Source organism: Triturus cristatus, chromosome 3_2 (assembly GCF_964204655.1).
Source record: "Triturus cristatus chromosome 3_2, aTriCri1.1, whole genome shotgun sequence".
Taxonomy (NCBI): domain Eukaryota; kingdom Metazoa; phylum Chordata; class Amphibia; order Caudata; family Salamandridae; genus Triturus; species Triturus cristatus.
Genome location: NC_140584.1, coordinates 251,590,588 through 251,662,676, shown reverse-complemented (window position 1 = coordinate 251,662,676; position 72,089 = coordinate 251,590,588).

The following is a 72,089-nucleotide window of genomic DNA, read 5'->3' as shown; positions in this document are numbered from 1 at the left end:
GGCCATCTTGTTTTCAGTTGTCTCGCGGTGCATGATCGCGAGAAGAAAGACGTGATCGTGCGACGCATGACGTCACTGCGTGCGCGAACTGTCACGAGACAGCGCAAATGGCTAAAAACAATACAACATCTCATGGAAAACGGGACCGGATCAAGAAAACTTGTCGGCGAACGCAGGGATTCAGGTAAGGCGATCGCGCGCGCGCGAGAATGTATTATTTTACAGCGCGAGCAAGAAACAAATTATCGCCAAGCTGCGGAATGCGGAAATTTTGACATTTTCGCGCTTTCCGCGGAACGCGAAAATGTCAAATTATCGCAAAATCCGCGAACGGAACGAAATTTTATCCCAGGCCTACCTAAAAGAGGTTTCGATTAAACCATGCCTGTTGGAGAATGCAACATTTGGAAATGTCCATTATTTACTTTCACTCACCTAAAATACACAACTAGTTTTTCCGGTAGATATACGTTTTGAAATCAGACACCTAGATTCAATGCCTTTTTAGGGGAAACACTGCTAAATTAGCAGCATGACCAAGCATATATATTCCAGAGTGGGAGTTTCCAAGAACTACACCTGGACCCCTGGGGAATTCAGTGTACAGGGCAGCATTTCTGTGGATATGGAGGTAGCTGACCTTTCCCGCTGCTGTCACTTGGCCTTCAATAATATGGCACTGTAACTGAATAACCATGTTAGTGCTGTTGTGCATTTGACTCTACTAGGATAGTGAATTCAGGCTCAATCCTTGAGGCAGCAGAGGGGATCTGAACCCCTCTACTGTATCATTGAAGAGAGTGCACCAAATGCACTCAACGACCAATCGCAGCACAAAATAAGACCATTAAAATTAGGAAGCGCACAGAAATGTAGAATCCTGTCATCTTCTGCAGCTGAGATGGGATCCTATGCACAATAATAGGGCTTCTGTTTTAAGGTGCTACAAAAATAACATGTTGTACTATAAAGATGTTGTTTGTTGTCTGTTATATAGATTTTAAACACTATAGTTTGTTGTGAACTCTGCTATTTATATCTAGTCAATGGGAATAGAGGAGCCAGACATAAGAATACAATGTATCATGTTTACTTTAAATCATCTAATCTCTATCACAGCATTTCAATGGATTTAGGTATAAGGCTGGACTACTTCATGGATTTGAGATCAAGTGGGCCAGAATCCTTAAAAATAGTACACATAAAAAAAGAATAAACTAGTTCTCGCAAACCAGCTAGCTAAAATGAAGAGGCATTCCATCTGAAATTCACGGTCAAAAGGTAGCTTGGCAATAGTTCAGAAGTCATTGTTCATTTAAGTTGCCTGTCAGGTATATGATAAATAATATGCCTAAAGGGGACCAAAATTCAGTGGAGGTCACGAGTAAGATGAGGAGAAGGCCATACTGTTGTCATGGTTGCAATTCACCCCAGTAGGACTACTCTTGATAGAAGTATTCTTGCACCTCGAGATATTGCTGTACCATAAATGCATTTCCCAGAGTTACCACAACTTAAAAGAACCATATATTTAAACTGGCCAGTCACTATTAGTATATTCTATTGGCAGAAATATCCAAGCGCTAGGATGCACTCATTATATCCAGAGAAATACCGGTTGGGACTTGGATATAGGGCAATGGTCAAACTGTGATTTCAAACAATGATATTTCTGGGAAACTAAAGGATAGAATTGTAAAATAAGCAGCTCCAGAATCCAGAGGGTGAAGTGAAGAGGTTCAAAACAAATTAGTGTCTGATTCAATCACTGTAAATGAACTGAAAATGTGAATTCTGGCTCAAACACAGCAAGGGATATTATCGGGCAAGTCAGGAATAATCCATTCTGGCCACATTCACCTGCCTGAAAAATAGGCCATAAACTTTGATCACAGTTGCTTCTTGAATAGGATACTATCACCTGGGCTAGAAGGTCCTTGAAGCTTCCATTTGCTTTGCTCCCCAGGATAACCTCCACAGTGGCATCAATTAACTAGGCCTTCCTTTTTGTCCTTCTGGTCAGGCCATTTTTCTCTTCTTCCAATGGACAATGTAGCCTCCTCTTCTTCCACAGGTTGCAGTAGCAGAGATTCATCTCTGTCATTCCCTAGTATTGAGGAAGACAACACCATCATGACCTTTGTCTGCAAAGATATTTCCACAATGATAAACAGCCTCCTTTAGATTTCCAGACAAAGTATAAGTGGTGTCTTGGGGTCCACTATTTTACTATTTTGGTGTGGGGAGTCTCTGGAAAAGCTTGAGCCACCTAAATTGTAAAGGCCTGAGGTATTAATATTCTATGCAATGTAGCGCAGCAACCAAAATTGATTCACTGCATTGTGTGAGACGGAGAGAGCAGAACAGCACCACATCTACTAGGATACAGCACTGCTGCTCTTTTCTTAACTGATGGCTCACAATTAGACTGCCTAGTGCCACACATACAGACACACACAAACACACACACACCCCAACCGCGGCTCCTGCATGAGGGCGTAGGGGGCGGAGCCCCATCAGTCTCCAGAGGAGGGAGAAGGAGATTGACAGGTTTGAGGCTGCGGCACTCACACTGTCCATTCAGGTGGCAGTGCAGCACAGCCCAGTACATACTACACACCCTGCGCATGCGAGGTGGACGACTTCAATACCGCCCAAATCCCGCATGTGCAGTGTGTGTCTGTGAGGCAGTGGTGAGGGCAAGCAGGCGCTACTTAGTGCAGCAGTTTTGCCAGTACTTTGGTCGAAAACGCGGCTCGACCGGATCTATGACGTTACGACGTAACTCATAACATCCTTCGACTCGGGATCCCGCCTCCTCCTGTGACTGGCTGACCCTTGTTGCTGTCAGCCTATGAGAATAGGAGGCGGGATTTCCAACACTGCTTCCTTCGGTCTGTGCTGGGTTCCTATTACCCTCCTTCCTTCAACGAGCTGCATCTGGGCCCCTGAGACACCTCTGGGAGAAACACCGTGTCCCTGACCAAGTTGAAACCGGTGAGTACAAGTGCGCCTTGCCTTGTTTTTCAAGGGCCGCCACTGGGGAATGTGCGTTTTCTCCAAACGCAGAACTTTCCACCATGGTTTATCAGCCGGCATTCCTTCCCACCTTTTATGGGCTCCGCTCAGATAATGTTAACAATATGTCATCTTTAGAACGCTCTCCCGTCCATATGTTTATTTTACTGTGTTTATTCGAAGCAGCAGCAGCGCTTCCAACTCAAATGTGTGCACGAGAACAGCTTTTATACATCAGCAGCTCGTGCTCCTCGTCATGACGTCACCCCAAGGTGTGACGGATGTCGGTGGCTCCTTGGAGCCCTTGGGAGTCACAACAACACACTGGCAAACACGTGCCAAATACACTTACTTTCTCCAAATCTACCCCCGATTGAGCCGATTCCACAGATGCACTTCTCTTTGTTCCGAGTGAAAGGTCTGTTGGCCTCGGGCTCAGTCCCACCTCGCCACGGGCATCCGCAGAGGGCTAATGTCCCCCCGGCTCTCGTGGCCCCCCTCCACCACGGACCACTGTACCAGTGAAGGGCGCTGTGACACGTATTTACACAGACAGATCGGTGCAAACCCTTTTGCTCTGCCGGCCTCCAGTGCACTGCAGCTTTGGCCTGTAAGTAGAAATGTATTTTCGGAACCAGTTGAAAGGTGCAAATGTCTTAGAAAGTGGCACATCACAAGCTCCGAGGGTCTGTACTCTGGTGCTTACCGCATAACTGACCCTGGCATGATGTGCACCATTCTGGGCCTTGCCCCAGAGGCGTCCACGGGAGCACCCCTCGTCCAGAGGCTCCTGCTGAGGGGAAGCAACCTGACGGAGTGGGGGTGCTGCCCCGGTGACCCCAGGATCACACCCTGGCAGCACGCGCACCTTCCCATCAATCTTATCCTGGTGCGTGGCACGGAAATCCGCCGAAAATGGGCCCTTCCTCGCAACGGTGCAGTATGCCGATCATTTTACGCCGCACCTCTTTCAAATGTCACCAGCCGCCCCTGACACACACCACACCCACACACACCACACACACCCACATTTCTACAAATTGCAAATCTGTGTGTGATGTCTTTCACAGGATTTTTACTGGAAGGACACCATTAGAGAAAAAAAACAAAATATTTTACTTTGCACTTTCCTCATTGAGGTGCATTTTTTGTTTAAAAACTTTATCTATTAATTTTATTATAGAGAGCTTTACATAAACAAAACATGGGTGTTAGCATGGGAACGCTTATGTATCACCCAAGGGAGTCCCCCTTGATGCACAGTAACATAAAGCAGGGCATATTGCTTCTTTGCATTAATTTAAGCAACTTTCATTGACATATAACATTTTGTGCTCATAAGTAAATAACAAATCAATACTGTGTGCCAGCATGTGCCTCATCTGATGACTTTCAATTAGCACAAAGCATTGCAGAATGTATTGCTGGAACTATATGTATTTAAAATGTGTATACTTTGCTACTCATAAATGCTGCTAATGTAAACTGGTCAATCTCTTTGCATAATCTTCATCCAATAATGAATACTCTTTCAAATTCCAGGGTTACTAGGTGAAGCCTACCCCACACAGAAAGATAGGGATGGAACACACATGCATTGTTAGACAGCTACTGCTTGTCAAAAGAAGATTTAGCCTGTAGAGGAGCCACCAGGTTGTTGGAGCAATCAGTGTTTTCCTTATGCCACTATTTACCCTGCACAGGGTACTCAGGCACACAAAATAAGAAAGTGCACCAGTAGAATGCAACACATTTCATAGCTGTCCCTGCCAGTTGCCTCATAACTAACTTAGTAGGATGGGGTAGCATTCCCCCACTAACATTTGGGCTTACACTAAAGATAGATACCCTGTTGAGCAGAAACCTGTATTTTTATGTTGAATGACTCAAAATCTTAGCACAAATCTAGTGAACTCATCAATTGTTGAATCCAATTGGAGAAAACAGGAGGCAGGCAAGAAATGAATAGTGGGGCTCATGTACAAAGAATTCCATTAGATAAAAGGGATTGCAATTTGCTCATCGACTTTAACTAAATGCATTCTTCTTTTGGGAACCAAGCTATGTATGAATAGGCTGGTTCACAAAATAGAGAAATGTAGTGAGTCACAATTCGACCTACCTCATATATGTGATTGAGGTAGGTCGTAAATTGCATTTGGCCAGATTTACAGGTTGGGCTTAGCAGACCATCATTTTTTGTGATTGCTTTTAAATAAAGCATTTTCTTTTTGAAATGCAGTCCATTTTCTTAAAAGGAAAACAGGATGCATAAAAAAAATGAAAATGTTTACAAACTATTTTTAAGATTATGCTTTGGTCTATGGAATCATTGTCTAGACTTAAAAATATTACTTCACCATTCGCAAAAGGGAAGGAGTCTCAGGGTGACCGCTTTCTGTTTGCAAATAGGTTACCACCTCCTTTGAGTTGGTGATAAAATATTAATGTTTTGCAATGGCTTTCAGCTGCAAAACTTTACTACATACCTTAAGGAGTCGGCATTTGGAAGGAACCCCCATAAAACGCCGCTTTCAAATAGTTATTCCTACGAGTTTCCTATGGAATACCTTTTAAAAATGTGTCAGTAGGATTAGTAGATTTTAAAAAATGATTTAGTGGTGACAAAGCCTCAGATTTACCTAATTTGAGGGTTTCCAACTGGTAAAACACTGTATACATGAGGCCCATTGACTTAAAGTAATTCCTTTTTTTTGTGTCTGTTGCCTCAATGCTGGCAATAGCACTGTAACTCAAATGGCTAAAGTTGCCAAAAAGGGACACCTTAGGGTTTGCCTTAAGCTACCACTACCTGCCTTAATAACAATTTTGACCATGAGTTGTGAACAGTTTTCTACCATACAAGTGATTGCTTTACATCCTAACCATGATGTCAAATGTTCTACAACAAGATCCTAAAATTATGTTTGCCAGGATTGATACTATTATATTTTGAATAAGTCCAATTCTCGTTAATCCTATTAAATATTTTAAAATAACTCCTTCCAAACTCGCTACATCACTTGTTTAGCTGTTCTCTGTACCTAAGCTGCAATGTGGTTGCATGTATGCTTCTGTCATCCAATGGCAGCACATTGTTTTCTCTGCATGTTTAGCATTTTGCCTTCTGCTGAATCATTGGCTTTAATGAGGGATGCACAGGGGTTTTAAAATAGTATGGAAGTGGACGCTTGATTGTTGTGAGTCTTCATGCCTATTTACTTGTGGCTATCTATACTGTATTGGATATTCTCCGTTGTGAATTAATTATGGTCATATAATGTCTGCATTTTGAGACAATATATGTATTTTTCTCTATTGTAGACTGTTCGAATGATGAAATTCTCCTGGTTATTTAAGAGTCAGATCATGATGTTGTACTGAGGAAGGTCGTGGCGAAGTGTAATTACCACTGAAACGTGTATCAGATTAGCTAACTACAGGCCCATTGGTTGCGGCCACTAGTTGCTATGACTTATGCTAAAAGTTACCGGGGTACTGGTCTTGGATTTTGGTGTAACAAAGACCTATTTTTAAAAATGTGAAGGGGAATATGTATGCATAGGGAGAATGACTTTAGGGGTCTTATAGCATTCAGAAAATGTCCTGGTTAATGTGGATATCACATGTGATCTATTCAATGTAAATGCTTAAAACAACCAATGTGTTTAAAATAAATGGGTTATGTTTGTTTCTATATGAAAAAATATATGTAACGTGTAGTCAAATTACCTAAACAACTTGAAAAAATTATTTAAAATATTCTTTTATTACGCATGAATATGTTACACACCACAAATTGCCATCAAAATTGTTGGAAATTAGGTTTCTGGTTGGCAAGGGTTTGCACCTAAGCCAGGCAGAACTCACCACACTAGTCAGGGCAAGTCAGTCACACACCAAAGAAAACCTGTGCTCACCCCCTGGTAGCTTGGCACAGACCAGTCAGGCTTATCTCTAGAGGCAATGCATGAAGCATTTGTGCAACACACACACACAGTAACACAATGAATGCACCATAAAAAATTCCACACCATATGTATAAAAAAAGCTTTTGTATTATAAACACATTGGAGCCGAAACAACATAAATATCATCTATACTTTGCCATGTATCACAGTTAGCAAAAATACCGTTAAAAGCAGAGCAAAAACTCCATAACATGAGATTTATACTTTGCAAAAACATGCAATGGTCAAGTTACCCCAGTCTCAAGAATCCATTTGTGATTCTGAGTGTAAACAAGGTAACAATGGAGTTAAATGTCATCTACTTATAAAGTTATGTAGATCTAAGGATAGTGCCCGCTATCCTGAGCACAATGAGACCCAAACAACATAAATCACCTGTGTAATTCCCAAGTTATGGATGTTTTGCACATGGGAGCAGTTACACGGTCCTTTACATTAATTTGGGGAACACGGTATCTCAAGATAAAGTAATGTGTCCTAATTATCACAGTCTTTCAAAAAGCAACCATGCACCCACTCCCTTCATGGGAGTTACAGTAATGTACAGAAGTGCCCCAAGCGGTGAGGCTTCCTAATGCGGTGAGCCCTTCTTGACGGACTCAGAAATGAGATACACACGGGCACAAGAAAGAGCACTGTGAGCAACAGCTGCGAGGAGTGCAGCGATGCAACTCGGGCCATGACAGAAAGCCAAATACATGAAGCAGGTAAACAGCTGAGAAGAGCACCGCACTCTCTCTCTCATCTCACTTGTAGGTGGCAAGTACCTTCTTTTTATGAGCAGGAGGTGGCTTGGGGGACTTGTGCACCGTTTATGCGGTAAGAGTCCTTCAAGAGACGGGCTGGTCCCTGGAAAACCCTCTGTATTGTGTGGATTCCAAACCATGAAGGAGCACTGAAGTGGATGCCTGCTTGTGCCCCAGGGGGGCCACTCAGTGCACGCTTGATCAGAGCGCCAATTATGAATAAAGGCACGCCTGATCAGATGTCTCCACAGTGTGCCAAATTCCACGATAATCTACCAGCGCTGAAGGTGGAAGCAACAATTCGAAAGTTGCTTAAAAGCAAAACTGTAGATATTGGTTGGAAGGGAGGTCTTTTTTATCCCCGAGACCTCGGGGGATAGGAGGTAATCCAGCCTGCCCTTGGAATCATTCTGGGTGCAATCTGTAGCCCTTCTTGGCAAAGCAAAGGTCAGCAGACCTCAGGGCGGTGCAGCAAAGCAGACCAGCGGTTTCTGGGAACAGTCAGTTGTAGCAATAGGGCTTGTGTTGTGGCTGTTTGGAAAGAATGCACATAGTGTAGCTGTCACTCTGCCCTAAACGTGGATTGGAGTCAGGCTGCAAAACACCAGAGTTATAACAACAGAGAAATACACACTTTCTAAAAGTGGCTTTTTAAAAATAGTATTAGAAAATCCACCTGCACCAGTAAGCATGATTTTTCCCTACCATTCTAAACATACTAAACATGGCAATGCTACTCCTCTCAGATCAGGATTTACCACTTACACGTATATAAAGGGCATTCCCAATTCTAACCTATAAGAGGAGTACGCCTCACAGTAATGAGAAACAAAATGAGGTGTATGTCACTACCAGCACATGCCACACAATAAAGGCACATGCCCTATCTTTTACCTACAGACCACCATGTCCCTAGGGCTACCAAGCACCTATCTTTAGAGCGACCTATATGTAGTAAAAGAGGGAATGTAAAGCTTGGCAAGTAGTTGTAAATGCCAAGTCAAATACAGCAGTAAACTGTGCATGCAGGCACATCAGTCCCAGGCGTGAGACAGGTTTGAAAGGCTACTTCTATGGGTGGCACAATCTGCGCTGCAGGCCTACTAGTAACATTTAACTTAGAGGCCCTGGATATATGGGATACCACTTTACAAGAGACTTACAAGTAAATTAAATATGCCAAACAGGTGTAAGCCAATCATACCATGTTTAAAGGAAAGAGCTCATGCACTTTAGCACGCACTAATTAGCAGTGGTAAATTGCCCAGAGTCCTAAAGCAACCAAAAGACAATCAGAAAAATAGGAGGAGAAAGGCAAAAGGTTTGGGGATAACCGTGCCAAAAAGGGCCAGGTCCATCAAGTATGAAATAATGTGTTCCAACTTTTGGAGTGTCTTGTTGCCTCTGGTTCAAAGGATATGAAACAGGAGTCTGATGGACGCTTTGAGGATGGGTTGAAGATGAGCAAAAGATGGTAGCAAATAAAAGAATGAAGAGCAATCTAAGCAAGAAAGGGTCATGGTAGAGATTAGGCTCATAGAAAGAGAGGAGAGGCTGGGTTTTATAAAGATTGTAGAGATGGATGCTAGAGAAATATGCAATGGAGTTAGTTTGAAAATTGAAAATATCTCCTTTAATCTCAGGAGTAGGAGAAGGAGGAAGGGAAGTGAGAGGTAAAAGAAGAAAATGTGAGAGGGTGACAAGAGGGAGGAATGGGTGCAAGAAATAACTTAATTTCGGTTTTGTAGGACTTTAAGTAAAATGTATGAAATACTATCCAACCAAAACTGAACCACAAAGAGATATTCAGAAATGAAATACCAGAGTCAAGAATTAGAAGAGATGAAGGAGGTAAACATCTGTTAACAACCTGAATAAAATTGTCAGGTGAGCACCTAAGACATAATATGACAGAAAAGGGGTAAGGGCTGTCAGAGAAATGTCTATTTAGATGGGCATACATGTAGCCATTTTTTGACTGTCTGACAAAGCCAGGCGATGAGGGACAGTAAAACGTAAATAATGCATCCCCCACACTCCCATGTTGAGAGAGGAGCATAGATTTTTTTTAGTTTGAAAAAAGAAATTCTGCACCAAACAGTAATATGTATTACAGGAACCACAGTCTTGCAGTGCTTTATAAATATTCGCCAGCTTGACAGTTATTTATAAGTTTGGCGGACAGAGCTTCTTTCAGGAAGGAGTAATTGACCCCATCATTCCGGGTGGAAAAATGAACTGTCCATCGATATGTGAATTGGCACCTTACCATAGTCAAGTCCATATCTAAGCGTGGGCCAAACAAGAGACCCAATACCAGTTCCTCCAGGGAATTATTCAATCAGTGCCCTGTAGCCTGGTAAAGTTGATTGATGATCCCCATTCAATAGCCAGTCAGCAACCCACACGACCATAAGTTGGAGCCAGGTACATGTCTGGAGACCAGATGCAGAGGAAGAGTGAAGATGCTGTCTGGAAGATCCTGGAGATGCGAAGTGGAGTAATGTATACCCTATTTAGGATGTTGAACTTGAGATACTTAAAGTACGTATTACAAGACACCTTATGAGGGTATGATAAAATTCAGTGCCACTCCAAATCATGCAATGAGTGACCTATGTCACCCTCCCATTTCGCTCAAAGGAAATGTCTGGCCTGAGATGTACTTGGTAAAGCCATCAGACTAGATGTGTACTCTCCACAAAGGTGTAGAGCATTAACAATGATCTCTAAGTCCCTGACCAGAAACAGAGCCCTCAGCAATTCTTTAATTTGTGCATAAGTAAGGGAGTGACTGGGAGGTATAGCAAATTCTGTCCAGAGTGTGTTGAATGTTAGCAGTTCACCAGCTGAAAATAATTTGGAGATGATGGAAATTTCCCATTTCCTTTTCATCCCACAGTTCCAGATGGATCAGAGGAATAGCATTGTCGATGGCTACCAATCCAGTAAGGTGGATCGCAGAGGCATAGAGGGACCTATGTCTGAAGTGCCTGTGAGTGCCATAGAACAGCATGGTGTATAATAGTGAGGGGGCCAGCAGATGAAGGAGTTCTCAGAGAGAGGATCACTGAGCTCAACTTACGCCAATCTCGATCCCCTGTGGTTAGGCCTATCTCAGAGAAGGAGTGGCCTGTTAGTCAGTGATCTGTCCACTGTGCTGTGAGATAATAGTCCCAAGTCACCAGCCTCAGTAGGGAGTTTAAGAGTAGACAGAGCCACTTGTTAGTGGCCCTTGTTCCAAACAAACTTGCCTAGCATCTCATCCAAGTTTCTAAAAAAGGAGTGGGAAAGTGACAAAGGGAGATCAACAAAAAAATATAGAAGACTCTAGAGCACTGTCATCTTAATCAATGCTATATGACCCATGACTAATAAGGGTAGTGTCATTCAAAAGGTGATTTGGTCCTTCAGCGACATTAATGTTCCCAGATTACCTTCACAAGATCCACTGATGAAACATATACATAATTCCCAAGGTACCTGAACATGGACCATTTCTTGGTGAAGCTGACAGTCCAACTAGAGAGGAGGTGAGATTGCATGGCCATCACAAAGAGGGAAGATACAGGATTTGGACCAGTAGAACTTTGGTCCAGAAAGGTCAGTAAAGTCAGCCAAGAGACAAACTATTAGAGTGTGGTTCAGTTGAGCATCCAGGCCATATAGCAGGATATCATCAGCATACATGGATGCTGCATGAAGAATGGCTCTAGTCGTTATACCCCAGTGCCCACCCTGTTGTCTCAGGTTGATCGCTAGTGGTTCTATTGTGCTCACAAAGAATAATGGTGAGAGAGGGCATTCCTGATAGGTGCTTTACAGTTAGGTGGCAGGTGCAAGATATATTTCCTCTCCTGACTCTGGCTATCAGAGCTGCATATAAAAGACAAATCCATTTACCACAGATAGGGCAAGCACTCATCCCTTGCGTGACTCCTAACATATAGTCCCAACGGAGAGAGTCGAAGACCTTCTACAGATCCAAGGCAATGCACACGGCCCTCTGGAAGGTATCCGAGGAACTGACCATGACATCCCAGAGCCTTCTAAGATTATGTGAGGAGTTACAGCCTGGAATAAAACTGGATTGGTCTAGGTTTCTATATAATGGGAGATTCAGAAGTAATCAGTTAGCTAGTAATTAAGTAAGCATTTTAAAGGCAGCTTTGAGACCTGACAAAGGACGATAGGAGGACATGTCCGCTGAGTCTTTATAAAGTTTGAGCAGCATGAAGATGATAGCTTCATTTAAGGAACCCAGGAGGTGCCCTTGCTCCAGGGAGATAGAATAAGGCTGAAGCAGCTGGGGTGCCAACTGGGGGCAAAGATTGTATAAAATTCCAATGGAGGTGCATTGGATCTGGGAGTTTCCCCCAGGTCACGTCATGTAGGACCACTCTGAGCTCCTGCAATGACAAAGAAAGGTCAAGATCTTGCCTAACTGTCAAAGTCAGATAAGGTAACGAGAATGGGCTAAGGTGTCAAGCACCATAGTGGTGGGGGCAGCTGGAGGTTTATAGAGGTCTTCATTGTAAGCAAAAATATGCATCGTTAGTGACCAAATGAGTAGTCAGTATCTCTCCTGTAAAGAGAACAAAATGGAGTGGGATAGGATAGGACTCGATGACAGTGGCTTGGCAAGGTGCGCCAAGACACAACCCGCAATATCACCCTCATTGTGAGTCCTGGCTTGGTAGGCAGCATAATCAAAGCAACACAATTTTTTTGTCAAAAAAGAGTGTCTAACAGATTTAACTTCCATTGTTTTGTCAGGTTTGGTAGGGAGTAGCTTCTCAAGAGTCCACAGTGAAGTTTCCAGTTGGGTAAGCTACCCCGCTAACATCCTCTGTACCTCAACCAAAGACTTAATGCAGAACCCTCAAGTGACAACTTTAAAGGCTTCCCACTCCGCCAGGGGGATGAGGCAGGGCATTCATTTTCAGCAAAATAGGAACCAATACTTTTATGCAGAGATTGGTGAAACACTGCGTCTTTGAGTACCAATGTCTGCAGACTCCAGGTTGGAATCACCGTCAGCCGCCATCCCAGGCCAATTCAATATAAATCGGGTTATAGTCCCAACATAGTCTTGGCATAGTATGACACAGACACAATACATGAGTGAATGTCAGGGGTGCCCACAAGCCTGTCTATTTTAGAGTGGCTGAGGTGGACTGGAGAATAAAAGGAGTACTCTCTCTGGAGCGAGAATTTTATGTGCCAGAAATTGCCTGGATGCCATCCTTTAAGCCAAGCATAGGGTGCTCTTTATGCTGGCATGGCCAAGGATTGAGGGAGCAGGTGCATTGAACAATCGTGTCCACACACAGTTAAAATCCAACCCTAACAATCAGGGGATCGCAGCGTAGTCTAACAAACAGAGAGTGGTCCAAAAGCCAGTTTGACCTATGTTGGGGGTATAAACAAACCCCAAGTACCAGGAGAGAGCTGTCCAACTGGTCCCAAAGGATAGCCAAGAGACCATCTACATAGATCTTGGTAGCTTTGAATTTGAAAGGGACTCCGGCCCTGATCCAAAGTACCATCCCTAGCATATCTGGTAAAAAAGCTAGTACCAAACAATTGACCCTGCCATGTGTTGCAGAATATTGAGACACCTGGAGCCATTTCTTGCAGAATAGTGATATGTGTTTTCCACAGGACCAAAGTGGAATGGATTTTGTAACATATGGGAGGGGAATATATCCCCCTGACATTCCATGTTTCCAATTTATACCACCTGACAAATGGTACAGTTGAAAGTACAACGGGACATTGTAACAATTACCTGCCAGGCCTAAGTGGAGCTGGACAAAGCAAAGACAGTGGTCCTTACAGAGTAAATCTATCATCCTAAAGACACAAAAACTGTGTGTGTTGGGGGCGTGGTCTGCCTGGCTCGAAGATGGCCGCAGCCTGAGCATGCTCCGGCAGCCGCCCACATTATCCTCTCAAAATTCTCACCACGAGACAACATAGGTGGTAACCGTAGCCGTCAGTGACCAATCGTTGTCCGCTGCACCCCTGGCGAAAGAGTGAGCCGGAGCCATGCACGCTGTGCGGAGGTCTGCCATCTGCTGAAATTGGGCCTGTAGCTGTCTGGCGTATTCACCCCTCGCACCTGTTGGCGCTGCTGCATGTGGCGACCCTGCTGCTGCGAGACCGGTGGATGACAGGGCGGCCGTGGGAAGCGGCACATCCACGCTTCAGCGACGGGAGGTGTGGACGGCGGCAAGGTGTCCCGAGCACTCCGGCGGCTTTGGGCACAGAGCAGAGGTGAGGCCAGGGGTGAAGCGGCGCACCGTGTTTGACGGTGTGGAACGGTGCCTGCACAGAAGTCCACGCCCACCTTCACCCGCTCTGGTCGGGACGCCGCCATTGCAACCTATATGAGGTGAGGCTGTGCTGAGGATCGCGCAGTGTGTGCTGCAAATATACGCGGCCATCAGAGGGCCCCGGGAACCATTACAACCAGTTGGGGGTGCCTGAGAATATCGGCGGAGCTTCCAAGAGCAGGTGTCTTCCACTGGCATCTGCGGAGGGCCCAAGGGGGAATCTACATATGAGGGGGCAGTGCGAGAGGTGTAGGGGTAGCTGGGCGCCCTGTAAGCCCGTCTCACTATGGTCAAGAAACAGTATATATCGTCCTTGGGGCCTGTCTGGTGGAATTTCCCTCGTCTGCCTTCAGTAGTCAGAAGCGCGGCCATCTTGTGCTTCAGTATTGAGTGCCACAGTGCGATATAAGGACACATCTATCCACCTTTACTTTGCACAGCCATGGGGCACACAGATAAAATGCAGCCTAAAATTTCATTTGAACACCGTAAGTCCACTAGACTTAGGGAGGATGAGCAAGAACAGAGCAATTCCGCTGGGTCTGATGATGCCCCTGTACCGGAGGGAGATATATGCCAGATACTTGGGGCAATGCAGCGCAGCTTAACCTCTATAGAAGCTAAAATAGACTCTTCGGCATACCGACTAGACAGGATGTCTAAAAGAGTGGATAAACACTCTGAGCATATTGATCTGGCAGAGCGCAGGATCTCCGATACTGAGGATGCACAGACCGAAATGGGGTCCACGCAGCGTCAGATGGAGAAGTGGGTATCGTCTCTGAAGGATAAGGCTGAAGACTTGGAGGCGCGCTCGCGAATAAATAATGTGTGCTTGTTAGGCCTGGCGGAATCGACTGTTACGGGTCCCATGGAGCAATTTATGGAGAAGCTGCTAGTGCAGTTGTTGGGGCGCGATACATTCTCAGATCTGTTCATTGTGGAGCAGGCGCACCGCTCGCTGGGCCCACGTCCACCACAGGGAGCCCCTCTAAGACCGGTTCTCATTCGCCTGTTAAATTATAGAGACAGGGATGCTGCTCTGAGGCGCGCAAGAGAGCTAAAATCGCTCCCATATCAGAACTGTCCCTCTTCCCAGATTTCACCCCCATGGTCCAGGAGGCCAGGAAGAAGTTTGGACCGGTCAAACGTAAACTCAGAGAGCTTCAGTTGGATTATGCGATGCTCTATCCTGCTCACTTAAAGGCCTCCTTGGATGGAAAAACTAGACTTTATACTGACCCAAGTGCTCTGCAAAAAGACCTCAAGAAATATAGTACGGATAAGGCGAGAGGGGGTCCCCCCCGCCTGTGACAGTGGAGGGCGACAGAACATCTGCAGATACTAATGGTGACCTGGAAGCTGCCTCCTCATCTTCCTCACCATCCTGAATGTTCTTCACATTGACCGCTGTTTGTTGTGTTGTCTGTGGGGATGCATCTGCCGAAATAATGTTGGTAGGAACATAATGTCACTGACTATGGCTTGCTTACAGATCTTTCAGAAATGAATATGTCTTGAAGGTTCTGGATGATTTGGGTGGCGCTGGCTTGCCCTATTACATGCTGGGGGCTGGCGGCCATCGCCACCGAGTGTACCTCACAAAGGTTTCATGTTGGGGTTTGCTACCCTGTTGGCAGGCAAAGAAAGGAATTGGTATTGGGGTGGGTGGGCTAAGGGAATGCTATATCTACTTATTTTGATATGGTGTGGGTGGGGGGTTGGGAGGGCGGGTGATGGGGATGTTAAGAAGATGCAACTGTTATATTGGCAAAGTCGTTATTCTCTAATTGCATTCAGATACGCAGTGTATGTACTCTCAAGTCCAGGTAACTGCAAATTTCCCAGGCGCTAGCAATCTTCCTGTAGTACTACGTTTCCTTTTGTAGAACGTCCGAGGCCTAAATGACCAACAAAAAATACGAAAAGTGGTAGCGTAATTGCATATACACCAGGTTGACGTAGCCGTATTACAGGAGACCCATCTTCCCCCAAAGACAGGCTAGCTAACACAACGTAGAATGAAGGAGCAGTGTATAGCCGCAGGGTTTACATCACACGCTAGAGGTGTACTCGTGTGGACACGCAAGAACTCTGGCGTACAGGTACAGCCTATTGATTTGGATCCAAATGGCAGATATCTAATAGCGAAATGCCACAAGGAGCATTTCACATTGCTGCTGGTAGGGGTGTATGGTCCCAACCATGATGATCCCCAGTTCTACCACATCCTGCATTCCAAGATTACAAACTATGCAGACATGCCGATATTGTGGGGAGGGGACTTCAATTGTATACAAGACTTGGAATTGGACCGGTCTAGGGGGGCCTCTAGACCTCTGTCATGTGCAGCCTGCGCTATAGCTTCCATTGGGCTGAAGGCATGTGTGATGTATGGCGCCGGTGCAATCCCTTTGGAAGGGAGTATACTCATTATTCGGCAGCGCATGACATTCATACGCGTATAGATTATTGGTTCTCCTCGCTGACACTGCTCACTTCAGTTAGAGATTGCATACATATGTCCAGAACTTTATCGGATCACTCCCCACAATGCCTCACAATGGAGCTGCCAATAAGGGGCTCTACTTATAGATCCTGGCGTTTACACAATATTCTCTCCTGGATTCGGTCTTTAGTGCAGAGCTGGGAACTGCCATAGATGAGTACTTTTCAACAAACTTGGGAAGTGTGGACTCCATGGGGGCAGTGTGGGAAGCTTTTAAATTGTATATTAGAGGGATAACAATCTCCAAACATGCTGGGGTTCTAATGTGTACTCTTGCTCAGTTGGCATCCACAGAAGATACTCTGAGATTGTTGGAACATGTCCACTTAGAGACAGGTGACCCGCAGGTATTGGCCCAGATCCGCACACAATAAGTACATTTCAGGAGCCAGTGGAAGACCAGGTTAAGCATCTGGGAAAATATGCCGTGGCCAGATCATATGCGGAAAGAGATAGGCCGAGTGCCACACTGGCTGCGCAGGTGAGACCTCCCAGGGGGATAATCACATATCGCAGATATATAGCTCAGAGCAGACTCTGGTACATGACACGCCAGCCATTTTCGTCGCTTTTGCAGACTACTACATGATGCTATACACTATATTGCCATGTCTTGGCTGACTAATGGGGACAGGGAACGGTTGATAGGTCCCTTGAGACCCACAGAAATCACAGCTGTGCTGAAGAGCATGCCTGGTGAAAAGATCACAGGGCTGATGGTCTAAGTGTTGCATTTTACAAGGTTTTCCTTGACAAGCTGCTTCCTCATTTGGTTAATTTGTTTGAGGAAATGGTTAAAACAGGCACCATGCCACCGTCTATGAGAGAAGCCACTATAGTTACATTACTCAAGCTTGGGAAAACTTCAGACCTCTGCTCTTCCTATACACCGCTTTCATTGTTCAATACTGATACGAAGCTGTTTGCAAAAGTGTTAGCTAACAGACTGGCCCCTTTACTGCCCAAGAGGGTAGGTCCGGAGCAGACTGGCTTTGTCCCGGGCCGCTCTCTCTCTAACAATCTCCGGAAGCTGTTTGGAACCATAGCATGTATTCAGCCGCGGACGAAGGCAGCGGCCCTGTTTATTGATATCGAAAAAGCTTTTTATTCGGCAGAATGGCGATTTTTATATGCAGTTCTCAGGAAGGTGGGCATTGGGGACATTTGTGTGCAGCTGATTCAGGTATTATACATGGCCCAGGTAGCAAAGGTAAAAATCAACGGGGCACTCTCGTGGGTGATAGCAATCACTAGAGGGACGAGACAGGGGTGCCCCCTCTCCCCCCTATTAAACGCAATGGTGGCGAATCCCTAATGTGCACAATGCAGGAATACCATTCCTACAGAGGCATACGTTCCACACATTACAATACTGTGATTGCGGCCTACGCCGATGACATGCTACTCTATGTCCGCAACCCGGAGCAAAGTTTGTTACCCATGCTACAAGAAGTAGAGAGATTTAACCAACACTCGGGGCTCCATATCAATTGGCATAAATCACTTATATTCCCACTTACCTCCGACACAGAGCAGATAGATACCCCGTACCCATTATAAGGGACCACGGACCCAGTCAGGTATCTGGGTATCAAAATTCACACGGATGCTGACCTGGTCTTGTCCGAAAATTATGGTCGAGCCCTACAGAAACTATCCGAATCAGTGGACAGGTGAATTAAATTACCGCTGTCTCTGATGGGCAGACTAGCGCTGGCAAAAATGGTGGTGCTCCAGCGTTTTTTGTTCCTGTTTGCCAATATTCCCATAGGTCTGCCTCAATTGTTTTTTAATACACTGCATAGTTCGCTAAGTCACCTAGTATGGGCAGGGAAGCAACCAAGGGTTAAATGGGAAGTACTTTCACGCCCTTATGCAAGGGGAGGACTCAATGCACCTGACATGGAACGGTATTACAGGGCTGCACAAGCCTTGCATGCACACATCTGGTTTCACGGCCCCCCCAATATGCCACAATATCTCCTCGAACGGAACGTGGTGTTCCCTTCCTCGCTTCCTGGACTGGTGACTGGCGCAGCACGTGTTACTCGTGGTAGGATAGATCCAGTAAACTGCACCTGTTTGCAGTTCTCCGAGACTGCAAAACAACAACACCTAACTCTCATATACTCCTCCAAACTGCCCATTCCATGGTGTAGCTGGCTCCCGCATAGTGATGACAAATCATTAATGCGCACACTAGCAAAGTTAAATATTCACTATTTGGGTGATTAGTTTCACGAAGGGGGATCAAAACCTGGGAGCAGGTGGCAGGTCAAGTGACAGGGGTCACGACTTTAGACATGTTCCAATACCACAGATTCAGCTGCGCTCTACGTGAATTGTTGGCAGATGGCATGGTAGAACCGACAGAGATGCCCTCATTGACGTTTCTCTACTCCAAACCCCTACGACTCAGCATGGTATAACTAGATTGTATGCATCATTTCACATGTCAAGTCAGTACCCCAAATAAAAATTCCAAACAGATTTGGAGGCTGAGCTGAACACGACACTATCAGACGTACAGTGGGCATGGTGTTTTGCCTCGGTGGGGTTCATTTCTTTGAACGGCAGATTTTGGCTAATACAATTTAAGTATATACACAGAACATACTATACACCAGTTAGGTTGCATCAATACGGGCTACGTGATGACGATGCTTGCCCAAGATGTTCTACTAGCCACGCTACATTTCTACATCTGGTGTGGACTTGTCCGGGTATACGTTCCTTTTAGCATAAAGTATTTCAGATCCTTTCAGAAATACTGGTGGTTGAATTGCCAGAAGTGCCACGTGTAGCTCTGTTGGGTTATGTGAAGGAGATCCCGAAGCGGGTACGAAAACTCGCAGCCGTCAGCCTATTACTAGCAAAGAGAAGAGTTGCCATGAGAAGGATGAGGGCCCCTTTGCCCATAATTGATGATTGGGAAAAAGATTTGGCATATTGCTCCACTCAGTTTGACAATTATAATGCACTCATGCCTGCCCGATGTGCACCCAAAGTCATATGGGGCCCGTACAAACAATATTTGTTGAGCAAAGCTGGAGCCACAGATCCCCAGGAAGAGTTGGATAGAACTGGAGTGGGGTGAATGTAAGCAGGACAAATTGTTTGCTAATTTACATTGCAATGCTATATCAGCCTGCTTGATTACAGTCATGTGGAAAGTCTGACACCTTGGATAATGCTGTGGGCCTGTGGATTTTTATATTATTTGTGTTGCTATTATTCTTTTTGCTTTTTTTCCTTCTCTGATGTCATAACAATAATGTATGGACAGTTTTCACGATTGTATGGAGTTAAAAGGCGAACAGGGAAATTGCCACTGCCAAATGTTGTATATATGCTGCATTTAACTTCCAAATGTGAACGTTTACGTGATCTGAATGTAAAGGAAATTGCTGTTGTGGTAAAACTGAAAATAAAGGTTACAAAAAAAAAAAAAAACTGTGTGTGTTATAGGAACTCCAACAAAGTAACCCGCAACTCATTAGTCCAGAGAATCTGTTCAAAATGTGAACACGATGTATAGATCATTTAGCATAATAGTTGCAAGTTCTCCCGCAATTCATTTTATAGATACCAAGGCCTGGTTTATGTTTTTCAATAGGGCTGTTAGTGGAGTTATAACTTCCATCAAAAAGGCAGCTTTTTAAATTTCTTCCAGGGACACTGGCAGTTGAACATATTCAAATCTCCAGGTGAAACTCCAGGTCAGAATGAAAAATGACCTACAGAATTTTACTCAGTATTCCGATTCTCCCATGAATTTCTCCTTTGCCAACATTTGAGATGTTTTTTTATTTCACATAGTTTTTATTTTCATATAAGAAAGAAATATAATAAGTAACAACAGTATGTGATACCCTCCTGCTACAGTACATTTGGATGACAACATGGGACACCAGGATAAAGGTTTTGTCCAAAGATCTCCTATTTCATAGTCAAGACCATGTGTAGTGTATGATGAGTGTTTTTAAAATTGATTTACTGCCTCTCACCACATTCTGGTGTAGTGTGGTTGGACACCCAGGTGGCTATCTTGGGAGTGCAGTTCTGGAGGCACTGTTTTGAGTGGTCTTGGGACCATATGTATCAAAGGGTTTTATCCATTCTGTGTCTATGGGAAAATGTGTTCATACATATGGCCTTTGGTGTTTTAAGACCCTCTTCACCGAGGCTTATACCCTTTTTAAAGGAGGGTAAAGTGTGGATGCAGACAGCGGGCGCGCCAAAGGCAAGCCCGTCTGTGCCCCAAGAGGCCCTGTGGCCAGGACCCTGGTCAGTCTTCTCCAGGTAAGATCACCTATTCTATTGAAAAAATGCAATCTGTTGCCAAGTAGTAGCACCCATTTGCAAGACTAGTCTTGACCCCCTTCCTCTGACTCAGGGATGCTGTCATTGTCGCTATCACCCTATAGAAGTGGGGAAGTCTGTCGCTTTACTCCGAGCAGGTTGTTAGTTGAAGATTAAGCAATCTCATTACTGTTTTATTAGCTTTAATTGCCGCTCCTCTGTTCAAAATCAATATTTGATCTTTTACGAGGTAACAAGCCTGCTGCAGTTTTTCCAATGGAAACTTGGCTTCATGAGTATTCTACCACTGACATTGTACTAGCCCTTCCCTCAGGCTACTGCATAACCAGGCAATACAGAATTGGGGAGAGGGCTGTGGTGTTAGCAATTATCTTTGTCAGGTTTTTCTTACCAGATTTTTAATCTTGCCATTTCTGACTGCAATGTGTTTTCTTCTACTTAGGCATTATTGAAAATGTTGCTTTCTCAGTTTTTTTAATCTGTCATCCTACCGGCCCAGCTGGTAGTTGGAGGGCGAGTCTGGCCAAAGCTTTATCTACTTATATTCTTAAATGCGCTAACGTCACTGTTTTAGGGGATGTTATCCTTCACTTTGACAATACAAATTGCAAAACTGCCACGTCGACTGGCCTTTAACTAATTGTCAATGGATCCATCAATAAAGTAGTCCACCTTCCAATTTATCAGGTGTTCGTATGTGACCCCCATCCCCTTTGAGCTGGGCTGATCACTTGGCAATCCCTTCTCTGATTACAGGACCTGAGCTGGAATAATGCATCAGGCTGTAGCTCTCCTTTCTAGATGTTGGGATAAGTTTGATCGCACAGACTTCTGCTCTCCTTTTTCCGTAGTTGTACGGATCTATGGACTCCTATATTTGGATTTACTACTTTCGCTCAAGTCTGGAAGGAAAGTTCACTTACGCCCTCCTGCTCCTTGGGTTACGGATGAGATATTAGACCCAAAGAAAAATTGCAAATGACTTGAGCATGCTTGCTGCAAGCGTTATGCAGCAGAAGAAAGGGTGAGACTGAAGGAGGCCATTAGAATTTATCACAGGGGTTGAGGTCAGCAAGAGGATGCATTAATTGGCTAAAATCTCTACAGCCAGCAGTGACCCTAAAGGAATCTTTCAGATCATAAAGTCTTTACTAGATCTGGCTAATGTAGCCTCTCGTCCTGCCCTCTATCAAAATGACTGTAACAAATTGGCAGAATCTGTCTGCAATAAGGTTGATACCATCTATTCCACTTTAGATAGATCAGCCATCCTCAATATTAACTGACCCCCAAAATAGATAGATGTTCTTTCTGCCTTTCTGTTAAAATCATTAAGTCGGGTTCTCCCTCTGATCTTTTGCCTCTGGATCAGTTCAATTCAGTGAGTAATACCCTTTTTCCTAACCTTACTGAAATATAGAACACGTCCTCATCCTGTTGCATGGTCCCGGTGCATGGAAACATGTCTTAGTATTACCGCCACTTAAAGAAACCTAACTGAGAGGTTTCAAACTGGGCCATCTGGCACCCTCTCTCACAGTTTGTTGCACTCCTCAGAATTTGGTTTTCCACTGGAATACCTTAACACATGTGTGCTGTTACTCACTGAGCGTCTGAGGCAGGAGCTGAACGGAGGAGGAACTGTGGCCCTTATCTTTTGGATTTTAGTGCTGTGTTTGACACCATCTCCCACTGGGTGCTTCTCAAGCAAGTAGCGGGCATTGGCATTCAAGGTACTGCTCTCGCCAGGTTTTCAATTGTTCTTGGAAGCGCACTTATTTCAGGCTATTTTTAAACACTAGGACTCCTCGAAGGCTCCTCATTGAGTTTGACGTTGTTTAATATATATGTCCCCCCTTTGGCAGATATATTGGAAAATCGTGGACTATTTCTTTAATCCTGTGCAGACGGCACTCACATTGTCATATCTTTCTCCTTGTAAGACAACAGTACCTCATCCAGCATGGTCCACTGTCTCAAGAATTTGGCTAATTGGAACTGTCTGAAACTAAATGGAAGTAAGACGGAAGTGCTGGTACTGGGTAACCAGCACCAGTTGTGAGGCTCTCACTGTTGGCTGGAGACATTAGGTACTTGTGTGACCCCCTAGGCAGGAGGTCAAGGGTTTTTGGTTGGACAATAAACTGATTATAGATCAGCAAATCACTAAGATAGGTGCATGCTGTTTTGTTCTGGTAAGATGCCTGAGAAACATATTATGTCTTTTACCAACTGAGACCCAAAATACTATTGCACAGGTACTTGTTATTTCTAGATTGAATTATGCCAATATACTATATCTGGGTGTAATTAACTCCAGGATAATTAAATTCTGAATACTCCTGCAAAATTACAATCCATATTCCTTGCAGCGCCTCAGTCCCTCAACCTCTTTGCCACTTGCATTGGCTTCCAATAACACAATGCATAAAGTAGTAATCATTATCTTATGTCTATAAAGCCATGCACCAGGCTTGCCCTGCATATATTCAAACCCTGAACCATCCTTGCATCCCTAAGCGGCAGCATGGTTCAAGTGATTTCAGTACGGTCACAATTCTGAACGTTACACTGGCAAGATAGGAAGAACGGTCCTTCTCATTTCTCTGGCCTGAGTTATGGAATTCTCTGCCTCTCACCCTTCACCTCTGTAACCCCTACGCGATGTTTAGGTGGATGCTTAAGACCTGGCTTTTAAAGTTGATTGATCATGCTTCTTTATTTCACCTCTTAGTCTGGGAAACCCCATTGGTGTACCTATGTGCTTTACAAATCTGAACTGAATAGAAATTTAGGTTTCAGCTCACAATCCAGGATAACGCTGCATCTCTAGAGTTACAGGTCATCACTAAATACAAGAGGGGTGGAGGTTAAGGGCACACATCTGCGACGCTCACAACAAGGGTCTCAGTGACACATAATGCACTGAAACCATGTGGTATATTAAAAGAAACCTTCAGCAGCTCTTCACTTTGCACCATTTAAGTGGATCTGGCACTTCCTATATAAACAAGTGCAGGATTGACAATACCAGCATTGGAAAGTTACAGCAAAATGTATCCATTACCAAGTGCCTTATGCTTTGCTAAAGGAAATTTTGCTCTACTGTGTTAAACATTGAAGTTCACATATATTGCTATTATGGTACAATAGCTCGGTGAGTCAGCCCGAGGTTTATAAAGGGAGTACTATTTAGCTATTTTAACAACTGTTATTTAGGTGCCTTCAGACAATTCATTAGTTGAGTGTGCTTTATAAAATGTTATTATATGCCTCTGTAATAATCAGAAGCATACTGAGATAATTTTCTACATCTTCCCACCTCCTCTGAAGCTTATCAGAGACCTGACTTGGAACTATGTGATATGTTGATTTATTCCTTTGACTGGTCTGAGACTTCGAAAGACCTATTCCACTGAACACGCTGGATTGGCAACAGCGGCGGCTCCTGCTTTATGGTGGAGGAGCGTCACCCTGCCTGCTGCCAACGCAGCAGGCACCCACATTCATAAAATGGTAATAAATACGTTTGAATTAACATCAGGGTACTGGCAGATTGCTCTAACCGAGGGGGCCATTGAAAGATCCGCATTCTCAACCCCGGAAGGACATTACCAGTTCCGTGTGATGCCGTTTGGGTTGAAGAATGCCCCTGCCACCTTTCAGAGGTTGGTCAACCAGGTGTTGGCCAGGTCGGAGGAATTCAGCACTGTATACCTGGAAGACATTGCAGTGTTCAGTTCCAGTTGAGAAATACACCTGCAGCAACTCAGGGAAGTGTTGAAGGTGCTGCAGAAAGCAGACCGCACGATTAAGGCCAGCAATTGCCAGATCGGGCAGGGTTGGTGGTGTACTTGGGACACCAGGTAGGGAGCGGCCAGGTGGCGCCCCTACAGTGTAAGATTGACACCATCCTGGCCTGGGAGCCCCCCAAGACCCAGACAGAGGTGACGGGCCTTCTTGGGACTCACTGGGTACTACAGGAGGTTTGTTAAGGGATATGGCACCAGTTTTGCCCCCTTAACGGAGCTGACTTCCAAGAAGCAGCCAAAAAAGATGATCTAGACTGAGTCCTGCCAGAAGGCATTTGATGCCCTGAAGTCCGCCATGTGCACGGCCCCCGTGCTCAAGGCCCCCGACTTCTCAAAAGAATTTGTCGGGCAGACCGATGCGTCAGAGCATGGAGTGGGAGCAGTGCTCTCACAGCTAAATTAAGAGGGCCTAGACCAGCCTGTAGTCTTCCTTAGCCGGAGACTATTCCCCAGGGAACAGAGGTGGAGTGCCATAGAAAGAGAAGCTTTCGCTGTGGTCTGGGCACTGAAGAAACTGAGGCCCTACCTGTTTGGGACTCACTTCCGGGTTCAGATCGACCACAGGCCCCTCAGATGGTTAATGCAAATAAGGGGGAAGAATCCAAAACTGCTGAGGTGGTCATCTTCTTACAGGGAATGGACTTTACGGTGGAACACCGCCCTGGCACAGAGCACGCCAACGCAGATGGTCTATCCAGGTTCTTCCGCCTTAGTGAAGAGAACTCCCAGGAGAGTGGGTAGTTCTCCCTACTTTCAGCTGGAGGGGACATGTGTTAGACTTGGCGTCTTTTGGCTTGTTTCCCCTGAGTTTTTGCTTTCTGACCTCCCGGTTTAGGCACAGGGGAGGAAGTCCCTTTCTTTCTGCCCAAGTCCGAAGAGAGCGCCGGAACGAGTGACGGCAAATGAAGCCTGTGGCCATCATCATACATATGGTGAGTTTTTTGGGCATCACACCTGTTAGACTTGGCATCTTTCGGCGTGTTTCCCCGAGTTTTTGCTTCCTGACCTCACAGTTTTTACTCTGTTTTTGCTGGCGTAACGTTTCTGCGCACTTTTCGCACTGCTGATCAGTGGTAAAGTGCAGCCGCTCCCTGTGTCAATTGTGTTATGGATTGGTGTTTCCTCGATTGGATATTTGATTTACTTGTTAGTCCCTAGTAAAGTGCACCGAGTGTGCCAGGGACTGTGAATCAAATGCTGCTCGTGGGCTTGTAGAAAAACCACAGGAGTGTAACCCATAGACCCAACTGAGATCAGGGTAAATGCAAAATACTTATAACAATATCTCAGCAGGAATTATTGGATTCTTTGCAATTGTATGCACAAAACATTACAAACCACAAAGCAAGTAAAAAGAGGCTTCAAATAATTTGATTAATGCGCCCGTAGGCGTCATGTATTTGGAGAAGATTAATGAAAAATATATACAAATTGCAACAGCACTATTTGGTAAAAATACCAAAACAACCCTAAAGAAGAAAGTGTACAATGTGCTCGTGACAATGGAGTGACGGCGCAAGTGACAACATGAAAGAAACCATAGCAAAATGGCGCAAAACAATAATTACAAGATATGTACAAGATGAAAGGTTCAAAACATCCAATTTTTCAATTGTTCATTTGATATTTTTCAAAATTATTTAGAGAACCAAAAATTAGAGGGCGCCAGAAGGAGTTAAGGCTGATGGGCACAGGTCGACGACGTTTCGATCCTATTAAATTTAGGATCATCCTCAGGACCAGGGTCGCAAAATTCAGGGAGTGCTGCATGAAAAAAGGGAAAGTATCAGAGCGGTGGAGTACCGGACAACGGGGAGGGAAGGAGGAAGGGGAGCAAACGATTAGAGCGTACCTGAGGCACGGGAAGGAAGGGCTCGGTTGTAGAAGGAACCGGTGGGTAGATCGTAAAACGTCCCGGTAGGGAATCAATGGACGTACGAATGGGTGTAGCGTGTCTATTGAGTACAGGTGAGCCGATCACATGACCTCCGAGGGGGTAAAGAAGGCGTCTTTGGGGGAGAAGAAGGAGAAAAGAGTGTCAGGGAGGGGGGGGGGAAGGGGGAAGGAGAAAGGAACACTTGTGTTCGCATGGCAAACTTACCGTTAACAGGAGCGGAGCAGGGGAGCCAGGGAGGGACGCGAAGGAAGGCTTTAATAATTTCTATGAGGACGAGGACAAAAAGTAAGGCCTATCAAACGCGCCCATTCTAATACCATCACTGCCACATGGGGACTACCGCCCGTACTGGGCCACTACAAATGCCAGTCATGCAGTGTCTGCGATCTCACCATCAACACAAAAGAGTTCGAATTCGACAATCAAAAATACTCCTTAAAAACGCTGACCAACTGTCGGTCACAAAATGTGATCTACTCCATTGAATGCCCGTGCCATCTTCTCTACATTGGACAGACAACCCAAATGGTGAAACAAAGGATTATCCAGCATAAAAGCAGAATACACTGCAAGATCGTCACAGCGCCGCTGGTATCACACTATCTGGAAAAGAACCATGACGCACTTGACATGAAGTGGCAAGTTATAGACCAACCGCGGCTCCCACCTAGAGGTGGCAATTTACAACTGCTCTTGAACAAATGCGAATGTAAATGGATTACACGCTGTAATTCCGTGAACCAGGGGCTAAACACTATCGATGAGTGGAACAGCACGATTCAGTTCCCATCCTGATCTTCCTAGTTCACTGGCTCCAGGTTTTCTCCATATCCTAGCTGGTTGGGCATCCCACTCACTGTCTGAATACTTTAGACGAACCCCCTTTTTTTATGTCTATTATTCCCCGGATTCAATGTAAGGTTTTTCTAATTGTATACACTGCCATAAATCTTCCTTGTTTTTCTGCCTGTATTGTGCCCACATGTCTATGACCCAATTCTTGCAACAATGGCGGTATCCTCTGACTGCAAATACATTATGGATTCACTACAGATTTTTTCACTGCTCAGTAGGACTGCTTCCCAGACTTCCTTTCTTGCCTTGCCCGATCTCGCCCCCTTTTTTTCCCCGAGTTCACACTCAGTCCCGTCTTCTCCCCGGGTCCGTAGAACTCTTCTGTTTCCCTTGTTTTTTACGTTCCCTAGGCGTCCTTAGCTACCGCTACGGGCCCCCTCACCAGGACCCTATCACGGCCTTCTGTTATCACTTTATGCCTTCCCATTGGCTGCTCTCCCGGCGTCCCTAGTTACAGCCCCACCCCCTGCTTCACTGTCCAATCCATACCCGCCTCCTTGACGCTGAAGCTCCCTTCATATAGAGGATGACTCGGCTTTTCATTTCTGGCAGCGTTCGAGTACCGCACACGTCCGTGGCGGCTTGGTGTACCTTCGTTTAGTCTTTGGACCCTGACTCCCCTGACCTGCTCATTAAGTAAGTCCACGCCCACGCTGCTAGTTTTCAGTGCCCCTTCGATATCTTGTTTTTTGAATTCCACCTTTAATCTTACTTTTTGTCCTCGTCCTCATAGAAATTATTGAAGCCTTCCTTCGTGTCCCTCCCTGGCTCCCCTGCTCCGCTCCTGTTAGCGGTAAGTTTGCCATGCGAACACAAGTGTTCCTTTCTCCTTCCCCCTTCCCCCCCCACCCCCCCTCCCTGACACTCTTTTCTCCTTCTTCTCCCCCAGAGACGCCTTCTTTACCCCCTCGGAGGTCATGTGATCGGCTCACCTGTACTCAATAGACACGCTACACCCATTCGTACGTCCATTGATTCCCTACCGGGACGTTTTATGATCTACCCACCGGTTCCTTCTACAACCGAGCCCTTCCTTCCCGTGCCTCAGGTACGCTCTAATCGTTTGCTCCCCTTCCTCCTTCCCTCCCCGTTGTCCGGTACTCCACCGCTCTGATACTTTCCCTTTTTTCATGCAGCACTCCCTGAATTTTGCGACCCTGGTCCTGAGGATGATCCTAAATTTAATAGGATCGAAACGTCGTCGACCTGTGCCCATCAGCCTTAACTCCTTCTGGCGCCCTCTAATTTTTGGTTCTCTAAATAATTTTGAAAAATATCAAATGAACAATTGAAAAATTGGATGTTTTGAACCTTTCATCTTGTACACATCTTGTACTTATTGTTTTGCGCCATTTTGCTATGGTTTCTTTCACGTTGTCACTTGCGCCGTCACTCCATTGTCAGGAGCACATTGTACACTTTCTTCTTTAGGGTTGTTTTGGTATTTTTACCAAATAGTGCTGTTGCAATTTGTATATATTTTTCATTAATCTTCTCCAAATACATGACGCCTACGGGCGCATTAATGAAATTATTTGAAGCCTCTTTTTACTTGCTTTGTGGTTTGTAATGTTTTGTGCATACAATGGCAAAGAATCCAATAATTCCTGCTGAGATATTGTTATAAGTATTTTGCTCGTGGGCTTGTAGCACTGATTGTGCCACCCACGTGAGTAGTCCTGAAAAGGTACCTCAGACCTGCCATTGCAGAGTCTGCACGCAGTTTGTAACTGCCATGACGGCTTGGCGAGTGCACACACTTGCCAGTCCCTAACCTTCCCTTTTCTTACATGTTAGGCACCCCTAAGGTAGGCCCAAGGTACCCCTATGGGCAGGGTGCAGAGTATGTGAAAGGTAGGACATGCCCGGGTGTGTGTGGCATGTCCTGATAGTGAATAACAGCCAATTTCGTTTTTCACTATTGCAAGGCTATCTGTTCTCATAGGCCAGAATGGGCAGTTTGATTATAACGTCTTATAAACCTAAACTGACCCAGGGAACAAGGAAGAAATTCGAGTTTAGTATGCTTGAACTCAGAATGTTAAAATACATCTTTAGTGAAGGTGATTTTTACATTCTGTGTTTGAAAATACCACTTTTAGAAAGTAAGTATTTTTCTTGCTCAGTCATCCTGTGTGCCTCTGCTGGAATGTGGATTGCCTGTCTGGGTCTCAGATGACAGAAGGCTGGGGAGCAGGAGGGCTCCAGATAGTGTAGGTAGGGTCAGGAAAGGGCTGAATAGACTTGGGCTGCAATGGGAGACGTGGGAGGAGATCTCCTTGCACCTCAAAGGGCCTGGTCTGCCTCTGACAATGCTGTCTCCACCTCCTGCCAGGAATTTACAAGAGAGAAGGCAGAACTGGTTCTGGCTGGGCACAGACACCCTCCGCCTACAGGAGAAAGGATTTTTGGATACAAATACTGGGGCCCAGACCCCTGAACTTTAGAACTCATCTGGATCAAGAAGCCTGCCAAGAAGAAGAGTTGGAGAAGCTATGAGGAGGAACTACCACTTTGATGTGTGCTTTGCTGGGGTGACCTGCAGTGGATGCTTCTGTCTTGAGCAGTGAAAGGCCTGCACTGGACTTTCTGCAACCTATTTTGTGAGTGTCTCCAAGGGCTTGAAGTAGAGCTTGCCCCCTGTTCATGAAATCTCAGGAACAGCAAAGACTTCCCAGCTCTTCTGCCCGCAGCGCTGGGGACTGTGTGTTTTGTGCTGTATCAGAGGAAAAGCAACTCAACAACGTCTACGATGCTGCTGCCGACTCTGTGTCCTGAAGCACCGCAGAGGGCACTGCCGCAATGCTGCACCGCAACCTTGGTCTCACCGACGCTGCCTGTCGACCCTGCCACCGACCTCTGCTTGCACCGCGACCTGTGGGCCCCACACTCCGCACCGCCTCACTTCACGCCTAAGCCTTGGCCTCCCCGACGCTTCATGCCGAAATCGATGCCGCTGCTTGCACCATGGTTCGAGAGCACTGCTCATAAGTCACATGAAGCACCGCCCTCATCCCACACCGCAGCCCTGGCCCATGGACGCTGGCACCATTGACTCCCGCTCGTCAGCCGACGACAGCGCTTCAGCAACGAAGACGACGCTGCTTGCCCCGTAACCTGCTAGCACCGTGACGAGCACCGCCTGCATCTCGCACCATGACCCTGATCTCACCGATGGTGCCATCTGACGCTTCCACCGAGCCGCTGCTCGCACCGCGACCTTAGGGCTTCGCATGCCGCACCGCTGCACTTTTGCACCGCAGCACCTGACGCCAGCGCTCCTGATTCCATCAGAAAGGAGCTCGACCTGCAACGCGACTGACTTCGAGGGCCTTATCGCCCTGCATTTTTCACAGGTACTGTTTGCGGGTTTTTCCCACACCATAGCTGGCCCGCGACCCCGCGACCAGCCAGAACTGCTGCATTTGTTGTTCACGATACCGGGGTAGCCCCGGATGGAGCAATCAACATCGAGGAACTTTGGTTGAAACTTATTTTGATAACTCCAGACTTTTTTTTTTTACATCCAGTATTGTGGATTTTTTTTGGGTTTTGGTCTTGCTTTAATTATATAAAAATATTGGATATTTTTCTAAACTGATGTGGTGTCCTTTTGTAGTAGGGACACTGTATTACTGCGGGTTACGTGCAAATGCTTTACACACTGCCTCTAAGATAAGCCTGACTGCTCGTGGCAAGCTCCCAAGGGGGTGAGCAGGGGTTATTTTAGGAGTGTAACTTCCTTATCCTGGCTAGAGTGGAGATTTTTGCCTGGCTTCGGCCCTTGCCCTAGCCTACCAGAAATCCCATTTCTAACAACGCCTCACCATATTTTTATGCTGCTGGCCGCTACTGATTGGCAATACAAATAAAGGCCATATGAGCATACACATTATACAAATGTTTTTAGTATGTCAGATGGAAAAAAAACTGAACACAGGCCCATGTATATAAAACAAGAGGAGCATACAACAGAAGATGGAGATAAAGACCAACCGTGGACTTTGTTTGAATGCATAGGTTGGTGGGAGATAAAATAATAAGAATAAAGTCCTCATTCACAGGAATATCCACTAAAAATTGTCAGAGATCCCCAGTGTCAACCTTTCATTCTGAGATTGGTGCAATTTGTTTTCCCAAAGGTAGAGCCACCCCTGCCTACACTATCATTATAACCATAGTCCAGATATCGGTAGGAATTACTTTGAGGAGGCCACTCAGTTTAAGATGGCTATCTGTTGCCATTATAAAATCATCCACTAGGTTCAGGATTGTCACATGGACCATGAATTTCCCAACAGATGTAGCCCATACATGTCCTTAAAGAAAAAAGGGGCTTCCTTCCATGCACCAAGTTGTTATATTGGGCCATATTCCAGCACCAGTCATGCCAGTCACCAGTCACCATTGAGTGAATAGTCTTGCTTAAGTATATGCTGCACAGGACTTTCTGTGGGTGGCATCACTGGACACAGTTGACAGCTGTTTATGGCTTTTCTGCCATATGTACTTTAGGCCATGTGCTGCAGGGGCATTGCATGATCCTGGTATAACATTTGCATCTAATTCTTAATTTATGGGTAGGTTTGGCTGATCTGGCACAGTAAAGTATTATGCGGAGTCCTTTGTGAAGTCATCAGCACATTGAGGGTGTGCTGCATATTGGTCACCGACTGCTTCTTTGGCTTTGGAGAGTGTCTTGGGAGATGTGGGTGCAGCTTTTGGTCTCTACCATATTAAGAAATCTGTCAGAGGTACAACATTTTGTCTTTCCTGGATTTATTGTTTGTTAACTAAAGAATATCATTGATATCATGTCTAACATGGTTTGCAATTTATTTTATGATCTGTGTTATGATTCTTGAGAAGGTTTGTTGTGGCCAATTGCAAACGTGCTATAATGCTCCAGTGTGGATATCTATGCCCAATTTCTAATTCCCAATTGTGACATGACTGTTCAAAGGTGTATTCTGGGCTGCTTCCTTCTCTAAAGGCAACCATGATGGAACTTATAGTGCACAAGTGCAGTTAGTAAAGGCTGAGTAATCGGTTGGTCATCCTCTTGATGTGATCAGTCTGGTTCCTGAGGATCCCAGGCTTCCGTTTCCTGAAGAACTGTGAAACTGACTTTTGTTGTTGGGCCGTCTGCACACTCTTCACCTGCCCAACGCTATATTCCAGCAGCATTCAGGGTCTAGAATTGTGTCCAACATTAATCTGTGCATTGGCTGGTGTGTTTGATGGCGTTGCTTTGGTAGGTGGTATACATTAATTAGTAGGAGTTGTTTTAGGGAGATTTTCAGTGTAGTGGTGTCAGGCGTGTATTTCTTGTGCTCTTCATTGCTCATGTAGGGTGGTGTTTTGTTCAAGTCACTGCACCTTTGGAATTCAGCCTGCACCTCTGTCAGGCTAGTTGTACATATTATCGTAAATAATACATCTTGATATTGTCTACCGGTATACTTTCACTACCATTTGCCTATATTACTCTGAGTTTGACTTCATTTCCGGTGTTGGTGACTACAATACAGTTACTGCCTGCTTTTGCGTGAAGCTGGCATTTATGTATATTTTGTTTAATTATAAACATTTCCTTTGAATTTTAATCATTATGCTTTAGCATCTGCACTGTTTTTCTGGTGTATTTAAGACACAGTGGGGCATATTCACAACAGAATGGCGGAGGGCGGTGTCACACCACAATTGGTAATGCCGCTCTCCAACATTCTGAAAACACACAGATTATTTACAATAATATGGCGCACCCCTGCCTTTCCCCTAGCACTGGCACTAAATTTAGCTGCCTAGTGCCAATGCAGACACCCTTGCACCATAGGGAATGATTGTTCATGTGCAGGAAGGAATACCTTCCTGCACATAAACAATCACTAATGGTGATTTGTAATTTCTATATGTGCTGAAGTATGCAGCACATATAGAAGTTGCAACTCATCATTAGTTAATAATTGTTTATGTGCAGGAAGGAACACCTTCCTGCACTTGAACAATCACTAATTGCGATTTCCTCTTTTCATGTGTGCTGCATTTCTCCTCATTGTGCCAGTTTAAGACCAAGTTTTCCCTGGTCTTGTTTTGGGCGCTGCCCCATATTTATGCCAGCCATGTAAATAGGGGTGAGCGTAAAAAAGCAATGGGTATTGCCGTGGAACGCCCCCTGTAACACTCATTGCCCACCACTTTCACGCTAAGTGCTGCGTGAATAGCGGCATTATTTACAAGGCGGCATTAAGCCATGTTAAGTGGCTTAATGCCTCCTTGCAAATAAGGCAAAGGGGTTGTCACCACCAGAACGTCAAAAAAGTGGTGTTCTGTGCTGATAACTCCTTGTAAATATGTCCCAATGTTTGAGCTAACGATAGTGTTGAGAAAACGTAAGCACAAAGAAAGTATACATGAAATAAGGCATAGCAAAAGTGGATGTCTTTTTCATTAGTACTTTCTTTATTGGGGGCATATCAGCAACAACCAGCGATAATTATCGCTAAGCGCACTTAGCGCTAGGATAATTATCGCCGGCTAGCGTGGATTTTTATCGCTGAGATAGCTTGCTATTAGCAACGCTTATCTCTAAAGCGATACAAATCCTAGCGCTAACTGCCTAACGCGAGATTATCACTGGAAACCCAGCGATAATCTCACGAAATGTGGCGTTAGCTTGTTGATAGGGCCCCACAAACTTAGCCATGATATCCACCTTCCATAGGATATCATGGCTAAGTCAGTCCTTAAGCAGGCGTAAGGAAAGTAGTGATAACAGGGGTTATCGCTACTTTTCCTGCCGCTATGCTTCATAGCGTGGGGCTTGATGATAGGAGTAATGTCATGTCAGGTCAGGAACGCCCACTTTGCATCTCATTAGAGATGCAAAGCTGGGCGTTAAGAAGTTGGGGGCTAATGCAAGGTTTCATGCGTTAACGTGACCTTGTTAATTAGGCGATAAAATTATCGCCGCTTTTCGGCTGAAAACGGCCTCAATTTTCTATCGCCGCCTTCTAAATATGCCCCTAAGTTTGTGTGTTTTTTTTGTGTAACAGTTTGGGGCGATGCTAAAGCCCAAATACAACAGAGCAATTTATAAAGGAAAAGTTCAATTGCATAAAATTTAAGTTGTGAGAACTGCAACAGTAAAGCAGGTGGAAGTGTCAGATTGAAAGTATGTGAAATTTAATTCACAAACATAGGAAATCGGTAGGCCAGTGTAGTAAGCAGAGAGTAAGTAAGGCTGGAAGCCTAAGAAAGCCACAGAGGAGGTGAGCAGACCAACGAGTAGTGAAATTAGCAAGCATAGTGCTTCTTAACCTGTAGTCCTTGGACACCAGGGAGTATGTGAAGCTCGGGGGCCTGCGATGGTTTAGAAAATGTAATAATATGAGCAGATTCATAAAATACATGCACTTAATAAAGGCAAATGTACAACAATTTTTATAAAGCAGTCTGTAAATGTGAACGAATTTAAAAATGAAAGCCAAAAATTAACTTGGTATCCATAACTTACTTGATTCCTGGGAGCAACAGAAGCACATCAAATGTAGTATGAATGAATGCTCTTCTCAATTGAGGCACCAGTATACACAGACAAAAAGAGAAGAGTTTTAAGGGCAAAACGAATAAAACTATATGCTAAAGTCTAGCTTACTCCCTTGTCTTTTCGAAATAACAACACCAAATTTTAAAGACCTCACACATTCCCATTAAAATTTCGATTTTTTTATTTTTTTGTTTCTGATTTAAAAACACGTTTTATAATTATATGTATTTGTTTGATGTTTACCTGTTTCTGTACGTTTAGGAGTTTTTGAGGTTCAAATCATAGCAATTTCTTAGGTCGGTGTCCAATGCTTCTAATAGTGATTCAGTGGGGTTCTGCAGGAGGAAAAGGTTTGAGAACTGCTTTTAGCATAAAATAGTTACAAGCGACATTGACAACCCATAGTCAAAGGCTTGTAGGTGAAGGGAAAAGACACAGCAAGATATGAGAGCGGGTCGTGACACACTCTCATTGACGCATGTGTTGAAAAATAACGCATAATATTAATACGCGTGCAGTTTTTAAAAAAAATTGTGGAATGTTACTTGTCAACACTTTTAGACTATGGGGCATATTTATAATAACTGACGCATCCCTGCATATCAGCAGGGATGCGCCAGTTAGTTTGCGCCCCAGCTCCGCCACCATGGATGCGCCGCATTTATAATGCGGCGCACCATGGGGCAAAAACGGCACAGATGCGTCACGCATCTGTGCTGTAAAAGTGGCACATTGCTGGAGTTGCGTCGCAAGCGCGACGCAGCTCCAGCAATGCTCTGGGGGGCCCTATCTTCACAATGCTGCGTCAATCCTTACGCCTGCTTCAAGCAGGCGCAGGGTTTCGACGCAGCATGGGCTCAAAAGTGACTGAGTGAAATCTTGTAGATTTCACTCAGCCACTTTTAGGAGGCGTTCCTACGACGGAACGCCCCCCCTGCACAGGTACGCCTACTGCTGACGCAGGGCTTTACAACGTGACGCATCTCCCAGATGCGTCACGTTGTAAATACCCCGAACCATGGCACAGGATTTGCGCCGCTGCTGCGTCACAAAAGTGACGCAACGGCGGCGTAAATGAGGCGCAAGTCAAACATAAATCTGCCCCTATAGGTTTACAACAAAGAAGGGTACAATTTTGCTAGTAAATTATCAATCCTTTCTACACATTACTGTTTTAAATGATTGCTTGAATTTCTGTTTATATAATCAAAATGTAAGACAGCTACAATTAAGAAGGGATTTTTAACATGGGTAAATCTGTTCGACATCTACAGAAAAGGAAGATACAATTGCTTAAAATGTTCTAAAATGGGGAGTTTTAATGTGCAGTAAAGACTGAAAACGAAGGCAACAGAAAATACTTCCTAAAGGAATGCCATTTGTAGTCCTCTCTTATTAACCTAAGCATCTCTCTCTTAAAATGATTGCAATCTGGCTGAACAGCAGCTACATTAAGGATAGAAGTGCATTAAAGTTGTTTTTTTTCAAAATTACAACAGATTATTGATTTTATAAAAGCTTACTTCACAATCATCTTTGTTTCAAGGACCCTCTCTCGCTCATTTCCTTATGTAGAAAGATTTTAACCAAAGGAAGTCAACATTTTAATTCTATTTCTCCTACAAAATATGTAATTTCCTTTTGCCATAATGCCTGCTTTTATTTTCAGGGTCAGGTTTTATTTAAATTTCAGTCCATTAGAAACAAAAACTTGCCATTTTCTGATAAACAAAGTCAGCGGGGAAGCCTCTTCAAACTGGAAATGTATTTCAATAGACCTTTGTTTTGTTTGATTCAAATGACAGGTATAAACCACTTTTCCTGTATCTACTCTAAAATTCCTGAAAAAACAGTGACATTTTTAACAACCTAACTAGCAATCACAATCTGTCCTGTGACAAGCAGTTGAAAGAAATACACAAATATAATCCACGGCATCAGACCACCAAAGGGGCCTAAAATGGATCATTAGCAGAAAGCTCTTAATTTTCTTTTTCTCTGCATGCTGTTTGTTAAAGCGTTGAACCTCTTCAGCAAAGCTTAACTATTTCTTGCTTCTGAATGAGCAGCCATTCCAACCTTGTGATGCGCTCTCAGTGATTCTATTTGGTGATTTAGAAATTCAGTCAGTTTGTTTAAAATCCACCTTGCGACATAGCGCTTTAAAGGTGTCAAGTGGTACCATAACATCTGTGGTTCTTCCAGTCAGTCATGGCTATCCTGTTAAGAGCATGTTGCACTCTGCCCTGTGTAGGGAGGGCAACCTCAATTTGGCTTGGTCTCTAAACCCGGGTCCAGGCCACACTACCCAGATGTGCACGAGATCTAACTGTGATCTTGTCAAAGTTTTGCATATGGAAGAGCCTCGCTTATTGGTCCATGCCGGGATTATGAATCTCTAGCGTGGGGACATAAGGTCATTTCCAGTAAGTGGCTGCAGCCCAACACTGGGGTCCACACCTCCATCGCCTCCCAGGGTCTATCTCAAACATCAACAAAGGGCTAGTCCTTGAGGAGCTGGGGAGTTTTCATTGGGATTGTGTGTCTTGCCATGGGCAAGGAGGGTCACTTCCAGTTGATTTCTGAACCAAAGGGCAAGGAAACCACAGAAAACGTTTGCCCTTTACTCAAGGCAGGTTCAACATTTTCAAGGGATTAATCCCTGGCTTCGTCATGATTTTCAGGAGTAGACTAGGAAGATTCCTAGTTTATTCCTCGGATTCAGGAGTAACACAAGAGCACGTAACAGAAAAACTTTGTGAATGAGGCACATAATTGATAGTATTGGGTTCTTTATTTTTATAATTGAAAAATAAAAATGAAAGTCAGGGAAAATGTATTACTTATTTGGGCTTGTTCTCTCCCTCTCTTTCCCTCTCTCTTTGTGCCTTTTCTCGTACTCTCTGTGACTTTTGTGCCATTTCTCTTGCTCTTTGTGCCTTTTCTCTTGCTCTTTCAGTGATTTTTGTGCCATTTCTCTTGCACTTAGTGACTTTTCTCTTGCTCGTTTGCCATATCTTGCTCTTTTTGCCGCATCCTGCTCTTTCTGCCTTTTCTCTCTCTTTGCCATTTCGCTCTCTTTTTGTCACTCACACTCCTTTTCTGATATTTTTGCCATAACTCTGTCTTTCTGTGACTTTGTGCTGTGTGTTCCTATCTTTTCTTTTCCTCAAGGTGCCCACCTCATGCACCCTTTTCCCACCCTCTCTGCACTCCGACCGTCCTCCCCTTACTCCTTATATGATCCTTGCACGTCTCTTCTTCCCTCCCTTCCGTCTGCTGGCAGGCCATACCGCACAACACAGAGGGACCTTTGACTTGCTCTCTGCTGCTTTACCTGCCCCACCGCTCCTGCAACTCCAACATTCACTGAGAACAGACTCAAACACCTACCAACAAACACACTCACACTCCTCACACACCAATACACCAGCTCCTTAACAACCGCTTGTGCAGCAAGCATACCACGGAGATCTGGGACCGCCTCTTCCTCAAAGAAACATGTCTGACCACAGCTTCAGCATCGAATATCGATGTCGCAATCCCCGCTGGATACAAGATAACCAGGCAAGACCGCCTAAATAGACCCAAAGGAGGAATCACCACGTTTACAAAGACTCCTTCAACTGCACCACCTCCTCTGAAGCCAGAACCAACTACATGGAACACCTTAACTTTAAAATACAAAACACGCAAAATGTCACCCTGAGTGAAACCATGATTTATTGCCTTTCATGTCACAAAGCCAAGTTCGCTAGCAGCATTAGGGACTTCAACACCCCACTAATCTTCTAGTCCGGCACATGTATCCTCCTAGGAGACCTCAATTTCCATCCAGAAGACCAGATCAACCCCATCTCAGCTACATATCTCTGCAATAACAGTGTAAGGCAAGGTTTTACAGTAAGTGGCCAGGGGTCCATAGAGTAACATGAGTTGGCTACTGAGGAAACTCGAGATTGCCAGCTCCATTATGGAACGACCAAATTGTGTTGTGTTTGGTGTCAAACACCATGATTTTTCACCCCCATCAATATTCTCATGTCAAGGGTAAGCTGGCATGCACAGGGGTGCCACCCGGCAGTGGGTGCCCCCCAGGATAAAGTGATCCTCTGCCGTGGCGGGCTTCCCTGAGCTGTTTGCCACCAATACAAAAGTCTGCGCTCATGGTGGGATGTGTTCGCACTTGCCCAGGATGGAGACAAAGGCCTAGACAGGATGGCGGTCACACATCCTCCCTCCCAGGATGACTAGTGTTTGCACTAAAAGGCTTTCATCACCCTTGATGTGCCACTTCTTTTCCCCCACTCGAGAACCCATCCCTTCCCACCCTGTCCAGCCCGACAGGTGGGAAAATTAGTTATTCAAGAGGCATATACCTACAAAAGGCTAGCCAGACCTTTAGTGTGGGCTAGGAGGTCTGTACAGCCAAGGAAGGGTTCTGCCACATTGGAAGACCCTAATGTAGAGGATTCTGGACAACAAGGTGATGTACATCTTCAGGATGTTATCACCTCAGGGGCAGGTTAGCCACAGGGACCAGTAGCCCATTGGCCATTGGCTCTCACACCCTTAACACTCCCTAAAGTAGGATTTAAAGCGTTCCCTTGGCACCAGAACCTGAGTACTGACTTTGAATCCAAGATCCAAGAAGAGGCTCAAAGAAGATGCCATCACCTACAACAGGACTTTGGACTCTGCCGCCATGCGTAGACAGGACACTTGAGGGACCTGAAGAGACCATATATTGGAACCATGTGTTCAACGTGTGTCCATGGTGAAAGCTCATTGCTCCCAGTAAGAGGGACTCAAATGGAAGCTAGAAACCAAAGCAGATTCCCTAGAATTGGTGGGACCAATCCCCTGCAAGCTGCAGGAAAATCGATGTGCTGCATGACAAGAATTGTGACCAGCTGGGCCTGTTGAGAGTGAACCCAAAGAGAAGTGGTGCCCTGCAAGCTCAGAGTGGTAGCTAAGCTTTCACTAAGTTTCAAGCTGCTACTCCACTCCTGTCGACCTCCAGCCACGGAAGTAACCAGTCACTACATTTACCACAGCCAAGGCTTGGTGATTGGCAGTTGCATTATCAACCCCTTGAACGACATCATCTGCCCAAGAACACCTCCCAGCGACAGTGATCAATGTTGGCAATGGCTGCTGTGTTCCTGCATCCTGAAGTTGGAGTCATTGAATGTGTGGCAAAGCATCTTTGGAATGCCCAGTCCTAGTGATTGACAGCTGTCAGCTACCGCTGCACCTGGAGCTGCCAAGCAAGTTAGAAGAAATCTAGCAGTTGAACCTGGGTCCTAGGACCCCAAAGGCCTCTATTCTCTGTGGCTAGAGTTGAACTCCATCTCCAAGTGTAGTTCTGTCAAGTGCTGCAAGTTTGACAGCTTCTGTGGACCACATTCAGTAGAAAGGACAGCCAAGTCACCTTTGCACCCACACTCCCTGGGCAAGGTAACAAAGTAACGACTGTTGGAACTTGGTTTAGGGACCCGCATGACCCTATCCATAAGAGGTTTAGTTTGAACCGAGTGTCACATGTGTTTCCCCCATTGACTTCAATGGGACTAGTTTGACATATATACAGCATCTATTTTTGAACGCTTTAAAAATCCACAACTCTGGTTGTCAATCAATCAATCAATATGAACTTTATTCGGATAAAAAACAGCATATCCATAAAAGTACAGTTTAAAAAATACAGTATTTACAAATATCACATAGAAGAAATTAATCCAAATTCATGGAGTTACGAAAGCGTACGGCCATTTTTAAAAAAGATCCTACTCGAAAACATAATTCATCATTATCAATTGCAAGCACCAGCTCATAAGCTATTTTGTAGTCAGTTACGCAGCGGGTTTTAAAATATGGAATCAGAAACTTTTTCGTAAGAGGTATATAAAAAGAACAAAAGAATAAAAAATGTAACATAGATTGTTTCAGATTATGGGTACATGGACAGAGGGTATGATCAAGGTTCGGAGAATAACAACTCTGGTTGTATGTATGATACAAAGTTCATTTTGGTGTCAATATTTATATAAAAATATAGTCTATGTTTATAGTCACTCTCGATATGCAGCAATGCCACTCAACTGTGCAGACTGCACATCTTCTACCACCCCCCAGGCATGAATGACACCTTTACTGACCACTTCATGGAAATCATCACAGCCGATGTTTCCCCCAATTCTAAAAGACATTTTCCTCAGTGATTTCAATCTGCACTGGAACGACCTCAAGGACCCTCAGGTCAACATCATCAAAGACTTCCTGGCCGACCAAGCCCTTACCCAAGCCTTCACACTCCCAAAACACACAAAGGCGCCACCCTAGATTGAATCATTGCTAAGGATTCAGCCGTCAAGCTTATCTCTATAGACCCATGCAACTGGTCTGATCACCATGCTATTACCTTCCATTTACCTGGCACCCACAAGACAAGGGTACCACAACCTGTGATTCCAAAATGCTGGGTTAGAGATACTAAGAAACTTGATCCCGGAAACTGGTTGCATGCTGCGAGATTGACCTCCCCCCATATTTCACAAAGGTCAACAACCTCACAGAACACTATACTACGACTATGTCTAACATTCTTGATGATCTTGCTCTGCTAAAGCTAAAAAGAACCCAAATCAATGACAGAAACCCCTGGTTCAACGGATCCCTCAACAAGGAAAGGAGAACCCTCCGGTAGATAGAAAGAAACTGGAGACAGCAACCCTCAGCCTCCCATTTAAAACTTCTCAGCCAGACCATAAATGCAGATAATAGGAACATCCTCAATTCAAAAAAAAATTCTTCAGATCAGAACTGAAGAACACCAAGAAAAGACCTCGCAAGCTCTTAGAAATGGTCAAACACCAATCTAACAAACTGGCTAAAACCTCCAAAGAAACCCCTACATCTCTAATACCATGCGAGGAATTCTCATCCTTCTTCTCTGACAAAATGACTGCCCTAGGAAATTAACTTAGATCCGCTACCTATTCCCAAACCCCTCCGGAACTGCCTCATCTCTCCTCGCTGCCCTCCAGATATCACCCAAAAACCAAGCACACTGGTCCAACTTCAAAGTTTATGACGACCATTCTGTCTCAAAAATTCTATCCTCCTTAAATCCAAACAACCATTTTAATGACCCACTCCTCTCTAACTGTTTAGCCGCCGCCTTCCAATCTATCATTCCTAGTTGGACTGCAATAATCAACACCTCCCTTCTTCAGGGGTCGTTACCTGCCTCCCTAAAAGCCGGTCAAGTCATCCACATCTTAAAAAAACCTACGCTGAATCCCGCTTCTCCTGACAACTTTAGACCTATATCCAATATCCCACTCTTAGCTAAATTTCTGGGGCCCGATTCACAGAACTAACTTAAGACAAAATCCTAAACTTACTACTCTTGGTATTCACAGAAGTTAGGATTTTGTCTTAAGTTTGTCTTAAGACAAACTTAAGACAGACTTAAGACAGTCTTAAGACAGACTTAAGACAGTCTTAAGACAGACTTAATACAGACTTAAGACAAACTTAAGACAGACTTAAGACAGACTTAAGACAGACTTAAGTTAGGATTTTGTCTTAAGTTTGTCTTGAGTCTGTCTTAAGTCTGTCTTAAGTCTGTCTTAAGTTTGTCTTAAGTCTGTCTTAAGACTGTCTTAAGTCTGTCTTAAGACTGTCTTAAGTCTGTCTTAAGTTTGTCTTAAGACAAACTTAAGACAAAATCCTAACTTCTGTGAATACCAAAAGTGGTAAGTTTAGGATTTTGTCTTAAGTTAGTTCTGTGAATCGGCCCCCTGGAGAAATGTGTGCAACAGCAGTTGAGCCAACACATCACCAACTTCAACATGCTAGATAATTTCTAATCCAGGTTCAGGCCTGGGCACATTACTGAATCCACCATTCTCCACATCGTGGATGATGCCCTCCAAGCCCTTGACCAAGACAAAACCTGTCTCCTAATCCACTTAAATCTATCCTCGGCTTTCGATGTGGTCAATCACGAAAAACTCCTCGAATGCCTAAAACTCAGGATGGGACTGGATGGCTACTGCTCGAATGGTTTAGGTCCTTCCTCCAGAACCGCTCTCAGAGATTCCTAATCAACGGTAACTTGTCCGCTCCCTCTCTGATTGCGGTCGGAGTCCCCCAATGATCAACCCTGTCCCCTACCCTCTTCAATCTTTACCTCAAACCGCTAGCAGAAGTACTATGCACCACCAATATCTCCTACCACATGTATGCCGACGACACCCAGATCTACATCAAAATCTCTTCTCCTGAGAATCCAACTTAAACTGGCATGTATCACTCACAAGGCTCTATACACTAAATCCCCTGCATTTCTCGCCCAGAAACTCGTGCTATACGGAGGAGCCAGAAACTCCTCGTCCGCCAGAGACCTGTTGCTCCAGCCTCCGCGCTTTCGAAAGAAAAAAACGCATAATCGGACATTCTCTGGAGCCGCACAAAGAATATGGAACTCATTCCCGCCCACTATTAGAAGAATTCCGTCTCTTGCACGCTTTAAAAAGGAGGCCAAAACCTTCCTAATGGGCAAATTCCTCTCCTAATTCTTGCATTGCACTCACCTCAGTGACTTTGTATTATAATCTATTACTACCACACCTTGGGCTGACCAGATGCTATCAACACCAGGACCTCCGGGTATCCCACCCTTAGGCTCTTGGACATTTGCTCTTGTAAAATATATGTACCTGTTTTTATACCAAATGTTTCCACCCCCCTCCTAAGTCTTTTGTATACAATTTGTTAATCCTGTAAAGCGCTCTGATACTCTAACGGGTCAAGTTTGCGCTTTATAAAACACAAATATATAACAAAAGAAATATAAACTTGTGTCAAGGTTTCTTTCGAGTAATGTCACTTACTTGATGTCAATGTAGAGACTGTGAAATGCTTAACACATGTTCCTCTGAGAATGCCTGACTTCTGTCTTAAGGGTGAATCTGAGGTCCAATTTTACGTATTGTGAGAATATTGCATTGTAAGGCCCCCCTGCCATACCACATAATATTCCATCTTGCAACACTAACCTAATGCATGGAGCCCACCCACGTCACCAAATACATCCTAGATCCCATCTTCACATCCTTCAACAACATCACAATCAACACAATCAGACCTGTCACCTGGAATGACCATACCATAGTCAGTTTCACCATCAATATTCATCAACTCAGGAGAATCCCCCACAATGTGACCAGCATGCCAAAGCTGGAAAAACCTAATAGAGGCGAGTTAGATGTCCACCTTCCATAAGAAAAAATAGAACCCATGGGCCTCTTAGTACGCAACATTGAAAACATCAACAAGTGGCTTACCAACTGCGCCGACCTTCTGTTCCACAAGAAACAAAGCCACACAGCAAAAACTATGATACAAGCCAGCTGGTACACGGAAGACTTCTGAATTACAAAGCAACACTGCAAACATCTGGAAGCAAAATTGAGAACTTGTTAAGAGGTAGTGGAAAAAGATTCTTTCAATGCCGCTCAGAGAAGGCAACACCAGCTAATCTGAGAAGCTAAGAGAAAGGCTCTAGTCAAAGAAATAAGTGCCAGCTCCAAAAGCAATAAATAAATCTTCACAATCATAAAGAAGTTCACCATACAGTCACCGGCAAAATCAGCCCAACCCAAGATTTATGTAACAATCTTTTAAACTTCTTCTGCAGCAAGATCACAAACTTATACTGCAATTTTTGCCCTGCAGCAGTACCCCTTGACTTTCACCAAATGTCTCCCAGTGATGAACGAAGACACAACACCACATGGGACAGCTTCGGGACAGAGGAAACCACAGTAATCATGAGGATCATTCTCTTCGGCACCCCGGTACACATCACACCTTTGAAAAAGGAGTGATCCTCATCAGCAAGGCCCTCACTCCCATCCCCAACCAATGAATCATAGAAACATGCATCCATTAATTTCCTTTGCTGAATCCACCAAACTTACCAACTAATGACTGATATCCATCCTTCCCGACCCAACCATTATTTAAAAATAAAAACATCAACAAGTGCCTCTCTGACCACCTCATCAATCCTCAGCTTCTCCACACCACACAATCAGGATTGAGACCCAACCATAGCATGGAAACTGCCCTCATAGCAGCAATGGAGGACATCAGGGTGATCCTTGGCTGGTAAGAAACTGCAGCTCTCATCCTCCTCGACCTGTCAGCAGCCTTCAACACTGTCTCTCATTAGATTCTGATCCGACATCTTCATGAAGCAGGGATCAAGGAACATGCCCTCTAGTTGATCTGCTACTTACTTGCAGGAAGACCTCAAGATGGAAACTCATCTGTGGAGTCCTATACGGCTCCTTGCACAGCCTGATACTCTTCAACATCTACATGACTCCACTGGCAGATGTCATACAGACTCACAACCAAACATACTCACATATGCAGATGACATGCAACTGATAGCGTCCCTCTCAGACAAAAACATCCAGCACCAGGAACAAGTTCACAGCATGTATGACCAAATTGTTCACCTCAATGAAATCCAACTGCCTCAAACTGAAATTGGACAAGACCGAAGTTTTCAGGAAAGATTCCTTTCCACGGGACTCAACCAAGTAGCCCACAAACATTGAACACACCCCCATGCCTTGCTCACAAGTAAAAAACCTCAGAATCATCATCAACAACAAACTGGACGTGACTGCCCAAGTCAACAAAGTAGCCTCGTCCTGCTGCAAAACCCTAAGAATGCTGAAGAAAATCTTGAAGTGGCTACCTTACCAGACAACACCAGGAAGATTATGGGAACTCCCTGTATGCAGGGGTAACCAACCAGCTCACAAGAAGACTACTGACCATCTAAAATGCAGCAGCCAAACTAGTCCTGAATATCCTATCCCGAGCCCACATTCTGCAGTTACCAACCTAAGATTTTTCAAATCGTAGGCTTTGTGATCACAGAATATGTAATATATAAGATTTGTGTTGTGTTTAGTACATTGTAAATAAAGATCCCTCTGGGGAATTTATGTTATATCTGCCTTGTGCATGAGGCACAGGGTCAAGACTGATTTGCATATAGCTGGGTCTGAACTGAGGTGGCGAAGTGAGCTAAAGAATGATGATGGAGTCAACCCAGTTCTGTGACTGGAGGTGAGTGTCTGAAGGGTTTCAGTGTTCTGTCCATCATCTCCTTGTATTTGCTTTGTTCATCCTATGTTGGAAGAGTATGCCCAGACGTGGGTCCATTGATCACTTTGCCACTGGATTCAAGCTAGCCTGGCTGAAGAGGGGTGTTACCCTGAAGCCAGTCCCAGGATGCTTGCTAACGGTTCAGGGAAGACCTGGCATGGCAGTTCCGGCTGGACTGTTCCCATGAGACACAGTGTCAAGACTGATTTGCACATAGCTGGGTATGAACTGAGGTGGCAAAGTGAGCTAAAGAACGATGATGTATTCAACCCAGATATGTGACTTGGGGTGAGTGTCTAAAATGTTTCAGCGCTCCGTCCTTCATTTCCTTGTGATTGCTTTTTTCGCCCTAAGTTGGCAGGGGATGCCCAGATGCGGGTCCCTTGCTCACTTTGCCACTGGATTCAAGCAATCCTGGCTGATGAGGGGTGTCACCCCGAATCCGGTCCAAGGATGCTTGTTTCTGGTTAAGGGAAGACCTTGCTTGGCAGGTCGGGCTGGACTATTCCCATGAGGCACAGGGCTAAGACTGATTTGCATATAGCTGGGTCTGAACTGAGGTGGCAAAGTGAGCTAAAAAAAAGATGATGGATTCAACCCAGATCTGTGACTGGGAGTGAGTGTCTGAAAAGTTTCAGTGCTCCGTCCATCATCTCCTTGTGTTTGTTTTGTATCTGCCTTGTCAATCATCAGTGACATAATACAAACATGAAGAGGATAGGTTAGTACTTACTGAACAGATGTCTAATGCTCTTGCATAAACACCAATGACGCTGCAGTATCCTAGTAGTATGTTCTAGATTCAGCAAAATATCAAACAGGGAATGTGGTGTAGGTAAGGCATTATGACCCGTTCTGAAGATTTTTGAAGATGCAGGACCTCCACCAAAAACTGACAGATTGAAGTGCACACCTTAAATGGAGGAAATGTGGCATCTGCCAAATATTGGATGATGTTCAGAATAAAGGAAAATGCAAAGGTTGTGTATGTAATGCTTGCAGATAGTTTCAGCCATAGGAAGTCACTCAGGTGGCAATCCAGTAAATCAATTCTTTGCTCATAATGCCATTCGAGACAGAAACCAGCAAATACAAAAATCAGCCTTGGTCCTTGTCCAATAGGAACATTCAAGACCAAACTAGGCCTCCTCTTGTCACTAACACATCACTGTTTGTGTGAAACAGGTCTGGCGTGCTTGTATTCTCTTCAGAAGAGGGGCTGCTCTGGCAGTTCGTAAAGGACTGTTGAGGTTTTCACATGAAACGCCCCCTGGATCTGTCAGGACACTGTTTGGGGGGGTGAGGTCACAGGACAGATAAGGACTACTAGGTCTCAACCTTTGTGGCTGAGGTTGTTTGCAACAGCTGTTCCAGGTTCCTTTCTACTAAGGCTCTGAAATCTAGGCCTAGTACAATCATTTCCAAACTTGAGTCTTAGGGTAGTGACAGTGAGCAATCGCAGGCTTTTCAGGGAAATAATGTGGTTGACAAGAGACTAGAACTCATCACTTAACCAACAGACAAAATAAACCAATGCCCAGCCCAGTGCCTGGACCAGTCAAGTACTTGCTCAAAATTGCCCTGTGGGCACTACACCCTCCTCTTTCCCTCTGTACTCTATCCCACCAAAGCAACTCTATATAGGTACATCCCCAATAAAGAGCGACATGTGCATGAATAAGGCACAAGTGCAGATTCATTCCCTGCAACTCAAAGGTGCAAACAGGTAAGTCTTTTCCTTACCACTGATGTGGTTGCGAATATGGGCAGAGTCTCAAGTCCTTTCGCTGACTACAATCACAGTTAGACAGAGTCCTCAGCAGGTCCAACCTGGGGTGGGGGCTGGTTTTGTGGCTGAGGGGGCCAGTTTTGTCACTAGGTGCCAGTTTTGCAGTAGTGCTGCAATATCGGCCCCTGTAACAAAAGAAGGAACGGTGCTTGTTACTGGCCATCACCCACCCCCACTCACAGGGCCGGTTGAGCAGCAATTTGCCAGCGATTGTTGCTGTTCCCAGTCCAGCCCTGACAAGCAGTACAGCAGTGGCAGCTTACATAGGCATGCAAAGTCACAAAGCCTGGCATAGGCAGCCCAACATCAGCTGGTACAGGATTTACGTAATATGGCAGTTGCAGCCCAACAGGAGCTGGTGCAGAATGCCCCAGCATGCAGCACAGAAATGACAGCCATACATGGGCCATTGTGGCTGTTGCAGGTAATTGTGGGGTGATCCGGGAGGTCCTCTGTGACACATGTCTCTCCTAGTGTCATTCTTACTCTGAGTCTCCTCTCCTTGGCAATTTGTCCTCCTGCAGCACTAGGCAGACTCCTTTCCTTTCTCAGCAGGCAAGCAGGCATGCTTCTAGACACTATAGGTAGATCATCAACTCTTACAGCAGCCAGGGTAGACCTTAATTGACTTTTCCTCACCTCTTAGAAGCTGGTTATCAAGCAGACAGCAGCCCTTGATGCACATCCCTCGTTCAAGCACTCTAAGGAAGACTCCCTTGTTTGGTAATTAAGAACTTGGAACTGGAAGGAACAAAGCACCATTTCGAGGCAGCTCTCCATACACAGGCTTTGAAAAAGTGATCCGGCTCACAGAAGGCAGCACTGGGGGATGTCTTCAAACTGGAGCAACATACAATATATCCACAATAAAGTGTGAGGTATCTGCACCTAGCAGTCATCAACCTCCCTGAACAGTAATCAGGGGCAGACAAGAGCCTAACCCAGACACTTAACCTTGCACAACAGAAACTGCAGTTCTTCAACACTATCACAGTGCTCAGGGACAAACAACCAGCAGCCCCTTGCAAACAGAGATCTTCATGGAATATCTAAAGGCAAGCCTGTTTCCATTCTAGCCCCAGCAATGCAGGCAATGCACTTACATTCTCTGAAGAAGCCGGCTGCACCCTTTCATCTTGTGCTATGTCACACCGGGGCATACATGATAGATTCCATGGGCTTCACGACTCATTCACACACATAGTCCTACTACTCCATTTTTATAAAACACACACTATACATGCACAGGCCCTACACATACACTCAGTATGTCTGTGCAAGGTTCTGAGTTCCACATAGGGTAACTTTACATACAACGGGTCAGTAAGACTCTCATTGAAAGAAATGAAAAGGTCTGGTCTCTCTAGGGGTCAACAAAATACTGCACACTGCCAACACTTCCATATGTGTTATATCCACAACAGTAGCCATCTGTAAACAATGAGGGCACACTAGGTACGCCTCTCTAGGTTCAAGTGCACTTCCTGGACCTCGCAGTCACGGGGACAGGTCTAGTCCTTTGTGCACACCTAGGTGACCAGGTTAAGGTGACGCCAAGATCAAACCAAAAGTCGGTATATCAGGTTTATGGGGTCTCCGGCAGTCAGAGCAGGGGTTCACGCTAGATCGTTGAAGATGTTCCCATGCCAACAAGATTACAACTACCTCAATTAAGGGATTTAAGGCAGGGGAAGCAAGCTCTGCGCAAACTCTAAAGACATTGATCCAGAATTGACTGAGTGAAGCAGACAGAAAGGATTTTTTAAGCCATAAACCATAACATGACTTCAGAATATAGATGACATCAATTGTGTCTGTTTGACATGTTTCTGTTGTGAAATGATCTATTGGTCTCAGCCTCATATTTGAGGTGACTGAGCAGATGTGTTATTTTCCTGTAACCGCATGTGCTAAATAAACGTTTAAGGCTGCCGAGGACAGGTGCATTAATCAGTCTTTGAAACAAACACCCTGCACACAGTCTCCCACACATATAAACACACAGACCATCCTCAAATGCTTACAAAATGAAGAAAGCCCACGTCTACCTGAAATTTAAAGGGGTGCATTAGAAAAGAAATAGGTGCCCAAGTGCGCAGACAGAGACATTTTATGTTTTATTCTTTCAAACGTGCTGTATCATTTAACAGCAGTTTGTTGTGTTCGACTGTGAAGTAGCTTTGTTTAGTTTTTCAGAAAAAATAACTGAAAGGTGGCATTGTAAGGGAAAATTGCTTAAAACAAATACATCAAATTGAATGTCTGAAGTTGTTAAAGAAACTAGAACAGCATGTTAAAAATGAACATTTTCAATACAATTTGTTACCCATGCATAAATCTTGCTGACATTTTCCGTCACGTTAATAGTCTGCCTATTTTATAAATCAGTATGAACTTGCACAGTTGCAAAAAGTGTGTATTTTGAACATCTCATTTGCATACTTTACCAAAAGCCAATGAGGCAGTGGAAGCAGCAATGGTGATCATAATAAGTGTTTAGGAACAGGCAGAAAGATCACTAATGGTTTGCCTTTAGGGATTTTTGTACTCCATAGGGGACGAAAATGAGAAATATTTTTCAAACAGCAGGGGTAAAGGTTTGAAAAGCAGAAACACATGGAGTGATAAAGATGTTAGTGCCACCGGGCACATAGCAGGAAAAAATTACAATGTAAAACTGTAATTTCAGCATTAAGAAGTAATAATCGTGTTTCATCATCGTTATTAAAGCATGACCCTCAAAGCCACAAAGATGCACGTTGCAAGAGAACTTTATTAATCTTCAGGGGAAATATTAACAAAGTATATTATCATACATAATCAGATATTCGGTAAATTATTATTTGTTGCAATGAACCATGCATTATTTATGGTATCGTAAAAACATTTTTTTAAAACATGCTCTAATTTTTGCACCGCGAAATCAGCAATATTTATAAAAATAAAAGTGACCGACATTCAAAATAAGACATTAAACACAGATTATTTCATTATGCCATAAACTACATACACACTCATAATTCTATGATGAGTAGCTTGAATGCAGAGTCATTATCAACCCAACTACTTAACTGGAAAAAAATAATCACATTTCGCAATCAATGGTTACCAATGGTAGAGACTCTCGAAGGCCACACCGATTTAACGCCCCTCTGCTGCAGAGACTGGCAGTACAATGGAGACAACTGACCTGCTCACAATAGAGTTGTGTGTCTGCATATCGAGTGTAAAAAATATAGCACGCAGAATTTTGGCAACCAGAATATCATGAAGGTAAAGTCTCTACGTGCAGATTTACTACTTCACACTACATTTTCATACTTTGAAAATATATAATATAATGTGTTACCAATCTCGTCTGCCACAAGCCCTTATGAGACAGTTCCATTTCACGAGTGGGGAATCCCACTATCACAGGTCAAACCAGGCGTCACTTCACAGCAAAAATGCACTCAATTCTAGTGGTTTATGCAGGTAAAAGGTTTCTCTTCACTTTTTTATCACCGTTAAGTCACAAGTGAAAAAACAGTTTGCGACGGCTGGTTCCAGAAATATATATTTCTACCATCTTTACTATTATCAACACCACATCTACATACATACGTAAGTATGATATATTTATATATTAGTAAAAAAAATAGCAAAGTTATAGATAGGCAACTTTGATTCATTCTTTGGATACAAACTGAAGAAATAATAAAGTTATAGGTATAACCTTCTTTCTAATTCACACAGCACTGGTTAGAACTTACATTTATAATTTACATATAAAGTTCAATATACTTACTATATGTCGCTCACCTCAGGACACATTCTTCTCGCATCAGTCAGCAACCTACCTTAACTATAAGTCGCCCTTTCTCTGTTCACTGGTTATACCCTTCCATATTATATAACTTATACCATGTGAAATCATAGCACTTATAATAAGATTTATGACATCTGAAATAACACAATTTCTCAGAATGCAGTGCATGGTAGAGTGGCAAGTTATAGTTAATGTAGTTCGGCAACTCATGCCAGAAGAATGTGTATTTTTGCCACAGGGATCCAATCTCTTGAGGCCATTGCTATTTTCATGGGGAGGGGTACGCCCGGTCCCCCTCCCAAGGCCGAATTCAACCCAAGGGATCCTATCGCCCAGTCTCCAGTGCAATAAAGGTGGGTGCACACCAAATCACCCATAATAGGGTTGTCGGGGGACAAGGAGGAGCTCCATGGCCCCAGTGGCCCGGCCCCAGCCAGCTCCCCACATGCAGCTTGATCCAGCATTGCTCTCACCCACAGAGAGCAGCTACTTTTGCTGCACCCTGCGGGCAGAAGCAATATTTGGATCTGTTTCCTTGCCAAAATCACTGGGGGCAGGAAACCCAAAACAAAGTCAGCTCCCAGTGGGCGGTAGCATTTTTCAAGCTCATGCCCACTGGGATCGGACATGGTTTTTCCTCAATGCTCCCAACAAGTGAGATCTGCGGGCTGGGATACTTGTGTTTACTTCAAGACATGGGACTAAGTCCCTGAGTCCGGTAATGCCTCCAGAACCATTTTTCTTATGTCACTGGCAACCAATCAGAGCGCTCGCTCTCATTGGAATCTGAACCTTGCGGAAGCGAGATGGCCCAAGAGCAATAAAGCATTCAGAATGCTCTATTTATAAATTGGACCCAACTGCCAAAATATACACTTCTTTTTTTACCCTAAATTTCTCAAATACATCTGAACGGATTTATTCCAAATCACAAAACAAAGACAATATGTGGACCAAGATCTAGCTTCCTGTCAAAGTTGATGCAAATCTGTTCAGCAGTGTTTGCTGTAGCCTTGTCTATAAAAGTCTATGAAACATTACTGGGGATATTGTGTTTTGTGACCCCCTCTTTTTTCTTGGCCCCCTCTTGACGGATCACCCGGAAACTTTCGAGGAAGAAGTTTAGGTGGATGAAATGTTATTTGGGAAAGATTTGTCAAATAGGGCCAAAATTATTAGCAAACAAAAAAATGCGCTTTCTGTGGAAAAGCAGACATAACCATAACTACCAAGTGGCAACCACTACAACGTAATATATGTATATTTTCACAGAAAAAGCAAATCCTAAAGTGATGATATAGTTAGGTGAATATGTCAGTGCCAGCATAAAGTTTTGAACTTAAAAAAACACAGAAATTCACCAGTTAAAGTTAGCAGGGCTAACTATATTTGGGGCCCCCGCCATGCACTGCTTAGGACCTCACATATGACATCACTCATGACATGTTCTATGATGGCATCATTTATGACATCACTGATGACATCTCAAATGACATCATTGATGATATTATCTAAGCTACTTGTGTACTCATTACTCTATAAAGGAGTATGGTATTATGGGTATGAAAGTAAGTACCAAATATCTTGAATGTTATAAAGCATAATTAATATCATCAAACATACAACTCCCTCGGGTGATGCTAGCTTGTGTTATGTACAGCATTGACCCTATACCATACACTTCATAGGTAGCCAAGTTTGCATTTACAATCAACCACATATAAATGGGTAAGCCTCACTGCACACAATGTTCAGTCGGTATACAACTGTACAGATAAAACCAAGTTCCTCCAGATACTCAACTTCTGTTACATAGCTAATGCCCTACTGCAGACAGCCTGTACCTGTATCAAACCCTTCACAGTTAACCAACCTACAGTGAGAAATGAAGTAAATAGGAGTAGAAAAGTGGGTACCGTAAACTATATTTACTCTATTGAGAGAGTTTACTTTGCACCACACTGTTTGCAACTGTGAACCTCTCTTGAGAAATACACCACAGAGTATTAAAAAGTATCTACTAAGAATAGTGTTCACTCAACACTTTTCACTCAAAATACCTAAGGTCTGAAGGTACTAAAGGTCATACTACCTGCAGCCTTCATACTTTGGTGAAATCTTTACAGTTTGCTAATCTTCTGAAGTAATCAAACACATGTACATAGGTTAGTACCTGGTGCATACGGTCTTCTGTTTTATACAGAAATTTTCATGTTGAGGAGATTCTGTCAAAATACTCAAGGCTGCTTACAAAACTTAGTATCTACTGAGTAGGCACCTGGAAACTAAGCTTGCTACTTGCCTGTGGCCTCCAGTTCCTGCTTGCTCCAGACTGATCTAGTAACACTACAGCTGCCCGGGTTATCCCACTGGGGGGTTCCCAACCGGGTTATCCCACTCACCATTCTTCCCTTGAACAGAAGTCCTATCCATCCCAGGACCTACTTAATGTAGGCCGCAGCAATACTGCACTGCTGGCACGCAGAATGCTTGCTAAAGACAAGCTTGTCTGTGCCTGGACCACACCCAGCGCCATGACCGCTGACCCTACCACCCCCGAAGATACCCCATCAATGAGCTCTACACCCTTGACCCCGGACGCTGCCATCGCGCAGACCCATGCTCCACAGTATGACCTTTCACCTGCACCCACTGCCGCTTCACCTTCCACTGCACACACACCAGCCCACCAACCAGCCCCACCCCAAACACACCACAGACAGCACCTGCACAAAAACACCACCTTGCATGCGCCCTTCTCAACACATGCTCTCTATTCAAGCATTCCACTGAATTATGGCACCTCATTGCCACTCTCCCAACCAATATAGTCTTCCTAACTGAGACCTGGCTCAACCCCACATCTGTCCCAGGCATTGCCACAGTGATCCCTGATGGATATAAAATCACTCACCAGGACTGCACCAAAAACAGGGAGGAGGAACAGCCATCATCCACAAAGAGACAATACAGTGTACCACCACCAACAACAATACCACCACCCCCATGGAACATCTCAACTTGAAGCTCAGCACAAATGACAAGACAACCATCAGAGGCACCCTTGCATACCAACCCCCAGGTCCACGCTCCAGCTTTTGCAACACTATTGCAGACTTCAGTGCACCCCTAGCCTAAGACTCCAAGGACTACATCTTCCTTAGTGACCTAAATTTCACATTGACGACCCCAATGACAAAAACATCACATAGTGTCTCGACAGTATGTGCAGCCTTGGATTGATCCAGATTGTCCATGAACCTACACACACCATAGGACACACACTGGACCAAATTTTCACCTACAGCAACTGCTTCAAATACAGCCATGCCACAGAACTTACATGGATTGATCACTCCATCATTCACTTCAGCATCTGCAGCGTCCGCACTGCTACCCTCAAGATGACCAACGCAGTGGCATAGCAAGGTCAGGTGGTAACCGGTGCAGAACATTTCTTGTCACCCCAGGCTTAACACAGGGTGGCCCGCACCCCCTTCCTACACCACTGGACCAATGCCCCCCACCAGAGGTGGAATAATATCTCTGGGACCAGCTGGGTGAACACCCTCAACACTTCCAACCCAGCTACTGCCACCAACCTCGAACAGGGAGTGAAAATCTTCAACACCTGGATCACCAATTGCGAAGACAGGATCAACCCCATCAAGAGCAACATCAAGAGAAAATCCTCTAAAAAGGCTAGCTGGTACACCCAAGAACTCAAAACATTGAAACAAGACAGCAAACAGTTGGAGAGGAGATGGTGCACCAGCAAGGACACCTCTGACAGAGTAGCCTTCAAGACCTCCCTCAACCTCTACCACTGCCTGCTGAGGGCAACAAAGAAGACAGCCATTGCTGTTCACATCAAAACCAGCGCCAACACCATGGAACTGTTTAACATCTTTAAGGAATTCTCTAACCCGGCTGCTGGCGAAAACAACATCACACCCTCACAGGAGATGTGCGACAACCACGCTCACTTCTTCCATGACAAGTTTTCAACCATATACAGAAACCTCAGACCACAACCCACACCTAAAGACTTCCTCGACAGATACGCCACCACTGTACCCGACACAAACCACACATTGGCCACCTGGAACATCCTCTCTACCCAAGACACCACCTCCACCATGAAATCCATCCACTCGGGAGCTCCCACAGACCTATGCCCACACCACAACTTCAACCTTGGAAACCAAAGGATCAACCAGGAACTCACCACCCTACTCAACACTTCAATCACCATCGCAATATTTCCTGATGCCTGGAAACATGCCGAAGTTGAGACCACTATTGAAACTCTCCACCGACTCCCTGCTCCCATTTCCAGTGAAAGTACTGGAAAAGATCATCAACAATCAACTAATGATGCACCGTGACACAAGTCTTCATCACCAGCAGACTGAACCATGGCAATGCCCTCTACGTAGGAATCACCACACACATTCTACAGAGACTTCGAACCATACAGAATGCCACAGCCAGACTCATTCTTGGCCTTCCCTGACAAACCCACATCACACCCCACCTCAGGAAACTCCACTGTCTCCCCGTACAAAAGGATTGACACAACCAAGGATCTGCCTACATTAACCACCACCTGAACTTCCACCAAACATTGAGAACACTACGCTATACCTACCTTTCACTTGCCCATACTCGCCTCATCTAGCGAAGCAGAAATGGAGGACGCTCCTTCTACCACATTGCAGCAAAGACCGGGAGCAGTCTCCCCACACACCTCGGAACCAGCACCTCACTTCCAGAATTTCAAATGGCCCTCAAGACCTGGCTGTTCAAATGCCACATTCCCTAGGGCTACAATGCACTTAAAAAGGGGAGTGGCTGTGCATTCTCTCTCCATGAGTGTTGTTTGGCCGCGGGGACCCCACCCAAAGGGGAGGGGGCCCCCTCTCCCATCCTTTTTACATACAGGGGACCCCATCCCCTTGGGCCCAAATGCATTATTAATGGGAGGCCAGAGGTGGTTGCCTCGATGCCCACCTGTGGCACCCAAAAACCACAAGTTGGTGGCTGCAAGGGGAACCCCAAGGGCCCGCAGCCCTAGCTGACACCTCACATAGTGCAGAAGCTGGCATTGCTCCCGGCCAGAGGGAGAAGCTAATTATGCATGCTCCCTAAGGGTGGGAGAAATATATCTTCTGTTTTCCTTCCCACAGGAGTGAGGTAGGGAAACAGAACAGAAGTCTGATCCCAGCCGGTGAGAGTATGCCTAATTCTCCTGCCGGCTGAAAGCAGATTTGTCTTCCCTGCTCGCACTACTGCAGACAGGTAGGGCATGGTTACTCCTGCTCCCGCCAGGTGATGGCAAAGACTTGTTTCGGGCAAGGAAACTACTGTTTCCTGGGGTGGACTTCCTGGGACACAGTAACTGAGCTGGCCACATGGGATGTAGTCCCCGAGGCTATTAAGGCTCACGGGGCCCCCCTTTGTTTCTATTTAGTTTTGGTACCTGGAGATAGGGTCATGGGGTCTCCTTTCCTCCCTCACTGTAATTTTAATTAGTTAGCACTGGGGGTGGGGTCCTGGGGCATTTAAAGGCCCCCTCCCTTTTCTAAATGAATATAAATAAAATTGGACCCAAGGCTGGGGTCACTGAGGCCTAGAAAGGCTCAGGAAGGGAGATCATGCTCCTATCCAAATTATACATTTTATGGCAGGTCGCCATTTTATTTCTTGTGCTGCCATCCAGCGGGAGACCCGCAAAATCAATGCGAAAATTGCAGATTTGTTTCTATTTTGGCCATGGGGGGTCCCTCTAGGTCCCCCACAGGACCAAGGGGGCAGGACATCCCCCCTGTTCCCTTATTTAAAAAAAAATGAAATGAGTCCTGTAATGGCTGCCAGCAACAGCTTTCTCATGCTGCTGGCAGCAGATTAAAGCACTTGTTCCTGCCGGAGTCTGACTCTCGCGACTGTCCCTCAGACCCAAGCAACCAGATATACAATTATTTGTGTAATCTTAATTTCTCAAAAATTACTGAACGGATTTACACCAAATCCCAATAATCAGAATCTGCGGACCTAGATCTAGCTTCATGCCAAATTGAATGCTGCTCAAAGAAGTTTATGGAAAATGCATTTCCTTTTCAGACACCCCAGTTTTTCTCAGCCCCTGCTTGACGGCTCACCCCAAAACTTTTTAGGGAGGAGCTTAGGGGAATTAGCTTTTTCTTAAAAGTTTCTTAAATATTTGTAAAACTGTGCCAAAGTCAAAAGCAAACCAAAGAACACCTTGTTTATGGAAAGGCTGACCTAACTACCCAGTGGTGACTGCCGCTGGGATATATATATATATATGTGATATATATATATATATATATATATATATATATATATATATATATATATATATATATATATATATATATATATTATATATATATATATATATATCCTAGGAACTCCGCTACTGCCTCCTCACGGACAACGGATACGGACCACAGTTTGGTGCAAATTTGTTTATTTCAAAACACACAATGCCGCCATGACGCGTTTCAGCCCGACCTTGGGCCTTGATCACATGACACGGTAAAGCATCACCCTATTGGTTTATATAGTACAAGTAACAAGCAAAAGGATTGGCACATGTGTTGAAAGCAACAAATGACATAAATAAAAGACTACAAGATGCAAGTTCACAAATGTTCGTAGGGTGACAATACAGGTAAAATACAAGTAATTCGATTTATCAAAAACCTTCTAAAATGTGTTTAAAAGAATGTTGTTTTAAATAAAAGAATATTTTTCTTATATGTAGATGGAATTTATGCTTGTATAAACATCTCATTGCGCTTGATTGTACATGTACATGTAATAGAATACTAACGTGCGTAGTGCCTAATGTGAGGAAGAAAAAGATTAGAAAAATGTTAAAATATTTTAGTGTTGAAAGGACCTATTTCTGTATCTAATATGTATATACCTCACCACAGTACCCTAGTTCACCAACATTATGTAGAAAAAATAATTTTCAGACGTATGTATAATTGAAATCCTCAGCTTAAATGCCTGAGTCAAAGAATAAAAAAATAAAAAAATATTATTTTTATATCACTGGAGCCCCAGTGATCTATTTCCGTATATCTCATTTACATGTCTGTCACATTGTTAAACGTTTATATTTCTTAATACTTTTTATAATGTTTTTTAGTCGACTCCTATGAAAAACTGGGCAAACATGAAAACCTACTGGAAAGGTTATAGTCCCCATCTGACCTGATTATATACATCACAACAATAGTTTACGAAACAGTGTTAAAAGGCCTAAAAGTGCATTCCATTGAAAAAAGTTTTTTCTCCCTTCTTCATCTAAGAGATCTCAATATCATACAATTAAGGTTCAATGTTTTTGATTTATATAGATATACAATATACTTCGTAGTTTAAAATCCCAATGTGAGTATAGACAAGTTGAGGTGGGCATTTAGGTAAATCGAATATAGGCTAAATAGATTTAAGTATTGAGTCTCTCTAATCCTTATCCATATAAATGAATGAATAAATAAATAAATACCATGTTTAATACTATATCATGTAAGCAACCTGAATATAATCTAAATTAGATACTGTTCTGCTTTAATATTGGATTACATAGTAAATAAATAAATATGTATAAAAGGACCACTAAAAAGTCAATAAAAAATCAATAAATACACCTAAAATCCCCGAAATATCTCATACAGTATATAAATATCTTTAAAGTCGAATATCAAAGGGTTTGCACATTCCGAAGGATCTTATAGACATGTAAAAAGATCCTCTGTTACGTTTAGACCTGATGGACATTTAGTATTGAGTTCCAAAATGTATCTTGTTTCCAACTGGCGCAATCTGTGTTCCCTGTCGCCCCCTCTTCTATTGGCTGGGATAGAGTCTATAACATAATATCTAAGATCGCTACTTCTAGAACCGTGCTTAGACTTGAAATGTCGAACTATGGGATATGTATTATCCTGATTGGATATTGCCCTTAAGTGCTGTAAGATACGTTTATGCACTTGAAGTTTGGTGCTTCCTACATATTGCAAGTTGCATGGGCATGATAGTACATATATTGCGAACTCTGTTTTGCATGTTAAAAGCTTAGATATTTTATGTTTTTTCTCACTGAATGGGTTGATGTACCAAGATTTATTTTCACCCTGTGAGCATGCCTTGCATGTTTTGCATTTAAAGAAGCCAGTATGAGTTTGAAGCCAACTTGTCGATTCAATGATTTCCGGACTAGTTTTAACTAAGTCATCTCTCATAGAGCGGTATATATATATATATATATATATATATATATATATATATATATATATATATTGGTCATGTGATCAAGGCCCGAGTGGGGGCTGAAACGCGTCATGGCGGACTGGTACAGAGTGATATGAAATAAAGACTCAGTGATTGGCACCGAAGTTTTGGGTCCGTTTTTTCGTCTAATCAAGGCAGCAGCATTAGAGACGAATTTACATTCATATATATATATATATATGCAAAACGAGAGAAACCAGACTTTGGAGGGGCACACACCTTGTTTCATCCTTTATTCCTGCAAGGCAGTTCCGCTTACAACCAGCAACCCCACAGAATTCAATTGCCAATGTTCATATCCTTACGCGTTTCGGGCGTCATACACCCTTGATCACAGGTGCTGGCAAAATGCGGGAAGGCAGCATCCCGCCGCTTTTAAATACTAGTTCGTGAAAAGCCCGCTGGGCGTGTCCGCAAAGTGCATCCTGGTATTTAAAGTACATGTTCTCAGCGGCTGCCACTCCCACATGGTAAGTATTCAATACCTTGGTAGGTTTCCGTGATGGTAACTGGTTACTGCAGGACTGTTTTACTCCTTCAAATGCAGAAACGACAAGGCTCCATACTGCAATGTTTGATAACATGCTGGACACCACTTTGTGCGTGGGGGACCTCTCCGTGACCTTGGACGGGCCACAATTTAATGCAAAACGAGAGAAACCAGACTTTGGAGGGGCACACACCTTGTTTCATCCTTTATTCCTGCAAGGCAGTTCCGCTTACAACCAGCAACCCCACAGAATTCAATTGCCAATGTTCATATCCTTACGCGTTTCGGGCGTCATACGCCCTTGATCACAGGTGCTGGCAAAATGCGGGAAGGCAGCATCCCGCCGCTTTTAAATAGCAGTTCGTGAAAAGCCCGCTGGGCGTGTCCGCAAAGTGCATCCTGGTATTTAAAGTACATGTTCTCAGCGGCTGCCACTCCCACATGGTAAGTATTCAATACCTTGGTAGGTTTCCGTGATGGTAACTGGTTACTGCAGGACTGTTTTACTCCTTCAAATGCAGAAACGACAAGGCTCCATACTGCAATGTTTGATAACATGCTGGACACCACTTTGTGCGTGGGGGACCTCTCCGTGACCTTGGACGGGCCACAATTTAATGCAAAACGAGAGAAACCAGACTTTGGAGGGGCACACACCTTGTTTCATCCTTTATTCCTGCAATGCAGTTCCGCTTACAACCAGTAACCCCACAGAATTCAATTGCCAATGTTCATATCCTTACGCGTTTCGGGCGTCATACGCCCTTGATCACAGGTGCTGGCAAAATGCGGGAAGGCAGCATCCCGTCGCTTTTAAATAGCAGTTCGTGAAAAGCCCGCTGGGCGTGTCCGCAAAGTGCATCCTGGTATTTAAAGTACATGTTCTCAGCGGCTGCCACTCCCACATGGTAAGTATTCAATACCTTGGTAGGTTTCCGTGATGGTAACTGGTTACTGCAGGACTGTTTTACTCCTTCAAATGCAGAAACGACAAGGCTCCATACTGCAATGTTTGATAACATGCTGGACACCACTTTGTGCGTGGGGGACCTCTCCGTGACCTTGGACGGGCCACAATTTAATGCAAAACGAGAGAAACCAGACTTTGGAGGGGCACACACCTTGTTTCATTCGGTCTTTACGACCTTTTTCATTGAAAAAGGTCGTAAAGACCGAAACCGGTTTGTCAGCAATGGTGGAATAAAGCTTTTTTGAAAACTTACCGGCTCGGAGTGCATCACCGGCTTTAGACGGCTAAAGCGTTCTTGTTCAAATATATATATATATATATATATATTTGTTTTTTTATATATATATATTTATATATATATATATATATATATATATGTATAACTGAGTGAAGGTAGGGTTATCAAAGATAGGGATTTCTTGGATTTTGGTCCCTTAATAACTTTCCACACGTTTAACAAATCTCTGCGAAACTTTGCAGACCTGTTTCAACTGTTACATTGAGGGAGGATTGAAAGTTTTGTGATGTTTGGTCAAAGAGGTGCAAAGAAAAAAGGGGGGTATCAAAACACACTTGAAATCTAATGCAAAATGGTTAAATGTATTGTAAAGAAATTACACAGCAATTTACATTAGATTATGTAGATGATTCCTTAGCTATTTCAAGGGATGTTATGAAGTGGTTATGAAGTTATAAGGACCAACAACTAAGTGATATCTTGTTGCACAATACTACTAGAAGTAGCAGGAAAGCCAAAAAAAATAAACTAGACGGCATATGTAAAGTTTAAGGTTTACTATATAAACAACTCAAAGACCCATTTATAGTCACTTGCTAATGGACACCTATAAACAAATACATAGCAAATAGATTACATCTTAATCTACATAAATTTGCTTTGCATGTTCTCTGGATCACAAAATAAAACTGTCCCAATAAGCCAAACAAAGAAAATATTTATTGTGCACCTCTGTGCAACAAAATGAAACATTGACCTAGCAGTGATCCACACAAGCTACTATTTTGAGGACATGATAATTGGCCACTAGGAAAAAATGATAATCTCAATTTTTATAACAATAACAATAACAATAATTGGCTTTCATTCACTTTGGCCTTCCTATGTAGCACATAACGGTAGCAAGAAAGCCCCAAAAATAAACTAGACTGCATATGTAAAGTTTCAGATTTACTACATGAACAACTCAAAAACCAGTTTTATGATCACATATTAATGGAAATATATAAACAAATACATAACAAATAGAAAACATCTAAATCAACGTAAGTTTGCTTTGCATGCTCTGTGGCTCACAAAATAAAACTGTCCCAACAAGCCAAACAAAAAAACATCTTTCTTATGCTACCCTGTGCCACAAAATGAAAAATTGGCCTAGCAGCAAGCCACACAAACTACTATTTGGAAAACATGGTAATTGGACACTAGAAAAAATAAATATTATAAATAAATAAATAAACTAGACTGCGCATGTAAAGGTTCAGATTTACTATATGAACAACTCAAAGACCCATTTATGTTAATGGAAACCTATAAACAAAAACATAACAAATAGAATAATGTTAATGTTAATGTTATATGACATTTGTTAAGCGCTCGTACGCCCGGAGGCTTCATGGCGCTATAGGAAGGAACAGGCGAAGCCATCGGTATGTGAGAGGAAACAGCTAGTGATGCGCCTGGGAGAAGAGCCAGGTCTTCAGAGAATGTCTGAAGCTGAGGATGTTGTCGATAAGTTTAAGATGAAGAGGAAGAGAGTTCCAGAAGGCGGCAGCAAGATGGTCAAAGCAGCTGCCTCCCAGACGTTTCTTCTTATACGAGGGAATAGTCAAAAGAGCTTTATGAGCAGACCGGAGGTTACGGGAGGGGCTGTATTTTTTAAATAGGTCTCTGATAAAAATAGGGCCAATGTCATGTAGAGACTTGAAGAGAATACACCCAGCTTTGAAGGTCACGCGTTGCTCAACCGGGAGCCAATGCAGCTGTTTCAAGCCAGATCTAACTGATTGCCTATTAGAGATGTTCAAGAGAAGTCTGGCTGCCTGGTTTTGAACCAGCTGGAGGCGTTTTAGCTCTCCAGTATGGAGCCCGAGGTAAAGACTGTTGGAAAAGTCCAGTCTGGACAATACAAGGGAGATGACGATCTGAGTGAGGGCAGCTTGGGAGAAGAAGCGGGCGATTTTCTTTATTTTCTTCAGCTGAAAGAAACTAGAGGAAACAACAGCTCCGACCTGTTTTTTCAGGGAGAGATCCTCACTAATAAAAATACCAAGGCTCTTAACCGAGGATGATTTGGATGGGGGAGCACCCATACAGGAGGGCCAGAAACTGGGGTTCCAGCTGAGGGTGCTATGTCCAGGCAAGACCAATTCGGTCTTGCCTGGGTTGAGTTTCAAGTGATTGCAGCTCATCCAACTCAAAATGTGGGACATGGTGTTTTGAAATTCTACCACAGAGTCCTTGGTGTTCAGAGGAAAGATGAGCTGCAAATCATCGGCGTAGTTAAAAATGGTGACCTTAGCGTGCCTGAGGGAGTACAGAAGAGGGCGTAGATACAAATTAAAAAGCAGGGGAGACAACGAGGAGCCCTGGGGTACTCCACAGATGGTAGGTATGGTGGGAGCAGTAAACGAGCCCAATCTGACCGATTGAGTACGGTCGGTGATAAATGAACGGATCCAGCTCAGCGCAGGGCCCCTAAGGCCTGCCTGTTCGACACGATCGACCAAGATGGTATAGTCGACCGTGTCGAAAGCGGCAGAAAGATCTAAAAGTACCAGAGCTTGATGGATCCCCTCATCCGCATTCCGCCTAAGAGTATTCTGCACCGAGAGGATGACCGCCTCAGTAGAATGGCAAGGGCGGAAACCGGCCTGATTAGGTGCTAAATATTCCGACTTTTCAAGGAATGTGGAAATGCTGTCACATACATGAGATTCCAAAAGTTTAGCACAGTATGGCAGCAGAGATATAGGCCTGTAATTGAGTGGGTCTAATGGGTTGGCTCCTGCCTTTTTTATGAGGGGAATAAGGAGGGCTTTCTTAAAGTTGTTAGGAACTTTACCCTGAGCAAGTGAGCCATTCAGCAAGGGGAGTAAGCCCCCAGGGATGATGGTGCCCACTTCTTTCAGGATGTAAGGGGGACAGATGTCATCAGGGGAACCAGATTTAATTTTAGAAAAAAGTAAAGATAGATTAACGTTATCAATGGGGGGGTAGGAGTGCAAAGTAGCAGGGTTGTAAAAAGTGTCTGCAAATAAAAGGGGAGACTGAGTGGTAGGAATGTTTTGTTTAATGGTGCAGATTTTGTCAAAGAAAAAGGAGTTTAATGAATTGCAAAGTTCCTGAGTGGGAACTGTCGGAAGGGAGGTTCGATTACTGGTGCTAAGATCTTCCACAATGTTAAACAGTTCCTTGGATTGATTGTGAGCCTTGAGAATTTTTTCCGAAAAAAAGTCGGTTTTGTGTTTTAGGATAAGCTTTTGGTAGTTTTTGCGAGCCTTGCAATAGTTAGCCTTATCTTGTTCTGAATAGGCTTTACGCCACTTGCGTTCCAATTGACGGACCTCTAGTTTGAGGGTTTTCAGAAAAGGTGTAAACCACCTATGGGCGTCATTGGGGCGAGAGCGTGAAGAGTAGGTGCATGGAGCGTGAGCATCCGCTGCCTGAAGTAACCACCCTGAGAAAGCTTCTTCCATCTTTTCGGTGTCCCGATCAAACGAGGGAAGGGAAGAAGTTAATGAAGAAATAAAAGCAGGGACATCAACATTCTTCCACCTTCTAGTTTTTCCTCCTGGCTTGGGCAGGGGGTTTCTACTTCTCCCGGTGGTCATAGTGAAATTGATCAGATAATGGTCCGACCAAACACAGGGCGTAATAGACTGAATAGCCATGGAAATATTTTGGGACCAGATTTGATCTAGGCTGTGCCCTTTGACATGAGTAGGAAGGTGAATATGTTGAGAAAGGTTCATATCAAGAAGGGTTTCTTTCAGCGTAGCTGCCTGAGAGTCAGACTCGGCGGAGTCCAGCCAAAGGTTGAAATCTCCTAGCAGCAAAATTTTCTTATGGGAGATTATCAGAGGAGCAAGTTGTTCAGCTAGAGAGGCCGAGAAAGAGGACGTATTTTGGGGGGGGGCGGTATATAAGGATGAGAAGTAATGATCCAGTGTTAGTATCCATTTTAAAAATCAAATTGTCTGTTCCTGGTATGTCCAGAGATGGTAGAGAGGAGACTTTATGGGTGCTGCGAATAATTGCAGCGACTCCCCCGCCTCTTTTACCGGCTGGTCTATCAACGTGCAAAATGTAGTAGTTTGAGGGAACTGCCGCTAAGATATCGGGTAAGGAGCCCTCAGTAAGCCATGTTTCAGAAAGAAACAGGAAATCAGGTTGTTCCTCCTGAAGCAGGAGAAAGATATCCAGATGATGTTTAACCATGGATCTAGTGTTTAGGTATAAGCATTTGAGAATAGTCTCAGATTCATTAGAAGTAGGATGAAGTGCATAGGACCTGGGCTTAGGAGCCTTACCGAGAGAGAATTCGGGCTTCAGAATGCCGTAAGTGGCAGCGCGCTTTAGAACAAGAGCGGGTGGTGCGGGTCCAGCGCTGTCGGTAGGCCTAAGTGACAGCAATGAAAGGGTGGAGTAAGTGTAAAAGTTACCAGGGGTTATGGCCCCAGGCCCCGGTCTGCCGCGGACGGGCGCAGACGGGCTTGTCTTAGGCGCGTCTTCGGCGCGAAGACGGCGCTCCCGCTGCGCTCGTCCGCTGCGCTGGGGGGGTCGGCACATTTGTAGAAGTAATTGATGGCGTGGCCTCGCAGTGGGCATGGCTACACCTTTGCCGCGCTGGAGGGGAGGGCGTTTTCCAGATTATGGAAGGAGGGTTTTAGCGCGAGGCAACAGCGCTGTAACACAGGTGAGCTAATAACATTTGTAATTAAAAACACAGCACAAGAATGAAAGTTTTAAAGGAAGAAATGCGAGATGCTTAACAAAACCTCCGGCTTTCCGCCTCAGAGGGGTTCCAGTTAATGGCGATCGTAGCGCTTTTCGAGCGTTTAAGTAATGGATCGGTGGGCGTGGCCTCGCAGTGGGCGTGGCTACACCTTTGCCGCGCTGGAGGGGAGGGCGTTTTCCAGATTATGGAAGGAGGGTTTTAGCGCGAGGCAACAGCGCTGTAACACAGGTGAGCTAATAACATTTGTAATTAAAAACACAGCACAAGAATGAAAGTTTTAAAGGAAGAAATGCGAGATGCTTAACAAAACCTCCAGCTTTCCGCCTCAGAGGGGTTCCAGTTAATGGCGATCGTAGCGCTTTTCGAGCGTTTAAGTAATGGATCGGTGGGCGTGGCCTCGCAGTGGGCGTGGCTACACCTTTGCCGCGCTGGAGGGGAGGGCGTTTTCCAGATTATGGAAGGAGGGTTTTAGCGCGAGGCAACAGCGCTGTAACACAGGTGAGCTAATAACATTTGTAATTAAAAACACAGCACAAGAATGAAAGTTTTAAAGGAAGAAATGCGAGATGCTTAACAAAACCTCCGGCTTTCCGCCTCAGAGGGGTTCCAGTTAATGGCGATCGTAGCGCTTTTCGAGCGTTTAAGTAATGGATCGGTGGGCGTGGCCTCGCAGTGGGCGTGGCTACACCTTTGCCGCGCTGGAGGGGAGGGCGTTTTCCAGATTATGGAAGGAGGGTTTTAGCGCGAGGCAACAGCGCTGTAACACAGGTGAGCTAATAACATTTGTAATTAAAAACACAGCACAAGAATGAAAGTTTTAAAGGAAGAAATGCGAGATGCTTAACAGAACCTCCGGCTTTCCGCCTCAGAGGGGTTCCAGTTAATCTACATCTTAATCTACATAATTTTTCTATGCCTCACAAAATAAAACTGTGTCCAACATACCAAACAAAAACAGTCTTCCTTATGTACCCCTGTGTACAAAATACACAAACAACTATATGGAGGACATGATAATTGGCCATTAGGAAAATAAAATCTTAATTTTCATAACAATAATGATTGGCTATCATTCACTTTGGGCTTCATATGTAGCACAATCCTTCTAAAAGTAGCAAGGAAGCACAAAAAATAAACCAGATTGCATATGTAAAGCTTCATAATTACTACATTGTTGCAGGGATTCTGCTGATACACAGAACTATGCGAAGAACCCCAGGACCTCAGTGAATTGTGGTGTACCAGAAACTCACCTCAGAACCCAGAACCCAATATCCGGCTAGCATAAGTGTCCCATTCGTTATCCAAGATTTAGCTCAGAGATCCCAATGAATAGACAACCCAGAACAAGCTACTTAGTGTACTCTCAGGAATGGTGGGAATCGGAAATACCTGTTCGTATATTATTCTCACATCAGTCCACAACAATAATCAACAGAGACACGGTGTAAATAAAAAGAGTTTATTTTTATAGACCACGTGTCCTAAGATGCAGTACTTTGGCTAATACAAGCAGACAAATGATTAATATCAAAACCAGCAACATAGTTACAATACCATAGAATATAAAAGGAGTGATCATATTATAATGACAGTGGATACTACCACCTTCCCTTCACTAATAAGCTAATATTATTATTATGCTAATAGAAGGTCTCTTAGGCTTGAATAGGGGACCCCATACCTCAAAGATCAGCTTAGTGAAATCACATCACAGGAGCATCAGGAGACTTCTCGCAGGAAGGCTCGTCTTCGGTCTGAATAATAAACATGATGTCTGTGATACTAAAAGCACTAATTTTCAGGCATTTGCAGCTGCGCGTGTGTTATGGCTAAATAGTGGGCCGATCAACCTAGAGTGAAAAACATGCATTGTGTAATAACCCAGACTGTTTGTCACACCATGTACAGACCAAGGTCGCTGCGCAGAGCTTGGGATGGTAACAACAGATTGCTCTTGTGTGAAGAAAGTCGCGAGTCAGCAGTTTGTTTTAAGAAATAACATGTAAACGCAGTGCCGTGTGCAAAAGCAAAAAGATGGCTTTCTAACATCTAACGTGGTTATGCTAACTTAACAATGCCTGTACGTATTCAGAGAGAACTCACTACACGCCCCCTTGATCGAAGCACTATTTAGTAGGCAAGAAAAGAGAGAACGCAGAGTTCAGTTTCGTCAGAGCAGAACAAGGCGTAACCAATCCAAAGGTTCAGAATGGGTTAAAGTTTGAAACGAAAAAAATCGAAAAGCAAAAGGGGAAACTGTGGTGTCCGGGAAAAAAATATAATCAATTAAAAAAAACTCAAAACAACCATCAGGGAGAAAGCAAAAAAAAAAAAAAAAAAAAATGGTAAATGCCGCGGCAGGGTGCTGTCCAGGAGCGACAGGCGCCAAGGACGATAGTTCAGTCAATCCATGAATGTATAGGCAGCATATGTGGCAACCGCTTCCAACAAAAAATCATTTGCAGGGCCAGCGAAAGTCTCAGCCATCCAATCCATCAACGAAAAGGAACACACGTGTTCTTCAATCAGCGGAGCTTCCAGCACGATCAGAGGGCACCCGGAATGTTCCTCCAAATAGCTCATAGCCAAGAAGTTGTAGGCAGCTGTAGAGATGTCCCAATTACCCAGGATCCCATGTGCTGCTCCACAAGCCATTATCCGGACACCAGAACAGGTCAACTCGTGAGACACTAAGGGCCTCATTAGTCGATCGAAATCCGGCACCGGAGACACCAGGCTGGTCAAGCACAAATCCAAAGGCCATTCAAAGGGGCAATCCAGGCAGTGAAGCACAGGCTGCACGCAGGTGAAGTAGCAATACCGGAAGGATAATCCATATGCCAGGCTTAATGTCGCCAACGGCAGAGTTCCATAAAAGTCAAGCATCCTATCCCGAAGAAGATGCAGGCGGGACAGGTGCACGTGCGGCACAGAAGGAGCAGCCATTCCGTAGGATGAAAAGGAAAAGCAGCACACCCGCCACTAGCGCCAGAAGCAGCGGAACACCTCCAAAGATGCTCGAGAAAAGGGAATGAAAAAAGCCCGGAACCACACCAAAAATAGTTTGGAAAGAGGTCACGAGACCCGAGCCCACAAGTTTAAAAAAATGAGCCAGGCCGGTCGTGGACGAGGCATTGAAAATAGTTTGGATCAAAGAGCCGAAATGTAGGGGGAGGTCAGTATTCAGAAGCGCCTGTACCTCAGTGCGCGTATTAGCCACGTGAAGGTCGAATGTTTCACGAGATGAAGTCAAAGACACCTCTTTTTGGGACAATAGGGCTCTTATTCTGCTCAACTTGTTGAACTCTGCTTTCAAGGTTGGAATCGAAGGCCAGATGGAAGCATCCAGCCGCCCATGCGGGGGTGGAAAGAGAACATTATTGCAGCAGACCACTTTCTGCGAGACAGTTACAATATACGGGATTCCCACTAACATCCCACAGCAAGCTTCACTATTCAAAATCAAATAACTACCGTTAGCAAGCAGTATGAAAGAAGGCGTAATCACAGGCACTGGGACACCCCGTAGGACGCATGCTAAATTCGGTGCTTGTACATTGCATGCGCCGTGTAATTGAATGTGCCTACATACCAAGGAATGGTCAGGTGACGTGGTACATTCCTCGCCCTTCAAATAAACCTCAGTCCCGTCCCTAGTACATCTATACGTAAAGGGGAGGGACCAAACCTCATGTATGAAAGCGGTGCCCAGCGGTTCATATCTACCCAAAGCATAATGTTTCATACAAGACGTAAACTTAAAAAGCGCAAAAGGGAGAGTTATCAATCCGTGGACTAACCACGTAGCCGAATTGATCTCCGCTACAGAAAAAGGCAATGGTTCTAATTTTTCAATATGTAACAATGAATATGTAGCATCCTTCATGGACATAAATCGCTGCTTGTCAGTAAGGTTAAAGGGAAGGAATAACGATGTAGTGTTAAGATAGTCCCAAGGGACTCTCCCTGCCTTTAAAGTCTGTAATGTCCAAGCAAACTGCATAACAGAACGCAACTGGTTTTGACCATGATATAACACAGACATATCATCATGCACAATATCAACTACTGATGAAACAATATTATCTAATGTATAAATCCTAAAAGAGAGAGTGCTAATGCTGTTATCTATAACGGCTAAAACCTTTTCCATGTTGGCTTGGTCAATAGCCCTCAATCTGGAAGCCGCCTCAATCTGTGACAACTTCCAGACTTCGTTGTAAATAGCATACGCCCACCTCTTGGTTCTGCCACCCACAGGACCCTTAACAAAATCATTCAAATCTATTTTGTCATGTAATTGTGATAAATGAACTTTGACAGACGTCAAAGTGGAATGTCGCAGCCAAGATTGACATAACTTACCCACAGAGTATGTAGTTACAGTATGTGACGACTCAAACCGAGGGTCTACGCGGTCCTGAGTATACCCCGGTTTCAGTCCCAGAAAACGTCGTTGACAGATATCTGAACTGCTTTGCCAAATTAACCAACCCTCACTATTAACTTTCGAAATATTGAAAGATGTATTTGAAATTAAGGAGTGCAAAGCAGCAAGGGACAGATCTGTGTGGTTATCCCAATTGGGATAAGCGCCCAGATCCGGCACAGAAGGTGATTTTAATTGTTTAGAAGTGGCCAATCCAAAACAGGTGGTTTGGAAGATGGATGAATTCAAAAATAAAATATGATTTGGTATAAGACAGGCACGATGTAAAGCCTCTGTACCCTGTACCTGCCACGGCTTGGAACCCCAAACCGACTTTAGATCAATAGTAGCCTTCCATACATCATAACCTTTGATTGACAACTCGTCCATAAAGGACTTGGAATAAAGTAACTTTGTGTGTGTCAGTCTAACCTTTGTGGCAGACTCAGGCAGCACCTTAAAATAAAACGCTGCCGGGTTGGAAACACTGAAATCGGTAAAATATGAATACTTGTTAACTAGTGTTTGTGAACTTCCGAATTCGGGAGTAGGACAGTGTTCCCATTGGGTAAAATTTACAAAATTTCTAAATGTATTTGCTTTGTGCAGGAAATGATTGCCATAATGTTGAAAACAATACTGTTCCGCATAATTAGCCGCATTTTCGTATAAATCCTCAGCATCAAAAGCGGCATAATATTTCAAATCAGAAAACAGTGACTCAATGGCGTGTACATCCCAATCATCAGAACGTATGTTCTGCCTAACCACATCACCCATAGAAACACGAAATACATTAGGTACATTAATGACCTCTGTAGGCCCATGAATTTGGAATTTAACAGCATCCCATGCGATTCCATCCAAGACGGGCCAGGCAGTAATATTCACAAAAGTCTGGTCCCTCTTCATGATGTGGGACGAGGAGTGGGGGGCCAAAGTTCCATTGATAAGTCTAATTGTCGATCTCTCAGTCAGATAGTGGCCATCCACAAGACGGAAAAAAACTATCACGAACCCAATGGACATACACAAAAAGATACTGAAAAGCAACAGCCAAAGGTATGTCCAAG